Genomic DNA, 70,519 nt, shown 5'->3' with positions numbered 1-70,519 from the left:
ACGAGGAGATTTCGTCGTGGACTTAGGGAGAACCAACCCTAAGACAATATCAGCACTGATGGAGATAGCAAAAAAGTGGGCAGATGGAGAAGACGCGATATACAACAAGCGACATAGGTCACCAGAGGAAGATCGCGGTCGAAATTTTCAAAATAGAAGGCGATTTTCTCGCCGGTTTTACAATAATGATGCTCCTGGCCACATATCGGCTGGTTTCCGAGGAAATTCTGGAGGGAATAATCGAGATGATTACCAAAGGAGTAACGAGCAGCAAAGTGACTCGAGAGGTGATTTCCGTGGTAACAGGCAAAATAATGGACCAAGGTTCCAAAGACCTTATGTGTCTCCCGAAGAAATGATGAACGGGCCCTGTCAGATGCACTTCTATCTCGACAATAATAGAAAAAGACAGTCAGGTCATCTCCAGAAAGATTGTCGCAATTTCCAAGCAATGTTGCGAGCCACAGGGATCGCCAATGCCCAAGCAACGAATAGAAACCCCCAGGGGCCAAGGAGTGAGATTCACCTCCCACCTCCTCCCGCAATTACGGACGAAAATCGGCACCAGCTCAGAATAGCGGCAGCACCACATCCACCTCCATATGTTGACCCCAATTCCAATGGTGCGGTCTCGATGATTCAGAAAGCTAGGCCATCTAACAGGGCACAGAAGGTAATCTCGCGGCAAGTGTTCATGGCAGAGAAGATGCCTCCACCAACAGTTGAGTACCTAAATTGGTCGGGGAAAGACATTGGCTTCACAATTGCGGATCATCCGCAACAAGTTCCTCGACCAGGGCAATCTGCACTCATCTTACCCGCAGTAATCGCTGGTTTTGATGTGTTGAGAGTTTTTATAGATGGTGGCAGCAACTTAAACCTTATGTATGCAGATACATTGAGGAAGATGAACATATCCCTGGCAAATCTAAAACCAACTGACACACGTTTCCATGGGATTACGCCAGAGAAGCCAAGTTATCCGTTGGGCAAGATCAATCTCGACGTTCAGTTTGGGAACCGAGAGAACTACAGGATAGAGAATCTGGAGTTTGAAGTTGTGGATTTCCCGTCGCAATATCACGCCTTGTTGGGACGACCAGCATATGCTAGGTTTATGGCGGTACCTCATTACACGTACTTGTTATGGAGGTTGCCTGGACCTAAGGGACCAATCACAATTAAGGGAAGTTTCGCACTAGCTGATAAATGCGACAGAGATTTTCATCGACTATCAGAAACTTTCGGGATGCAAGCAGAATATATGGCGCCAAGGCTCACTGATTATGATGCGCTGCCAGATACAGGGAGACCACTCAGAGAACCAACCTTTAACACTACCAAGGATTCAAAAGAGGTGCAGATCCACCCGACAGACCCAAAGAAAACGACATCTATTGCAGCAAACATGGATCTCGCATAGGAAAGCGCGCTCGTCGAGTTCCTCCGTGAGCACTGGAAAATCTTTGCATGGTGTCCAGCTGCCATGCGAGGAGTACCCAGGGAACTTGCCGAGCACCACCTCAACTTGGATCCTCTCGCGAGACCAATCAAACAACCTTTGCGGCGTTTTTCGGAACCAAACCGCAAAGCTATGCTATCAGAAATAGATCAACTCAAAGATGCTGGTTTTATTAAAGAGATATCTACAGAAGCCACGTGGGTAGCTAACCCAGTGATGGTGCCGAAGAAAACCACGAAAGTCCTTCACATGTGTGTCGACTTTACGTGTCTCAATAAACACTGTCCTAAGGATCACTTTCGCCTCCCAAGGATCGATCAAATCATCGACTCCACGGCAGGATGTGAACGTCTTTCCTTCTTGGACGCATACTCTGGTTATAACCAGATCAGATTAAAAGAAGATGATGAAGCGAAAACAGCGTTCATAACACCTTATGACGTGTTCTGCTATAGAACAATGCCCTTTGGTTTGAAAAACGCGGGAGCAACATATCAGCGGATGATGCAGAAGTGCCTTGCGACACAGATTGGAAAAAATGTACAAGTCTATATTGACGATGTCGTGATAACATCAAAAAAGGGGACAACACTGATCGAAGATTTGAAAGAAACCTTCGACAACCTCGACAAGTTCTGCCTTAAGCTGAACCCGACAAAATGCTCTTTTGGTGTTCCTGCAGGAGAACTTCTCGGGTTCCTAGTATCAACAAGAGGGATTGAAGCCAATCCAGAGAAAATACAGGCCCTCGTAACTATGAGGAAGCCGACGAAATTGAAAGAAATACAACAGCTGACAGGGCGAGTCGCAGCTTTAAGCAGATTCGTCGCCAGGCTGGGAGAAAAAGCGCTGCCGTTCTATGCATTGATCGATCAAGCAAGGAGAGAAATTTCAATGGAATGAGGAAGCAGATAGGGCTTTCGAGAATCTCAAGCGCACAATTTCGACACCACCAATCTTGGTGGCGCCTAAAGAGAAGGAACCCCTCCTGCTATACATTGCAGACACGCCTCAAGTGGTCAGCACGGCCCTGGTAGTAGAGAGGGAGGAAGAAGGGAAGCTCCATGGAGTACAGCGGCCAGTTTATTTTATCAGTGAAGTACTGTCGCCCTCAAAACAGTGGTACCCCCAATACCAGAAGTTGGCGTATGGAGTATTTACGACAGCAAGAAAATTACGACACTATTTTTCGGCGCATCCGATAATAGTGGTCAATGAAGCTCCTCTGTCAAATATACTAAACAACCCAGAAGCTACGGGTCGTGTCTCCCTTTGGGGAATAGAGGTTTCCCCTCGGGACATCACATATGAAAAAAGAAAAGCAATAAAGTCACAAATCCTACCAGCATTTCATCGCGAGTGGATGGAGCTACAAAACACAGGGCCTCCAGATTTATCGAGAACTTGGACTATGAACTTTGATGGGTCCAAAAGGTTAGAAGGCGCTGGAGCAGGCGTAATACTAGTATCACCTGAAGGCGACAAATTGAAGTATCTCTTACGGATGACGTTCCCAAACGCGTCTAACAATGAAGCAGAATATGAGGCCCTCATACACGGGATGAAGATGGCGAAAGCCTGCGGCGCAACTCGACTGAAAATCTTTGGCGACTCACAGTTGGTAGCACAGCAGGTTATGAATCAATGTGATGCAGTCAACGAGAGTATGATAGCATACAAGGAGATGTACAATGAGCTAGAAAAGTTGTTTGATGGATGCAAGGTAAACCACATCAGCAGGTTGAGCAATGACGAAGCCGATGTTCTTGCAAACATCGGGTCTCAATGTCTCGCTATCCCTGCAGGCGTGTTTTGGGAAGAAATAAGCGAGAGATCAACGAAGCCAATGAAAACAAAGAAGAAGGAGAAGGAAGAAAAACCTCCGAGTGCCACCAAAGAATCATTGGAAGAAGAAGAAGAAGAGGAACAGGAGTTAGTCATGATGGTGCAAATTCCATGGATGCAGGCGTACATATCATACATCTTAAGGAAAACAATACCCGACGATCCAGTTGAGGCAAGGCGAGTAATCAGACGATCTAAAGCTTTTACTGTGATAAAAGGGGAGTTGTACAAGCGAAGTATTTCGGGCGTGCTACAGAGATGTGTCACACCCGAAGAAGGAAGGATCATCCTGAAAGACGTACACGAAGGAATATGTGGGCATCACGCAAGCAGCCGAGCTATCGCGGCTAAAGTCTTCGGAGCAGGATTTTATTGGTTAACAGCAATTGAGGACGCGAAGGAAATAGTGAGAACTTGCGATGCGTGCCAGAGATTCGCCGCTAAACCTCACTCTCCGGCAGCAGAACTGATGCCAATCCCACTATCTTGGCCCTTTGCTCAATGGGGTCTCGATATGGTGGGAAAACTACACAAAGCTTCGCCAGGAGGATATGAGTATATGCTCGTTGCTGTCGACAAATTTACCAAGTGGATAGAAGCAAAGCCGATAAATTCACTGGACGGCGCGTCGGCAATCAAGTTTGTGAAAAGCATTGTCTTTCGATTTGGAGTTTCCCATAGCATCGTCACAGACAATGGTAGTAATTTCACATCCAAGGAGTTCAAAGCGTATTGCGCAGAAGTGGGCATTAAATTGAGTTTTGCGTCTGTCGCACATCCACAGACCAACGGTCAAGTCGAGAAAGCCAATGGCATCATATGCAACGGTATCAAGAAGCGCCTGTTAGGACCATTGGAAAAAGCTCGGCATACTTGGCCAGAGGAGCTGCCAAGTGTGTTGTGGAGTATCCGAACAACACCAAACACGGCGACGCAGGAGACGCCGTTTTTCCTGGTCCATGGAGCTGAAGCAGTACTGCCGATAGAAATAGAGCATGATTCTCCAAGAGTTATAGAATATGATGAAGAAACCTCGAGAAGAGCTTTGGAGGATGATGTCGACGCACTTGATGAAGCTCGAGACGAAGTATTGTCACGAGTCGCCAATTACCAACAGGACCTGAAAAACTACCACAGCCGACGATTGCCACCAAGATCTTTTCAAGTTGGGGACTTGGTTTTACGACTCAATCAAAAAAGCCATGAAAAACTTGAGTCACCGTGGCTTGGACCCTACATCGTCACAGTAGTAATCGAAGGAGGAGCATATAGAATCAAGGACAAGAAGACGGGGATTGCTGAGCCAAACCCTTGGAACGTGGCGCAGCTCAGGCGTTTTTACGCTTAGATGCCGAAATATAGTCTCCTTTGTAAACATACAATGTACTGAAACGCCCGCGAGTTTTCAGACGCACTCTTTTCCTTTTTCGGGGCACCGAGTGGGGTCGGGAAAGGTTTTTAATGAGGCGGGCTCGCGGTGCTGCAATATAATAAAGATAGTGGAATTAAATATCTTTTCGACAAGCTCGGGGGCTCCTACCCAGAAGATACAACATATATATACACGACGCCGACAAATACAACCTGCAAAATATCTCGCCTTGGTATAAAGTACCTCTCCAAAATAAAAAAGGTGTCGCCAAAAAGCAGTCAACATAAAGCTCGAGGGCTTGCACCCGCAAAAAATAGTACACAAATATAATTTATCTTGCCTTGGGAAAACCTCGCATTATAAAAAGAAAACATCGCCATCAAAACGCCCGGGGGCTTGGCATTGAAAAACAAAAATATAGTGGCCTTACAACATAGATTATATTTACTACATACAAGACACAATCTTTGGAGAAACAAAACTTCAAGGGTTGCCAAGTATATTATCTATCGTCAACCGTTCATTATTTATAGCGCGAGTGCTATGTTCAGCATAGCTGCCCTTCACGAATAATTCGACGTCCATCCGAAGAAGTTCATCCATCATATCTTCGGCAACATGGGTCACAACATCTTCATATTTGCTGAAGTTCTTCCTCCTCTTCGCCATCTTGGCCAGACACTTTGGAACAACCTGACCTACGTCTAACTTCGGGTAGCAGATTTTTATCATGATCATAGCAAACCTTGCGCCAGCAGCTAATTGGGCATGCACAAAGCCGTGGATTCGAGGAGCATCCCGAAATTTGTCCATTAAAGCAGGAAGAGTCTCTGGCATCTTATTGCGAGGAAACATGGTGCCATAGACCAGAGACAAGGTCCTCGTACAAAAGTCGAGATAATCGCGAACCTGAAGCGCGCGATCCTGAAACCTGACGATCTGGCGAGTCCGTTCAGGCGTGCCCCAAAAATTTGAACCATGATCATGCGCAAGCCGAAGAAGTGCATTGGATCGAGCTTCGACACGCTCATCTTCGGTAGTAGCATCCAAGAAGGAACCTATTTTTGAAAGAATCAGCGGGCAACAAGGAGACAAGCAAAAAAGAAAAGTAAAGCATGACAAAATTAATGAAGCACACCTGCCATATCCAAGCTAGCATCCGTCAGCAGCTGAAGCATAAAATTCTCTCGAGACAAAGCCACAGCAGCTTCAGCAACCGCGGAATCCTTTTCAGCTATGGCATCTTGAGCCTGTTGGAGTGCAACCTTTTCCCTCTCGGAGGATTTTCGAGATTGTTCCATGAGTATAAGTGACTGCTTCTTCGTGGATTGGAGTTGCTGGCGAAGCTCTTCCAAATCTTGTGCTGAGTCTTTACTCGAAGAATCCTCAGTAAATTCAACAGCGACAGGCGTTTTCTTTGAATGAGACGAAGGAAAAACCTCGGAAGGACCAGGAGTTGCAGTATAGTTGTCAAAAATCAACTGAAAACAAAATTTTCGACATCAATCATTACGCAAAAGATAGATTTCCATTCATTCTGAGAGTATGTACATGTCTATTACAACAGAAGGACCTATAGACAACTACTAACGCAACCACCGCCAAGAACACTACGGCGACAGTGCCAAAAGAGAGAGAAAACTAAAAGAAAAAGCAAAGTGGTCTACTTGACCTCCGGCTTTGAAGAACTTGGAGCAAGAGCTGGCTTATATCCAAGGGTGGCAAGGATTTTCTTCGAACTGGGCTTCGCCGCTTTAATTAGCGACTGCCACTTCTTCGTCTCGATCTCCCCTGTGTTGCCAACCCTCGATCAGTCGACGTGTTGTTGACTCTCCGCAATCAAGGCAATCGTACCTTCGACACCAACTTGTAGTCCCTCTTGACGAAGTTGGAGTCCAAGGTCTTCTTGGGAAGTGAAGCACTTGGCGAGAGCAACAAAAGTTGCGGGTTCCTCCTTTTTCTTGAAGAAATATGGGAAAAGCTGCGACAAGCCAATCTTAGCTTCAGAAAGGCCGTCGCGGGCCTCATCGCCATGAATTTCAAGAAGAGAAAGAGCGTCGAGGAGTTGGTCACCTTCAGGGCTCTCCAGCTCATACTCTTGATTTGTTCTCCTTGAGTAAAATAAAAGAGAGTTGGTCAAGCAAAAAGAGGGAACAAAGACGACTCAAAGAAACAATGAAGGCTTGGATACTTACTAATAAAACGCCGACTCTGCGACTCTAGTCGACTAAGGATTTCCTCTTCGCGAGCAGAATGTTGAACTATATTTTCGCTTAGAGAATTTTTTGCATCGTCGAGTCTTTTCTGAAGATCTTCGACGGTCGCAGCATCTGCTTCAGCTTTCAAGCGAGCTGTTTCGCTTTGCTCCAATTCAGCAGCAAGAGCGTCAGCGCGTTTGTTAGCTTCGGCAAGTTTTTCTGCCGTCACAAGATAGACAAGTAAAGTAATGCAGCACAAAAAAAAGTGACAGAACATATTTGATAAAGAAAGACAGACAAGGAAAAAGAGGGTACCTTCAAGCTTGGCGGCATAATCGCGGTACCCGATAAATTGGGTACTGAAGCGGATGAGCTCTTTCATAAAAGGCTGAAGAAATCATCATGTCAAAAGATCAATATAGGAAGAAGAAAAACTTGACATCAAGAAGTAAAAAAGAGAGGGAAATTCAAAGCAGAAAAATCAATACAGAACAAAAGAAAACAACTTACCTCTTCCATCGAAGGAGTCGAGGAACAACCAGCTAGTGTGGTTGGTTCCTTGGTTGATTCCACCCTGGCTCTCTTCGGGGAAGAGGCCTGGGGGCTCACAGCTGGAGTTGGATGCTCCAGGTTTTGTTGAGGAGGCGAAGTTTCATCGCCATCAGGATGAGCTTCCGAAACAACCAAAGTACGGGACGTGCTCGTTCGAGCAGTCGCGTCAATGGGTGCATCTTCTTCTTCATTGCTAATATAACAAATTCAGCGACAAGATAAGAAAACAATTTGGAAAAGTATCGAGAAGGGACAAATGTAGTGCATTAAAAAACTTACGAGCTGATAAGAGCAGCATCGTAAAGATCCAAAGTTTTCTCCCCGGCATCGGGTGCAGTCTTTTCAGCACGGGATGTATCGGCTTTGGAGGCGCCAGAGTCAATAGTTTCATCCCTCTTCCTCTTGCCTTTTGGAGAAGCAGCGGGGAGAGACGAGCGTGTCGATGAAGTAACCTCTGTTTCATTCTCTTTTTCAAGAGAAGACACGGATTTTTGGAAACCTCCGACTCCACTTTCAGGGCGAGAAGTACCCTGGTTGTCGTCGGTGACAACAGCCCGTTCTTCGACTTCCCCACCCTCGGGAAGGGGAGGAAGAGAAGATAGAACAAGGTGACCCTGTGGAATATAAAGAATATCGACAAAGCAATTATATTTCGTTATCAATAAAGTGGTCGATAGAAATAATTCGGGAAGACAACATAACAGCCGCGAAGAACAATTACCTCGGGAAGAGGATTGGCGCTACAAAATGGCTTAACTTTGCAAGAAGATGGAACGGTGTCTTTCTTGTTAAGCTTGGAGATTCTTCGAATCAGCTTCTCCAAGTCCTTAGCAGGAAGATCTGTGGAGAGCCTCTCGACGTCTTCATCACCAGCATACATCCAAAGGGGATTTTTTCGAGCTTGCAGAGGCTGCACTCTAATCCTAAGGAAGTAGGCTGTGATTTGGATACCCGATAGCTCCTTGCCACGGGTACTCTGAAGCTCACGGATGCGAGTCACCAGCGCCTCTGTCGCCAATTTCTCTTCTTCGGTAGCTTCAACATCCCAGGAGCGGCGGCGAAGAATTTTGGTTTTTCCGTCGAAGGGGGCGATGTTGTACTCTACTGAATCAGAGCTTTCTTCGTGCATATACAGCCACTTCTTGCGCCACCCTTGGACGGAATCAGGGAATTTGACGTCGAAGTAATCGACGTCGGAACGAACACAGATAACGACGCCGCCAATATTATAGGCGACGCCGTGGGAGCCATTACGGCGGAGACAGAAGATGCGCTTCCACAAAGCCCAATTAGGTTGAACTCCGAGGAAGCATTCGCACAATGTGATAAAAATCGACACGTGCAAGATAGAATTGGGCGTCAGCTGATGAAGCTGAAGCCCATAAACAAAGAGAAGACCTCGAAGAAACTCATGAATAGGAGGGGAAAGACCGCGGATGAGATGATCAACAAAACTAACCCGGTACTCCATTGGAGGAGATGGGTAGCTCTCCTCGTGGGGGAAGCGCAGCGCGTCTTTCTTCTTGGCGAACCCCAGCTTCTTCAGCAGGTTCATGTCTTGGCTGGAGATCTTGGATCTCTCCCACTCCAAATCTTCGGTGGCCATTGGGGATTTTGTAGTGCTATGCTTAGTGTGTCGCGAGGGTGATGGCTTCCACTAGAATGGAGCAGAACAGCACGAGCTTGGAGGAGCGCACAAAGCGATGAGAGCAATGGAGGATTTTTTGCAGAGGAACAGAAGTGCGGCGCGAGTGGAAGTATTGATTGAGGAAGACGATGACCTTATATGCAGGTGCGGTGAAACGACGCACCGTTGGATGAAGAAATTGTGGACTAGATGCTGTACACGTAGTCAAGGGGTAAAAGGTAATTTCATTATGACGAGAAATTACAGAACCTGCAGTACATGTGCCAGTAAAAGCGGGAGACGTGTGTCCCCCACTTGCACGACGTGTCCATCGGAGAGGGAATCTGGACCCACGAGGCAGTGAGAGGAGCGATTTTCGCATGTTTCCAATACAGTAATCGTGGCTATCATCAGCAATGACATCACTGAGGTAAAAGAAAAACTCGACTAAGAAGCCTGGTGAAAATATCGACACCGCAAGATTATTTCGAGAGCCTTTGATCAAATACAAGTTTTTGCCCAAATGCTCGGGGGCTACTTTGGAAAAAGAGAAAACTTCGAGTATGACAAAATAGAAATGGCGAGAGCCTATGACCAACTGCAAGCATTTGTTCATAGCCTCGGGGGCTACTCCCATCGGGAGCGCTGGTCGCGCACCCGATATATATGAAAAAGTTCGGGAAGGATTACCAATATAGTGGCAGAAGGTATTAATCTGTGGAGCCTACAACCAAGCACAAGTCCTTGCCTGTAGCCTCGGGGGCTACTCCCATCGGGAACGTTGTTCGCGTGCCCGAAGAATTTAGGCCAAAAGAAAGAAAAAGAAGTGAGTATATTTCGAGTTATACAGATAACTCTACATATACTCCCATCGGGAAGACAAAATAAGTCATCAAATATGACTCAATAAAATGTGCTATTCCAACAGCTGAAAAGCACTCGACAATATATTCTCAGAGCGCTAGAAGTCGCGAATAAATCTCTGAATGCCGCAAAACTTTGCGAAGGTAAGACCCCAGATCCGTTCTGAGTGGCGTGGCACCGTCTCTGACAGCGGATTGCTACTTTTTCCGTATCAACAGATACGAAGAAAAATCCTAACGGACGCGTTAGGTACCCGATAAAATATGACTGGGACTCGACAGAATAGTAAGACCTTAAGCGGCACCTGTCGAAGTTTACACCAGTATCCCGAGATCATGTCCAGGGACGTGATCTTGAAGTAGGTTTTTGCGGATTGCCACTAGAGCAGTTAACAAGTACCCGATCCGTCGGATGAACTAGACCCAATTACCGTTATCCCTGTACAAAATAATATTTGCATATCGAAAGGTTATGCATTAAATTCGACAAGATTATTGAATGATTAAAGTTGGAGATTTTCCCTGATTCTTCGATTCAAGAAAAATCTCGGGGGCTACTGACATAGGCATCCCCAATGGGCCTGCCGAAGGTGGTACCCGGGGTTTATTGAAGGCCCAGGACTCGAAGAATAAGAAGATTCGGAAGCCCATTTAGTGTTAAGGAAAGATAGATTGTATTAGGAAATATAGAGACTTGTAATCTTACGGGATGGGTACGAAACCCTCCCGAACTTTGTAACTTGTGTATTACGGAAACCCTCAGCTCCACCTCCTATATAAGGGGAGCCGAGGGACAAAGAAAGGATCGAATCTATTGTCAACAGAACCCTATTTTTACAATCAGCGAGTACTTTTCGGCTGAAACCTTCGAGATCTACTTGCCCTCTACTTCTAGCAAAACCCTAGTCTACAATCTGTAGGCATTGACAAATTAATCCTTTGTCAATACGCATCACACCTTCCACTTGGGGTTCCCAACGGACGTGTGCTTCACGCGTTATCATGGCGCTGACCGTCTGAATTGTAGATACTTTTGTCCTTGTCTTCTTCGTGTGAGTACTTTATCACTTTGTCTCCACCACTGTTTATCAGGTTCAGAGAGATTGACAACTGCAAATGGTATCAGAGCCAAGCATCAACACTCTTGTGATCATGACTGAGACTCCACCACCTTCGTCGAAGTCACACTCGCTCTCGCAGATTCCGCAACACACATGTGACGAGAGTCGCGGATTCGTCGAAGATGGACAATCATCGTTCAACAAACACAAATCAGGCGCATCGCCACCCCTTTCTTCGAGGGTTTCTCCCGGGTAAGCACCATGCTGCCTAGATCGCATCTCGCGATCTAGGCAGTATACGTTTATTCGTCTACCTTGTACTCGCTCGTGCTGAAGCGTTGTTGATGGCGAGCAGTACTACTTATCTTTAGGTGTTTAGGGGCTTGCATTGATGCTTTCTCGTGCATATCTGCGTGGCAATGCCGTCCCTCGACACCTAGCTGCCCTTACACCTATCCAGGTGTAAGGGCAGCATCTTGCTTGTTCGTTACTTAGTAGATCCGATCCGTTATAGTTGCTCCTTGCCCCGCAAGGATTAGTTTAATATCTGCATAGTTAGGCCTTATGCGTCGGGGTCGGACGATCCGGTAGTGCGTTAGGTGTTGTTCACCGTCCCCGCAAGGGATGTTCCGGGAATCAACGTTATGTTGGTTTTTAGGCCTCTCGTAGGGGTAGTTTGCATCATCTTCCGTAGCTGCTAGGCCCGATCACACGTAGGACGTTCCGGTTATGCGGTGAAAACCCTAAACTGTCGTAGATCGGTTTAGCTTTGTTTTGATCAAGCAGGATCCCCATGTCATTGTAAATCCAACGTGAACCATGGGGCGATCGGCTCCTTGAGCCGATCCACAGGGAAACCTGAGAGCCGATAGGGCTCGTATTTAATGTTTACGTGTCTACCATGCAGGAACAATCGAAGCACTCTAACACCTTCTTGATCGGGTCTAGGTCAGGTGGCACGCCCTAGCAACCGCCAGGACGTGGCCGGAAGATTTGCGGGACGACGCGAGGTGCCGGGGTCCACTAAGCGGCCTTGGGAGCCTCCCGGCTCTTCGTGTTGCTTAGCCATTGCCCGTCGGTGGGTTTTGGAGGGTAACACATTCTGGCACGCCCGGTGGGACCTCTTCTGCAACATCCACGTCAACACCGACATCCGAGATGGCAGAGGAGCAGATCACGTACGAGGATCTCCCTCCTGATCATAAGAGGAAGTACGATGAGCTGAAGGCCATCGTTGAAGCTGAACTCATCGGCTCCTTTGAGAAGACCCGTTCGCACGGCATCAGGTTCAAAGGATTCACGCCACAAGGTATCCTCGATGGGTTGGATCTATCCCTCCCTTCAGATGAACATACCGCAGCCCCTGCGACAGAAATCAACTACGTGGTGGCTCATTCACTGCATCGGCATTCTGAGAGCCTGGTGAATTCTTTGGAGCGCGTTGCGCTCCGTGTGGTGCAAGAGATCATGGAGCGTCGGTACTCCCCCTCAGGACCTGTTCTAGGAACTCACTAGGGAGAGGTGCAACTCCACACCAGGCCACCATTGCCGTACGCGATGGCAGCTCCACAGCAACAAGGTTCACCGGCATACGTTGTCTACAAGGTTGGAGGTGATCCGGCGACTACCGGCTCTTATATGAGCCGCCCAAGGAGATCCCACACGGATACGTGTGCACGTTTGTGCCGGACTCGCAACAACCGGACGCGAGCGATCCAGGCTCCAACAGGAGGGATTGCCGGAGCAGGAGCCATTGTTCCGGCAGGAGGAACGACTCGCAGCAGCGGGGGGTTTGGGAGCGAAGCCGAGAAACAGGCATGGCTAGCCAAGTATGCCACCGCACCAGCCCGGAAAGCTCGAGCTGCCACTACCTCCACCGCAGATCGGATCAGCGCGATCCGAGAGATCGGCTCGGCATCTTGCCAAAGAAGAAGGTAATCGGCTATTCCAAGCCGTACCCCAATGAGTTTGACCTGATCCCACTACCACCTAAGTACCGGCTTCCGGACTTCAACAAATTCAGTGGGTCAGAAGGATCTAGCTCCATCGAGCACGTGAGCCGATACTTGGCCCAGCTGGGCATGGTTTCGGCATCGGATCAGCTACGGGTGAGGTTCTTTTCGCAATCCCTCACCGGTCCAGCTTTTGGATGGTACACCTCGTTGCAGCCAAATTCAGTGCGATCATGGAAGCAGCTGGAGGAACAGTTTCACACCCAATATGATTCGGAGCTACCGAAGCTGGTATTGCCGAACTAGCACAGGTTCGGCAGAGGCGAGGAGAGACGAGTGTCCGAGTACATTCAGCGTTTCAGAACTGTCAAGAACCGATGCTATTCGGTTCATTTAACTGAGAAAGAAGCAGTGGAGTTGGCCGTGGCAGGCCTTGCAGCGTCATTCAAAGATCTGACGTTCCAAGTGGAGTACAACTCGTTGACGCACCTGTTCAATAGACTGACCTTATATGAACAGCGCCATCCAGAACTGTACCAGGACAAGTTCAAGCGCGCGATAACCCTGGTCAATGCCGATGAGGATGAAGATTCTGCGGAAGATCGGGAAGTCGCAGTAGCCGAGTGGACTCGGACGCCGCATCTCGTGTCCCGCAAATGGGTGAACCCGCCGGGGCCTCCAAGAGGGTTGGACTTTGATGTGAGCAAAACCGAACGGATCTTCGATCCGCTACCGAAAGAGAAACAGCTTGAAGCTCCCCGAAGGCCACAAGATCCCTACGACACAAGAGATGAACAAAAGGCCATACCGCAAATGGCATCATACGTTCACGCACGCCACCAACGACCGCAAAGTATTACGCGCACAAATTCGGATGGCGATAGAATCGGGCCGATTAACTTTCGGACAGTTTGCCATGAAGGTAGACATGCGTCCGTTTCCGGACGTCAACATGGTGGACCTAAGCCACTCCATAAGGGAGCCTGGGTTCTCTTTTGATGTCAATATGGCAGGGTTTGTGATCCGCCATGGCAAAGATAAAGCAGAGAGCAGCCACTCTCGTGGCAAAGATAAAGAGGAGGCCGTTCCACGCGACCGGCCCCAAGATGATGATAGACGGTACCTAACCGAGGAGGAGGTGAGAAGCATACGGTATCAGCGCCCACTCTCCGTGCATCTCCTCAACAAATATGAGAAGCAGTACGACCGACGTCGGCGCTACGACAAAGACGATGAAAGATATCGTCGGTCTGATGCAGAAAACAGGAGGTATCGTCAGCACGACAGGAACAATGACGGGTACGAACGTCGCGCTAGAGGGAGGCCAAGGGAGCGAGACGACGTGGATAAGCATTGGGACTGTCCCTTCTTCAAACATTGCTGGGACTCAGGAATGAGCCGGTTGCCAACAATCGAGAATTGCCCAGAATGCAAACAGCAAAGGAGAAGGACAAACGAAGTTTCAGTGTTCGAGCGTCTAGGACCTCTCCCACCTCATAACAAACGAGCTGAGTCATCTCAAGAAGAAGACTTCGAGGAGTCAGATGGAGAAGAAGATAGGTATCACCGACCAAGGTGGTGCCCTGATGGACTCAGCCACTCTCAGAAGCGTAGAATGCAGCGGCTGCGAAACCTGGAAGAAGCCGAGGCACAGTACATGTACACGTTGAGAAGAGCACGGCCCGATCTGGCCGTGAAAATTCAGCAAACATTGGAGACGAAGGCGCGCCCGCCAAAGAAAGTATGGCGCCCAAAACAGGCGAAAGCCGATGCAGAGGCATCGGCTGATGCCGATGCAGAGGCATCGGCTAATACAAACATGGTATCCGTGACCCGGACGGAGTAGCAGGTCCAAGACATTGGACGTACGTGGCAAGGCCGATCCCTGAGATCGGCCCTCAAAAAATGAAAAGCAAAGGATCTTATCTCCAGCATGCCACATAGCTACAGTGGAAATCCGAGAAGTTGCAAACCATCGTCAAACATTGCAATGGAAAGGGAGGCCGATTCTGGCAATCGGCCGAAACTATCCTCAACATACCTTTGTCTGTGTTCAGCATTGATCCAACAGATGCCTGAAGAGCCGATACCATCAATTACTTGACAGAATCGGCTCGGGGGGCACATAGATGGATGAGACAAAGGATATGAAGAGGATACGAGGCTGAGAATGCATGTCGAATGCCTAGCAGAACAGCTCAAGTATGGGGGGCCGATGCAATCGGCCAATAAAAAAATGAAAATACAGAAATTTTTGGGCACAGCCGATGCGTAGACATCGACTTAAGAATTCAAAGCCGGTGCACAGCCATCGACTCAAGGGAGCAGAAGCCTAATGGAGCGGTCATCAAGTTACGTGGCGAGGCTTTACTGGAGGAACCCCTCATTGGGATTGCTTGGTGACTCAGGCCCTCTCTTCAAGGACTTCCAACTCCTTCTGCAAGACTTCAAGCTCGGCAGCACCAGCAGAAGCATCAGTTCGGGCGTCCAAGACGGCCCTTTTTCTCATTTAAGCTGTTGGTATTTGCCGGCAAGTTTGAGGATCGCAGCCCTGGCCAACAGCAAGAACAGTATGAACGTGCAGATCAGGCCAGGATCATGAGAACAACCGACGATCGTCCAGTTGGACTAAACTGCGTTCTCACCAGAGATTGCGTCATTGGACTGAAGCGGCTCGGGGGGCAGCTCACCTTGGAGGTTCTCTGCTTTTGAAAGCCGATTTGATTAGAATCGGCTGATGCTTCACTACAGTTGGGAAGCCGATAGTGGCCCAATGCGGCTGGTACACTTTCATTCTCGCCTTGACTGAGGCTCGGGGGGCAGCTAGCCCTGAAGATTCTTCGCTCTGAAAAGCCGATGGTGTTGAAATCGGCTGTCTCTGCATCATAACCATGTTGAAGGGTGGAGGGCTCTTGCAGAGGAAAATTACCAGGTTGACAGGAGGAGTTTGAAGAAGGAGCCATCATCGTTGATCAGGCTCTAGACCAGTTCGTTGCTGCAAGGAAACAGAGCATCACAAGGGAAGTTGTGAGCAAATGGTACCTGTTATACAGGTGTATCAGCTTTGACGTCAAGGTATTTCAGCCATGGTCTTAGAAGCTTTCCTGGAGGCGTTAATTCAGGAGTTTTGCTATCAGGACGAACATCACGATCGGATGATTTTAAAGTCTAAAGATCTAGGGGTCTCAAGGCTGCGCGTTGGACCCGTTCGATTGGAAGTTTGGGTCCGAATTTCATGGATTGCAAGTTAACATCTGAGAAGGCGATTGGATCGGTCTGTCTTGCAATTTGTTATAAAAGCTGATGCATTACCATCGGCTCATCGAGTGTCAACAAAGGGGAGAATCGGCTAGTCTAATATGGAAGAGATCGACAAAGTCAAATTGGAGAAATTTCTTCATTGATAACTAGATTTCTTACATAGAAGGAGCCGATTGCTCTCAAAAGGAAATTGCTAGGGGATACATTGCCCCGTCTACTACTCCTAGCTCTACCCTATCTAGGGGCCGCTGCTGCCCTCGTCATCATCGCCGCTGTCCGGCGCTACTCCCGGCCGGCTCGTCGTCGCCGCTCGTAGCGGCCGCCGGCGGGACCTTCGTCGTCCTCGTCTTCTTCGTCAGCGTCGTCGTCATCGCTGTCGAAGTCGCCGAGATTCCCGGGCCAGGGGCAGTGGCGCTTGGCCGGCGGCTCGTCGGAGGAGCTATCGTCCTCCTCCTCCTCCACCTCCTCGGAGGAGGTTACTCCCTCCCAGGGAAGGTCGTCGTCGTCGCTCTCCGCTGCCCCATTGACGAGGCTGCGGAGGACGCTCTCCCCATCGGTCAGGGATTGGTCGTCCTCTGACCAGATGGAGAAGTCGTGGCTCGGTTCGTCCCCGGCCTCGATGGCGCGGCGGATGTTGGCCGCATGGGCTTCTTCCGGGTTCCACTCCGGCGTCGGCTCGCGGAAGGGGGAGGACTGCGTGGAAAGACCCGATGAGGAGGAAGAAGAAGACATGTTGGCTGAGGAGGGCTTTTGGAAGTGCTAGTGAGCAGGGGGATGAAGAGGGGAACTACAGGAGGTGGCCAAATAAAAGGGGGGATATAGTGGTTTAATGCCTAAGCAGTTCCCAAGGACGTGGTGCCAGAACCGTCAAATCGTGCAGGGAAGTTGAGAAGGCAAGACGTCATCATGAAGAAAACTGCGACGGTTCTGCCACGACATGACCCTTCGAATGAGACGAGATGGTTTTGCAATTATCATTATCAAAACCAGGGGGCATGTGTTACCACCCGATTTTGGCCAAATCAGGAGATGGGCTGTAAGTGAAGATGGGCTTGAAGGACGTACACGTGGAGCATCTTCGAAGCGGCCTTGCGCTGAGAGTTTGGGCTAAGTTGCCCATGTATCTGTAATATAGTAGATCGTATCGTGTTTAGAATTAACAGATAGAGTCTGGCCCGTGCACGGTTAGGTGCACGCCTCAATTAGAAAGTCCCTTGGACTATAAATATGTATCTAGGGTTATCGGAAAAGAAGGACAATCATCGTTCAACAAACACAAATCAGGCGCATCGCCACCCCTTTCTTCGAGGGTTTCTCCCGGGTAAGCACCATGCTGCCTAGATCGCATCTCGCGATCTAGGCAGTATACGTTTATTCGTCTACCTTGTACTGCTCGTGCTGAAGCGTTGTTGATGGCGAGCAGTACTACTTATCTTTAGGTGTTTAGGGGCTTGCATTGATGCTTTCTCGTGCATATATGCGTGGCAATGCCGTCCCTCGACACCTAGCTGCCCTTACACCTATCCAGGTGTAAGGGCGACATCTTGCTTGTTCGTTACTTAGTAGATCCGATCCGTTATAGTTGCTCCTTGCCCCGCAAGGATTAGTTTAATATCCGCATAGTTAGGCCTTATGCTCGGGGTCGGACGATCCGGTAGTGCGTTAGGTGTTGTTCACCGTCCTCGCAAGGGATGTTCCGGGAATCAACGTTATGTTGGTTTTTAGGCCTCTCGTAGGGGTAGTTTGCATCATCTTCCGTAGCTGCTAGGCCCGATCACACGTAGGACGTTCCGGTTATGCGGTGAAAACCCTAAACTGTCGTAGATCGGTTTAGCTTTGTTTTGATCAAGCAGGATCCCCATGTCATTGTAAATCCAACGTGAACCATGGGGCGATCGGCTCCTTGAGCCGATCCACAGGGAAACCTGAGAGACGATAGGGCTCGTATTTAATGTTTACGTGTCTACCATGCAGGAACAATCGAAGCACTCTAACACCTTCCTGATCGGGTCTAGGTCAGGTGGCACGCCCTAGCAACCGCCAGGACGTGGCTGGAAGATTTGCGGGATGACGCGAGGTGCCAGGGTCCACTAAGCGGCCTTGGGAGCCTCCCGGCTCTTCGTGTTGCTTAGCCATTGCCCGTCGGTGGGTTTTGGAGGGTAACAATGTTGTAATCTTTTAGAAAACTCCTAGCTTAGCTTAGTTTTTCTTGTCCTTGTTCGTCCTTGTTAATCTAATCTCTGTTTGTTATGTTGTAACCTCGGTGTCTTGTTGGCTATGCAATGCATTTTCATTCCATTTGTAATTACGTCATGTGGACTAGTAACAACTCTTTGTAATATTCTTTTAAACTCTGTAGTAGTCTTTTGATTCAAAATTTATTTGAGATGTACATTTCAACTATGTATATGAATTCTTGTTTGAATCAATAATATTCCATGGGTTTCTTAAATGTTGAGTTAAAGTTGAAATTACAAATTGTAACATAGTTGGTCTTTTGTAAGTTGTGCTTGTGCATCTCAGTCCTTTTAATTATTAATTATTTACCAGGTGTTCCAAAGGTAGCAAAATAAGCAAAGATCATGCCCACTTCCATAACTCCTTGCTAGTTACTTTAATCATTTAAAGTTTTTGTTTTTCCTACTTACAGGTGCATGAGATGCATTGCACACATGTATATTCCTCGTTCTCGTCAACAAACCATGTCTTTTCAGGACGAGGTGTGTTTTCCATAATATAAATTGCATGTAAAATACGAAGTATACTCTTTGTTTTATTGTAGTAGAAAATTCTGATGTTGCTACTTTACATCACCCCTGTAACCACAAATTTCCCTGCAGACAAGACATTGGAGTATACATGTTTACATATGGCCGGTGAGGCGGTGATCATTCATAAAAGTAGCAAAAACGAGAATAAGATGCAGCAGAGTTCACCTAAGCAGTGTGCAAATTGTAGCATGGTGGAATAGTCCATTTGTGCGAGGATGACATCAGCTACAGATAAATGTTGTGGTCTACTTAGTCTAGTGCATGGTGGGAAACCTTTTTTGGGTAAAAATGTTGAGAAACGTTGACTCATCCTTATCCTACCAAGTGCATGAAAGGTAAGAAATACCTGGATGATATGTACTCTGAGCATATCTTGTCCTAAAAGAATTTTAGTTGATGGCGATAGCAAAGGAAAGAAATGCGACGGTAAAAAGAGAGAAAGGAAATGATGACCAACTATATGCTAAACATACCCATATACGATTACTAAGTTTTCGAAAGAACGTCGAAGATCAAGATTACATTTCCTACCTTTTCTGCATTTACACCAACAATTTCATTTATAACATTCTAATCTATAGAGAACTGGATAGATCAGGTTTTATCCACCAATTAATCATTACCTTTTCCTACACTCCTTAGTCTGAAACCAGTCACAAAACAGAATTGGTGCAGAAAATCTACAAGCATATATATGCCTCATATGCGATTATTTCATCACAGATTCATCCAGCCAACACCTAGAACCAAAATCCCCTTCTTGTTCTGAGTCTCCTAATCTACCACCGCACCCCAATTCCACAACTTCGCCAAATCTTGTCTTTGCGATGGAGAATGTTGCCGTGCTGATTGTTGGTGCCGGTCCAGCAGGCCTCGCGACGGCAGCATGCCTTACCCAATTCTCCATTCCCTATATCATTGTCGAGCGCGAGGACTGCAGCGCGTCACTTTGGCGCAACCGCGCATACGACCGCTTGAAGCTGCATCTTGCAAAGGAGTTCTGTGAGTTACCACACATGTCATACCCAGTAGATGCACCAACATACATACCAAAAGCATTGTTTGTCAAGTATTTGGATGACTATATTATGTGTTTCAATATTCAACCCAAGTATCTCACTAGCGTGGAGTCATCCACATATGACAATAACAATAAGTGTTGGTCCATCGTGGCCCGTGACATGGTGGAGAGCACAACAATGAATTTCAGTGCAAAGTTCCTTGTTGTGGCCAGTGGTGAGAATAGTGCCGAGAATATTCCGGTGATCCCTGGACTTGACAGTTTCCGGGTGAGGCCATCCATTCGTCAAGATACAAGTCGAGAACGAGCTTCTCCGGTAAGAGTGTGTTGGTCATTGGATCTGGCAACTCAGGGATGGAAATTGCTTATGACCTCGCGACCCATCGTGCCAATACTTCGATTGTTATACGAAGCCCGGTATGTGCACTTTTTAATTTATTTGGTAATAAGATACAATTTCTTAGTATTATTAGAACTAGAATGTTATTTTTTTTTGAGAAGAGAATGTTATTTTCTTGTATCATGCAAGTTGCAAAGATGTGTGACATTTTTTTGGGTGCAGATTCATGTAATGACGAAGGAACTCATCCGGTTGGGGATGACACTAGCCCACCATCTTCCACTGAATCTAGTGGATAACCTCCTTGTTATGGCCGCAAAATTCATATTTGGAGACCTATCAAGGAATGGCATCACAATGCCAAAAATGGGTCCAATGATGCTCAAGTCAAAAACCGGACGATCCTCTCGTGATTGATGTTGGCACTCGTTGGGTTAATAAAAAAGGAATCATCCAAGTAAGTATATCCTTGGACCTAATATAGAGCTTATATATACCATATATATTTACTATGCCAGTTTATTAACATTTTATTTACCTCTTATAGGTTGAAGGAAGCATTAGTAAAATCATGGGAAATATAGTTAAATTTCAAAGTGGTGATGAAATCTCATTTGACGCAATTGTGTTTGCAACTGGATACAAGAGCACAACAAACGTGTGGCTCAAGGTACAAACATTGATTTTTTTATGCCTAAGTCAAATTCGTTTTTAAGAAACAATTCTTAGAACTTCTAACCAAGTTATTTGACATTTATGTGTGTAGAATGGTGAGAGCATGTTAAATGACAATGGACTGCCTACCAAAGATTATCCGAATCATTGGAAAGGTGAAAATCAGCTTTACTGTGCTGGATTGGCGAGGAGAGGATTGGCCGGTATTGCTGCGGATGCCAATAATATCGCCAATGACATTAAATCTATGATATCATCTATGTCCGGCTAAATTGGCATTTGTATGTAATTTAATGTGTCAAGTATGTGATATCTTTGAGACATTTTCATGCCATGGCTCGTATGTACAAGGGAGTAAACTCTGCTCTTGTATATTAGCAACGAGGGCCATGTAGTTCTATTCTCGTTGTCTAAAAGGGGCTTTGTAATTTTTGCTGAACTTACGATTTTCTACCGTACTATGTTTACCTTGAATTCATATAAGCAAAATTCCTGGGATGATGAGCAGTGTATTTTCCATAGAAAAAACTCTTGTGGCATGGTTACCCCCAACAATGAACCACAGGGTAATCATCAACAATATTATTCGCTAGGATCCATTTGAGGTACTGTAATTCCATTCATCAGTCCTAGGATGACAGTATGAGATGATGATTATATACTATATGGATGCAGAACAGCCGTTGATTGTCAAAATTCCGGATTACTGAATTCAACGAAAGAAAGTAATATTATCCTAGAATAAATAAATGTTCTAAAAAAACAGTACTTGAAGATGAATACAACATGAGTCAATATGCCAATATGCCATGGTCGTCGGTGCAAATTCTAGGAGAAGTGAAGTTTGAGGTCACAAAAATTGCCATATGTGCCAGGTGTTGGAAGAAATTCAGTTTTGTCGGCAGTTAAGTTAGAAAACAGAAGCATGCTTCAGTGCACCTCCTCCGCTCAAACTCAAACACATCAAGAGCTGAGATCACTTCATACCCTTTCATAAGTTTCATTACGAAGGCAGGGGTACAGAGCGATCTCAGCCTTTGATGTGTTTGAGTTTGGGGGAGAGGGGGCACACTGAAGCAAAAGTATAGAAAATAAACCATGGCGATCTTCTTCTCGACCTGGTCGTTTTACCGTTTCCAACTAGATTAGATTGTCGCCATGAACTTGTCGTGAAATGGCAAGAGTCAACAACATTGTGGCGACATAGTAGGGTACCGAGTGAGGGCAATGGGATGGCGCTGACCGTCTGAATTGTAGGTAGTTTTGTCCTTGTCTTCTTCGTGTGAGTACTTTATCACTTTGTCTCCACCACTGTTTATAAGGTTCAGAGAGATTGACAACTAAAATGGTATCAGAGCCAAGCATCAACACTCTTGTGATCATGACTGAGACTCCACCACCTTCGTCGAAGTCACACTCGCTCTCGCAGATTCCGCAACACACATGTGACGAGAGTCGCGGGTGAAGCAGTGTTTGCGCCGTCCATCCATGTTTAATTGCCCCGTTGTTGTTGCCTCTAGTTGGCTAGTGTTGCCTTCGGTTTCCTATAAATTTGTTGCCTTCAGTTGGGTCACTAATAGCTGGTTTATAATTGTTGTTGCCAATTGTCATATTTTCTGATCAAACGCGTATCATTTAGATTAGTTTGGTCACACTAGTTCCTGTCCTCGCATGGGTTAAGCTCCTAAACAAAACAATGCATTTCCCCCAAGACACATACGTTAACCCATACTCTCATGTGCCTTGTCTTTGATGTTTTTTATTTCAGGTTTGAAGATGACTTTTTTGAACCACTTTACTGTATGGGGTGTAATTTCAAGAACAAGATTGGGAGAAGACCAAGATTAGTTTTAGGATTTTCTAGTATTTTTTTATATATTTGGTCACTTGTCATAGTAAAGCTTGGCTATAATCATGTACACTTGTAATTACATTATTTTTTGACTAATCTGATCTCAGTTTCCTATGTTGTAATCTTTTAGAAAACTCTTAGCTTAGCTTAGTTTTTCTTGTCCTTGTTCGTCCTTGTTAATCTAATATTTGTTTGTTATGTTATAACCTCGGTGTCTCGTTGGCTATGCAATGCCTTTTCATTCCATTTGTAATTACGTCATGTGGACTAGTAACAACTCTTTGTAATATTCTTTTAAACTCTGTAGTAGTCTTTTGATTCAAAATTTATTTGAGATGTACATTTCAACTATGTATATGAATTCTTGTTTGAATCAATAATATTCCATGGGTTTCTTAAATGTTGAGTTAAAGTTGAAATTACAAATTGTAACATAGTTGGTCTTTTGTAAGTTGTGCTTGTGCATCTCAGTCCTTTTAATTATTAATTATTTACCAGGTGTTCCAAAGGTAGCAAAATAAGCAAAGATCATGCCCACTTCCATAACTCCTTGCTAGTCACTTTAATCATTTAAAGACTTTGTTTTTCCTACTTACCGGTGCATGAGATGCATTGCACACATGTATATTCCTCGTTCTCGTCAACAAACCATGTCTTTTCAGGGCGAGGTGTGTTTTCCATAATATAAATTGCATGTAAAATACGAAGTATACTCTTTGTTTTATTGTAGTAGAAAATTCTGATGTTGCTACTTTACATCACCCCTGTAACCACAAATTTCCATGCGGATAAGACATTGGAGTATACATGTTTACATATGGCCGGTGAGGCGGTGATCATTCATAAAAGTAGCAAAAACGAGAATAAGATGTAGCAGAGTTCACCTAAGCAGTGTGCAAATTGTAGCATGGTGGAATAGTCCATTTGCGCGAGGATGACATCAGCTACAGATAAATGTTATGGTCTACTTAGTCTAGTGCATGGTGGGAAACCTTTTTGGGTAAAAATGTTGAGAAACGTTGACTCATCCTTATCCTACCAAGTGCATGAAAGGTAAGAAACACCTGGATGATATGTACTGTGAGCATATCTTGTCCTAAAAGAATTTTAATTGATGGCGATAGCAAAGGAAAGAAATGCGACGGTAAAAAGAGAGAAAGGAAACGATGACCAACTATATGCTAAACATATCCATATACGATTACTAAGTTTCCGAAAGAATGTCGAAGATCAAGATTACCTTTCCTACCTTTTCTGCATTTACACCAACAATTTCATTTATAACATTCTAATCTATAGAGAACTGGATAGATCAGGTTTTATCCACCAATTAATCATTACCTTTTCCTACAGTCCTTAGTCTAAAACCATTCACAAAACAGAATTGGTGCAGAAAATCTACAAGCATATATATGCCTCATATGCGATTATTTCATCACAGATTCATCCAGCCAACACCTAGAACCAAAATCCCCTTCTTGTTCTGAGTCTCCTAATCTACCACCGCACCCCAATTCCACAACTTCGCCAAATCTTGTCTTTGCGATGGAGAATGTTGCCGTGCTGATTGTTGGTGCCGGTCCAGCAGGCCTCGCGACGGCAGCATGCCTTACCCAATTCTCCATTCCCTATGTCATTGTCGAGCGCGAGGACTGCAGCGCGTCACTTTGGCGCAACCGCGCATACGACCGCTTGAAGCTGCATCTTGCAAAGGAGTTTTGTGAGTTACCACACATGTCATACCCAGTAGATGCACCAACATACATACCAAAAGCATTGTTTGTCAAGTATTTGGATGACTATATTATGCGTTTCAATATTCAACCCAAGTATCTCACTAGCGTGGAGTCATCCACATATGACAATGACAATAAGTGTTGGTCCATCGTGGCCCGTGACATGGTGGAGAGCACAACAATGAATTTCAGTGCAAAGTTCCTTGTTGTGGCCAGTGGTGAGAATAGTGCCGAGAATATTCCGGTGATCCCTGGACTTGACGGTTTTCCGGGTGAGGCCATCCATTCGTCAAGATACAAGTCAGGAAAGAGCTTCTCCGGTAAGAGTGTGTTGGTCATTGGATCTGGCAACTCAGGGATGGAAATTGCTTATGACCTCGCGACCCATCGTGCCAATACTTCGATTGTTATACGAAGCCCGGTATGTGCACTTTTTAATTTATTTGGTAATAAGATACAATTTCTTAGTATTATTAGAACTAGAATGTTATTTTCTTGTATCATGCAAGTTGCAAAGATGTGTGACGTTTTTTTGGGTGCGAGATTCATGTAATGACGAAGGAACTCATCCGGTTGGGGATGACACTAGCCCACCATCTTCCACTGAATCTAGTGGATAACCTCCTTGTTATGGCCGCAAAATTCATATTTGGAGACCTATCAAGGAATGGCATCACAATGCCAAAAATGGGTCCAATGATGCTCAAGTCAAAAACCGGCCGATCCTCTGTGATTGATGTTGGCACTTGTTGGGTTAATAAAAAAGGAATCATCCAAGTAAGTATATCCTTGGACCTAATATAGAGCTTATATATACCATATATATTTACTATGCCAGTTTATTAACATTTTATTTACCTCTTATAGGTTGAAGGAAGCATTAGTAAAATCATGGGAAATATAGTTAAATTTCAAAGTGGTGATGAAATCTCATTTGACGCAATTGTGTTTGCAACTGGATACAAGAGCACAACAAACGTGTGGCTCAAGGTACAAACATTGATTTTTTATGCCTAAGTCAAATTCATTTTTAAGAAAAATTCTTAGAACTTCTAACCAAGTTATTTGACATTTATGTGTGTAGAATGGTGAGAGCATGTTAAATGACAATGGACTGCCTACCAAAGATTATCCGAATCATTGGAAAGGTGAAAATCAGCTTTACTGTGCTGGATTGGCGAGGAGAGGATTGGCCGGTATTGCCGCGGATGCCAATAATATCGCCAATGACATTAAATCTGTGATATCATCTATGTCCGGCTAAATTGGCATTTATATGTAATTTAATGGGTCAAGTATGTGATATCTTTGAGACATTTTCATGCCATGGCTCGTATGTACAAGGGAGTAAACTCTGCTCTTGTATATTAGCAACGAGGGCCATGTAGTTCTATTCTCGTTGTCTAAAAGGGGCTTTGTAATTTTTTCTGAACTTATGGTTTTCTACCGTACTCTGTTTACCTTGAATTCATATAAGCAAAATTCCTGGGATGATGAGCAGTGTATTTTCTGTAGAAAAAACTCTTGTGGCATGTTTACCCCCAACAATGAACCACAGGGTAATCATCAACTACATTATTCGCTAGGATCCATTTGAGGTACTGTAATGCCATTCATCAGTCCTAGGATGACACTACGAGATGATGATTATATACTATATGAATGCAGAACAGCCGTTGATTGTCAAAATTCTGGATGACTGAATTCAATGTTAGAAGCTTCGAAAGAAAGTAATATTATCCTAGAATAAATAAATGTTCTAAAAAAGCAGTACTTGAAGATGAATACAACATGAGTCAATATGCCAATATGCCATGGTCACCGGTGCAAATTCTAGGAGAAGTGAAGTTTGAGGTCACAAAAATTGCCATATGTGCCAGGTGTTGGAAGAAATTCAGTTTTGTCGGCAGTTAAGTTAGAAAACAGAAGCATGCTTCAGTGCACCTCCTCCGCTCAAACTCAAACACATCAAGAGCTGAGATCACTTCATACCCTTTCATAAGTTTCATTACGAAGGCAGGGGTACAGAGCGATCTCAGCCTTTGATGTGTTTGAGTTTGGGGGAGAGGGGGCACACTGAAGCAAAAGTGTAGAAAATAAACCAGGGTGATCTTCTTCTCGACCTGGTCGTTTTACCGTTTCCAACTAGATTAGATTGTCGCCATGAACTTGTCGTAAAATGGCAAGAGTCAACAACATTGTGGCGACATAGTATGGTACCGAGTGAGGGCAATGGGATGGCGCTGACCGTCTGAATTGTAGGTAGTTTTGTCCTTGTCTTCTTCGTGTGAGTACTTTATCACTTTGTCTCCACCACTGTTTATCAGGTTCAGAGAGATTGACAACTGCAAATGGTATCAGAGCCAAGCATCAACACTCTTGTGATCATGACTTAGACTCCACCACCTTCGTCGAAGTCACACTCGCTCTCGCAGATTCCGCAACACACATGTGACGAGAGTCGCGGGTGAAGCAGTGTTTGCGCCGCCCATCCATGTTTAATTGTCCTGTTGTTGTTGCCTCTAGTTGGCTAGTGTTGCCTTCGGTTTCCTATAAATTTGTTGCCTTGAGTTGGGTCACTAATAGCTGGTTTATAATTGTTGTTGCCAATTTTCATATTTTCTGATCAAAAGCGTATCATTTAGATTAGTTTGGTCACACTAGTTCCTGTCCCCGCATGGGTTAAGCTCCTAAACAAAACAATGCATTTCCCCCAAGACACATACGTTAACCCATACTCTCCTCTGCCTTGTCTTTGATGTTTTTTATTTCAGGTTTGAAGATGACTATTTTGAACCACTTTACTGTATGGGGTGTAATTTGAAGAACAAGATTGGGAGAAGACCAAGATTAGTTTTAGGATTTTCTAGTATTTTTTTTGATATTTGGTCACTTGTCATAGTAAAGCTTGGCTATAATTATGTACACTTGTAATTACATCATTTTTTGACTAATCTGATCTTAGTTTCCTATGTTGTAATCTTTTAGAAAACTCTTAGCTTAGCTTAGTTTTTCTTGTCCTTGTTCGTCCTTGTTAATCTAATATTTGTTTGTTATGTTGTAACCTCGGTGTCTCGTTGGCTATGCAATGCCTTTTCATTCCATTTGTAATTACGTCATGTGGACTAGTAACAACTCTTTGTAATATTCTTTTAAACTCTGTAGTAGTCTTTTGATTCAAAATTTATTTGAGATGTACATTTCAACTATGTATATGAATTCTTGTTTGAATCAATAATATTCCATGGGTTTCTTAAATGTTGAGTTAAAGTTGAAATTACAAATTGTAACATATTTGGTCTTTTGTAAGTTGTGCTTATGCATCTCAGTACTTTTAATTATTAATTATTTACCATGTGTTCCAAAGGTAGCAAAATAAGAAAAGATCATGCCCACTTCCATAACTCCTTGCTAGTTACTTTAATCATTTAAAGACTTCGTTTTTCCTACTTACGGGTGCATGAGATGCATTGCACACATGTATATTCCTCGTTCTCGTCAACAAACCATGTCTTTTCAGGGCGAGGTGTGTTTTCCATAATATAAATTGCATGTAAAATACGAAGTATACTCTTTGTTTTATTGTAGTATAAAATTCTGATGTTGCTACTTTACATCACCCCTGTAACCACAAATTTCCATGCGGACAAGACATTGGAGTATACATGTTTACATATGGCCGGTGAGGCGGTGATCATTCATAAAAGTAGCAAAAACGAGAATAAGATGCAGCAGAGTTCACCTAAGCAGTGTGCAAATTGTAGCATGGTGGAATAGTCCATTTGCGCGAGGATGACATCAGCTACATATAAATGTTGTGGTCTACTTAGTCTAGTGCACGGTGGGAAACCTTTTTTGGGTAAAAATGTTGAGAAACGTTGACTCCTCCTTATCCTACCAAGTGCACGAAAGGTAAGAAACACCTGGATGATATGTACTATGAGCATATCTTGTCCTAAAAGAATTTTAATTGATGGCGATAGCAAAGGAAAGAAATGCGACGGTAAAAAGAGAGAAAGGAAACGATGACCAACTATATGCTAAACATATCCATATACGATTACTAAGTTTCCGAAAGAATGTCGAAGATCAAGATTACATTTCCTACCTTTTCTGCATTTACACCAACAATTTCATTTATAACATTCTAATCTATAGAGAACTGGATAGATCAGGTTTTATCCACCAATTAATCATTACCTTTTCCTACAGTCCTTAGTCTAAAACCAGTCACAAAACGAAATTGGTGCGGAAAATCTACAAGCATATATATGCCTCATATGCGATTATTTCATCACGGATTCATCCGAGCCAACACCTAGAACCAAAATCCCCTTCTTGTTCTGAGTCTCCTAATCTACCACCGCACCCCAATTCCACAACTTCGCCAAATCTTGTCTTTGCGATGGAGAATGTTGCCGTGCTGATTGTTGGTGCCGGTCCAGCAGGCCTCGCGACGGCAGCATGCCTTACCAAATTCTCCATTCCCTATGTCATTGTCGAGCGCGAGGACTGCAGCGTGTCACTTTGGCGCAACCGCGCATACGACCGCTTGAAGCTGCATCTTGCAAAGGAGTTTTGTGAGTTACCACACATGTCATACCCAGTAGATGCACCAACATACATACCAAAAGCATTGTTTGTCAAGTATTTGGATGACTATATTATGCGTTTCAATATTCAACCCAAGTATCTCACTAGCGTGGAGTCATCCACATATGACAATGACAATAAGTGTTGGTCCATCGTGGCCCGTGACATGGTGGAGAGCACAACAATGAATTTCAGTGCAAAGTTCCTTGTTGTGGCCGAGTGGTGAGAATAGTGCCGAGAATATTCCGGTGATCCCTGGACTTGACGGTTTTCCGGGTGAGGCCATCCATTCGTCAAGATACAAGTCGGGAAAGAGCTTCTCCGGTAAGAGTGTGTTGGTCATTGGATCTGGCAACTCAGGGATGGAAATTGCTTATGACCTCGCGACCCATCGTGCCAATACTTCGATTGTTATACGAAGCCCGGTATGTGCACTTTTTAATTTATTTGGTAATAAGATACAATTTCTTAGTATTATTAGAACTAGAATGTTATTTTCTTGTATCATGCAAGTTGCAAAGATGTGTGACGTTTTTTTGGGTGCAGATTCATGTAATGACGAAGGAACTCATCCGGTTGGGGATGACACTAGCCCACCATCTTCCACTGAATCTAGTGGATAACCTCCTTGTTATGGCCGCAAAATTCATATTTGGAGACCTATCAAGGAATGGCATCACAATGCCAAAAATGGGTCCCATGATGCTGAAGTCAAAAACCGGCCGATCCTCTGTGATTGATGTTGGCACTGTTGGGTTAATAAAAAAAGGAATCATCCAAGTAAGTATATCCTTGGACCTAATATAGAGCTTATATATACCATATATATACCATATATATTTACTATGCCAGTTTATTAACATTTTATTTACCTCTTATAGGTTGAAGGAAGCATTAGTAAAATCATGGGAAATATAGTTAAATTTCAAAGTGGTGATGAAATCTCCTTTGACGCAATTGTGTTTGCAACTGGATACAAGAGCACAACAAACGTGTGGCTCAAGGTACAAACATTGATTTTTTTATGCCTAAGTCAAATTCGTTTTTAAGAAAAAATCTTAGAACTTCTAACCAAGTTATTTGACATTTATGTGTGTAGAATGGTGAGAGCATGTTAAATGACAATGGACTGCCTACCAAAGATTATCCGAATCATTGGAAAGGTGAAAATCAGCTTTCTATGTCTTGGATTGGCGAGGAGAGGATTGGCCGGTATTGCCGCGGATGCCCATAATATCGCCAATGACATTAAATCTGTGATATCATCTATGTCCGGCTAAATTGGCATTTATATGTAATTTAATGGGTCAAGTCTGTGATATCTTTGAGACATTTTCATGCCATGGCTCGTATGTACAAGGGAGTAAACTCTGCTCTTGTATATTAGCAACGAGGGCCATGTAGTTCTATTCTCGTTGTCTAAAAGGGGCTTTGTAATTTTTGCTGAACTTATGGTTTTCTACCGTACTTTGTTTACCTTGAATTCATATAAGCAAAATTCCTGGGATGATGAGCAGTGTATTTTACGTCAGAAAAAACTCTTGTGGCATGTTTACCCCCAACAATGAACCACGGGGTAATCATCAACTACATTATTCGCTAGGATCCATTTGAGAGTACTTGTAATGCCATTCATCGAGTCCTAGGATGACACTACGAGATGATGATTATATACTATATGAATGCAGAACAGCCGTTGATTGTCAAAATTATGGATGACTGAATTCAATGTTAGAAGCTTCGAAAGAAAGTAATATTATCCTAGAATAAATAAATGTTCTAAAAAACAGTACTTGAAGATGAATACAACACGAGTCAATATGCCAATATGCCATGGTCACCGGTGCAAATTCTAGGAGAAGTGAAGTTTGAGGTCACAAAAATTGCCATATGTGCCAGGTGTTGGAAGAAATTCAGTTTTGTCGGCGAGTTAAGTTAGAAAACGAAGCATGCTTCGGTGCACCTCCTCGCTCAAACTCAAACACATCAAGAGCTGAGATCACTTCATACCCTTTCATAAGTTTCATTACGAAGCGGGGTACGGAGCGATCTCAGCCTTTGATGTGTTTGAGTTTGGGGAGAGAGGCACAACGAAGCAAAAGTGTAGAAAATAAACCATGGTGATCTTCTTCTCGACCTGGTCGTTTTACCGTTTCCAGCTAGATTAGATTGTCGACATGAACTTGTCGTGAAATGGCAAGAGTCAACAACATTGTGGCGACATAGTACGGTACCGAGTGAGGGCAATGGGATGGCGTGCGACCGTCATCGAATTGTAGGTAGTTTTGTCCTTGTCTTCTTCGTGTGAGTACTTTATCACTTTGTCTCCACCACTGTTTATCAGGTTCAGAGAGATTGACAACTGCAAATGGTATCAGAGCCAAGCATCAACACTCTTGTGATCATGACTTAGACTCCACCACCTTCGTCGAAGTCACACTCGCTCTCGCAGATTCCGCAACACACATGTGACGAGAGTCGCGGGTGAAGCAGTGTTTGCGCCGCCCATCCATGTTTAATTGCCCCGTTGTTGTTGCCTCTAGTTGGCTAGTGTTGCCTTCGGTTTCCTATAAATTTGTTGCCTTGAGTTGGGTAACTAATAGCTTGTTTATAATTGTTGTTGCCAATTTTCATATTTTCTGATCAAACGCGTATCATTTAGATTAGTTTGGTCACACTAGTTCCTGTCCCCGCATGGGTTAAGCTCCTAAACAAAACAATGCATTTCCCCCAAGACACATACGTTAACCCATACTCTCCTCTGCCTTGTCTTTGATGTTTTTTATTTTAGGTTTGAAGATGACATTTTGAACCTGTATGGGGTGTAATTTGAAGAACAAGATTGGGAGAAGACCAAGATTAGTTTTAGGATTTTCTAGTATTTTTTTTTTTGATATTTGGTCACTTGTCATAGTAAAGCTTGGCTATAATCATGTACACTTGTAATTACATCATTTTTTGACTAATCTGATCTCACTTTCCTATGTTGTAATCTTTTAGAAAACTCCTAGCTTAGCTTAGTTTTTCTTGTCCTTGTTCGTCCTTGTTAATCTAATCTTTGTTTGTTATGTTGTAACCTCGGTGTCTCGTTGGCTATGCAATGCCTTTTCATTCCATTTGTAATTACGTCATGTGGACTAGTAACAACTCTTTGTAATATTCTTTTAAACTCTGTAGTAGTCTTTTGATTCAAAATTTATTTGAGATGTACATTTCAACTATGTATATGAATTCTTGTTTGAATCAATAATATTCCATGGGTTTCTTAAATGTTGAGTTAAAGTTGAAATTACAAATTGTAACATAGTTGGTCTTTTGTAAGTTGTGCTTATGCATCTCAGTACTTTTAATTATTAATTATTTACCATGTGTTGCAAAGGTAGCAAAATAAGCAAAGATCATGCCCACTTCCATAACTCCGTGCTAGTTACTTTAATCATTTAAAGACTTTGTTTTTCCTACTTACGGGTGCATGAGATGCATTGCACACATGTATATTCCTCGTTCTCGTCAACAAACCATGTCTTTTCAGGGCGAGGTGTGTTTTCCATAATATAAATTGCATGTAAAATACGAAGTATACTCTTTGTTTTATTGTAGTAGAAAATTCTGATGTTGCTACTTTACATCACCCCTGTAACCACAAATTTCCATGCGGACAAGACATTGGAGTATACATGTTTACATATGGCCGGTGAGGCGGTGATCATTCATAAAAGTAGCAAAACGAGAATAAGATGCAACAGAGTTCACCTAAGCAGTGTGCAAATTGTAGCATGGTGGAATAGTCCATTTGCGCGAGGATGACATCAGCTACATATAAATGTTGTGGTCTACTTAGTCTAGTGCATGGTGGGAAACCTTTTTTGGGTAAAAATGTTGAGAAACGTTGACTCATCCTTATCCTACCAAGTGCATGAAAGGTAAGAAACACCTGGATGATATGTACTGTGAGCATATCTTGTCCTAAAAGAATTTTAATTGATGGCGATAGCAAAGGAAAGAAATGCGACGGTAAAAGAGAGAAAGGAAACGATGACCAACTATATGCTAAACATATCCATATACGATTACTAAGTTTCCGAAAGAATGTCGAAGATCAAGATTACATTTCCTACCTTTTCTGCATTTACACCAACAATTTCATTTATAACATTCTAATCTATAGAGAACTGGATAGATCAGGTTTTATCCACCAATTAATCATTACCTTTTCCTACACTCCTTAGTCTGAAACCAGTCACAAAACAGAATTGGTGCAGAAAATCTACAAGCATATATATGCCTCATATGCAATTATTTCATCACAGATTCATCCAGCCAACACCTAGAACCAAAATCCCCTTCTTGTTCTGAGTCTCCTAATCTACCACCGCACCCCAATTCCACAACTTCGCCAAATCTTGTCTTTGCGATGGAGAATGTTGCCGTGCTTGATTGTTGGTGCCGGTCCGGCGAGCCTCGCGATGGCAGCATGCCTTACCCAATTCTCCATTCCCTATGTCATTGTCGAGCGCGAGGACTGCAGCGCGTCACTTTGGCGCAACCGCGCATACGACCGCTTGAAGCTGCATCTTGCAAAGGAGTTCTGTGAGTTACCACACATGTCATACCTAGTTGATGCACCAACATACATACCAAAAGCATTGTTTGTCAAGTATTTGGATGACTATATTATGCGTTTCAATATTCAACCCAAGTATCTCACTAGCGTGGAGTCATCCACATATGACAATGACAATAAGTGTTGGTCCATCGTGGCCCGTGACATGGTGGAGAGCACAACAATGAATTTCAGTGCAAAGTTCCTTGTTGTGGCCAGTGGTGAGAATAGTGCCGAGAATATTCCGGTGATCCCTGGACTTGACGGTTTTCCGGGTGAGGCCATCCATTCGTCAAGATACAAGTCAGGAAAGAGCTTCTCCGGTAAGAGTGTGTTGGTCATTGGATCTGGCAACTCAGGGATGGAAATTGCTTATGACCTCGCGACCCGTCGTGCCAATACTTCGATTGTTATACGAAGCCCGGTATGTGCACTTTTTAATTTATTTGGTAATAAGATACAATTTCTTAGTATTATTAGAACTAGAATGTTATTTTCTTGTATCATGCAAGTTGCAAAGATGTGTGACATTTTTTTGGGTGCGGATTCATGTAATGACGAAGGAACTCATCCGGTTGGGGATGACACTAGCCCACCATCTTCCACTGAATCTAGTGGATAACCTCCTTGTTATGGCCGCAAAATTCATATTTGGAGACCTATCAAGGAATGGCATCACAATGCCAAAAATGGGTCCAATGATGCTCAAGTCAAAAACCGGCCGATCCTCTGTGATTGATGTTGGCCTTGTTGGGTTAATAAAAAAAGGAATCATCCAAGTAAGTATATCCTTGGACCTAATATAGACCTTATATATACCATATATATTTACTATGCCAGTTTATTAACATTTTATTTACCTCTTATAGGTTGAAGGAAGCATTAGTAAAATCATGGGAAATATAGTTAAATTTCAAAGTGGTGATGAAATCTTATTTGACGCAATTGTGTTTGCAACTGGATACAAGAGCACAACAAACATGTGGCTCAAGGTACAAACATTGATTTTTTTATGCCTAAGTCAAATTCGTTTTTAAGAAACAATTCTTAGAACTTCTAACCAAGTTATTTGACATTTATGTGTGTAGAATGGTGAGAGCATGTTAAATGACAATGGACTGCCTACCAAAGATTATCCGAATCATTGGAAAGGTGAAAATCAGCTTTACTGTGCTGGATTGGCGAGGAGAGGATTGGCCGGTATTGCCGCGGATGCCAATAATATCGCCAATGACATTAAATCTGTGATATCATCTATGTCCGGCTAAATTGGCATTTATATGTAATTTAACGGGTCAAGTCTGTGATATCTTCGAGACATTTTCATGCCATGGCTCGTATGTACAAGGGAGTAAACTCTGCTCTTGTATATTAGCAACGAGGGCCATGTAGTTCTATTCTCGTTGTCTAAAAGGGGCTTTGTAATTTTTTATGAACTTATGGTTTTCTACCGTACTCTGTTTACCTTGAATTCATATAAGCAAAATTCCTGGGATGATGAGCAGTGTATTTTCTGTAGAAAAAACTCAAGTGGCATGTTTACCCCCAACAATGAACCACAGGGTAATCATCAACTACATTATTCGCTAGGATCCATTTGAGGTACTGTAATGCCATTCATCAGTCCTAGGATGACACTACGAGATGATGATTATATACTATATGAATGCAGAATAGCCGTTGATTGTCAAAATTCTGGATGACTGAATTCAATGTTAGAAGCTTCGAAAGAAAGTAATATTATCCTAGAATAAATAAATGTTCTAAAAAAACAGTACTTGAAGATGAATACAACATGAGTCAATATGCCAATATGCCATGGTCACCGGTGCAAATTCTAGGAGAAGTGAAGTTTGAGGTCACAAAAATTGCCATATGTGCCAGGTGTTGGAAGAAATTCAGTTTTGTCGGCAGTTAAGTTAGAAAACGAAGCATGCTTCAGTGCACCTCCTCCGCTCAAACTCAAACACATCAAGAGCTGAGATCACTTCATACCCTTTCATAAGTTTCATTACAAAGGCGGGGGTACGGAGCGATCTCGGCCTTTGATGTGTTTGAGTTTGAGGAGATGGGGCTACTTGAAGCAAAAGTGTAGAAAATAAACCAGGGTGATCTTCTTCTCGACCTGGTCGTTTTACCGTTTCCAACTAGATTAGATTGTCGCCATGAACTTGTCGTAAAATGGCAAGAGTCAACAACATTGTGGCGACATAGTATGGTACCGAGTGAGGGCAATGGGATGGCGCTGACCGTCTGAATTGTAGGTAGTTTTGTCCTTGTCTTCTTCGTGTGAGTACTTTATCACTTTGTCTCCACCACTGTTTATCAGGTTCAGAGAGATTGACAACTGCAAATGGTATCAGAGCCAAGCATCAACACTCTTGTGATCATGACTTAGACTCCACCACCTTCGTCGAAGTCACACTCGCTCTCACAGATTCCGCAACACACATGTGACGAGAGTCGCGGGTGAAGCAGTGTTTGCGCCGCCCATCCATGTTTAATTGCCCCGTTGTTGTTGCCTCTAGTTGGCTAGTGTTGCCTTCGGTTTCCTATAAATTTGTTGCCTTGAGTTGGGTCACTAATAGCTGGTTTATAATTGTTGTTGCCAATTTTCATATTTTCTGATCAAACGCGTATCATTTAGATTAGTTTGGTCACACTAGTTCCTGTCCCCGCATGGGTTAAGCTCCTAAACAAAACAATGCATTTCCCCCAAGACACATACGTTAACCCATACTCTCCTCTGCCTTGTCTTTGATGTTTTTTATTTCAGGTTTGAAGATGACTTTTTTGAACCTGTATGGGGTGTAATTTGAAGAACAAGATTGGGAGAAGACCAATATTAGTTTTAGGATTTTCTAGTATTTTTTTTGATATTTGGTCACTTGTCATAGTAAAGCTTGGCTATAATCATGTACACTTGTAATTACATCATTTTTTGACTAATCTGATCTCAGTTTCCTATGTTGTAATCTTTTAGAAAACTCTTAGCTTAGCTTAGTTTTTCTTGTCCTTGTTCGTCCTTGTTAATCTAATCTTTGTTTGTTATGTTGTAACCTCGGTGTCTCGTTGGCTATGCAATGCCTTTTCATTCCATTTGTAATTACGTCATGTGGACTAGTAACAACTCTTTGTAATATTCTTTTAAACTCCGTAGTAGTCTTTTGATTCAAAATTTATTTGAGATGTACATTTCAACTATGTATATGAATTCTTGTTTGAATCAATAATATTCCATGGGTTTCTTAAATGTTGAGTTAAAGTTGAAATTACAAATTGTAACATAGTTGGTCTTTTGTAAGTTGTGCTTATGCATCTCAGTACTTTTAATTATTAATTATTTACTAGGTGTTCCAAAGGTAGCAAAATAAGCAAAGATCATGCCCACTTCCATAACTCCTTGCTAGTTACTTTAATCATTTAAAGACTTTGTTTTTCCTACTTACGGGTGCATGAGATGCATTGCACACATGTATATTCCTCGTTCTCGTCAACAAACCATGTCTTTTCAGGGCGAGGTGTGTTTTCCATAATATAAATTGCATGTAAAATACGAAGTATACTCTTTGTTTTATTATAGTAGAAAATTCTGATGTTGCTACTTTACATCACCCATTGTAACCACAAATTTCCATGCGGACAAGACATTGGAGTATACATGTTTACATATGGCCGGTGAGGCGGTGATCATTCATAAAAGTAGCAAAAACGAGAATAAGATGCAACAGAGTTCACCTAAGCAGTGTGCGAATTGTAGCATGGTGGAATAGTCCATTTGCACGAGGATGACATCAGCTACATATAAATGTTGTAGTCTACTTAGTCTAGTGCATGGTGGGAAACCTTTTTTGGGTAAAAATGTTGAGAAACGTTGACTCATCCTTATCCTACCAAGTGCATGAAAGGTAAGAAACACCTAGATGATATGTACTGTGAGCATATCTTGTCCTAAAAGAATTTTAATTGATGGCGATAGCGAAGGAAAGAAATGTGACAGTAAAAAGAGAGAAAGGAAACGATGACCAACTATATGCTAAACATACCCATATACGATTACTAAGTTTTCGAAAGAATGTCGAAGATCAAGATTACATTTCCTACCTTTTCTGCATTTACACCAACAATTTCATTTATAACATTCTAATCTATAGAGAACTGGATAGATTAGGTTTTATCCACCAATTAATCATTACCTTTTCCTACACTCCTTAGTACTGAAACCGGTCACAAAACGAAGTGGTGCGGAAAATCTACAAGCATATATATGCCTCATATGCGATTATTTCATCACGGATTCATCCGACCAACACCTAGAACCAAAATCCCCTTCTTGTTCCGAGTCTCCTAATCTACCACCGCACCCCAATTCCACAACTTCGCCAAATCTTGTCTTTGCGATGGAGAATGTTGCCGTGCTGATTGTTGGTGCCGGTCCGAGCAGAGCCTCGCGACGGCGGCATGCCTTACCCAATTCTCCATTCCCTATGTCATTGTCGAGCGCGAGGACTGCAGGTGCGTCACTTTGGCGCAACCGCGCATACGACCGCTTGAAGCTGCATCTTGCAAAGGAGTTCCGTGAGTTACCACACATGTCATACCCGGTAGATGCACCAACATACATACCAAAAGCATTGTTTGTCAAGTATTTGGATGACTATATTATGCGTTTCAATATTCAACCCAAGTATCTCACTAGCGTGGAGTCATCCACATATGACAATGACAATAAGTGTTGGTCCATCGTGGCCCGTGACATGGTGGAGAGCACAACAATGTATTTCGAGTGCAAAGTTCCTTGTTGTGGCCGGTGGTGAGAATAGTGCCGAGAATATTCCGGTGATCCCTGGACTTGACGAGTTTTCCGGGTGAGGCCATCCATTCGTCAAGATACAAGTCGGGAAAGAGCTTCTCCGGTAAGAGTGTGTTGGTCATTGGATGCGGCAACTCAGGGATGGAAATTGCTTATGACCTCGCGACCCATCGTGCCAATACTTCGATTGTTATACGAAGCCCGGTATGTGCACTTTTTAATTTATTTGGTAATAAGATACAATTTCTTAGTATTATTAGAACTAGAATGTTATTTTCTTGTATCATGCAAGTTGCAAAGATGTGTGACATTTTTTTGGGTGCAGATTCATGTAATGACGAAGGAACTCATCCGGTTGGGGATGACACTAGCCCACCATCTTCCACTGAATCTAGTGGATAACCTCCTTGTTATGGCCGCAAAATTCATATTTGGAGACCTATCAAGGAATGGCATCACAATGCCAAAAATGGGTCCAATGATGCTCAAGTCAAAAACCGGCCGATCCTCTGTGATTGATGTTGGCACTGTTGGGTTAATAAAAAAAGGAATCATCCAAGTAAGTATATCCTTGGACCTAATATAGACCTTATATATACCATATATATTTACTATGCCAGTTTATTAACATTTTATTTACCTCTTATAGGTTGAAGGAAGCATTAGTAAACTCATGGGAAATATAGTTAAATTTCAAAGTGGTGATGAAATCTCATTTGACGCAATTGTGTTTGCAACTGGATACAAGAGCACAGCAAACGTGTGGCTCAAGGTACAAACAATGATTTTTTTATGCCTAAGTCAAATTCGTTTTTAAGAAACAATTCTTAGAACTTCTAACCAAGTTATTTGACATTTATGTGTGTAGAATGGTGAGAGCATGTTAAATGACAATGGACTGCCTACCAAAGATTATCCGAATCATTGGAAAGGTGAAAATCAGCTTTACTGTGCTGGATTGGCGAGGAGAGGATTGGCCGGTATTGCCGTGGATGCCAATAATATCGCCAATGACATTAAATCTGTGATATCATCTATGTCCGGCTAAATTGGCATTTATATGTAATTTAATGGGTCAAGTCTGTGATATCTTTGAGACATTTTCATGCCATGGCTCGTATGTACAAGGGAGTAAACTCTGCTCTTGTATATTAGCAACGAGGGCCATGTAATTCTATTCTCGTTGTCTAAAAGGGGCTTTGTAATTTTTGCTGAACTTACGGTTTTCTACCGTACTATGTTTACCTTGAATTCATATAAACAAAATTCCTGGGATGATGAGCAGTGTATTTTCTGTAGAAAAAACTCTTGTGGCATGTTTACCCCCAACAATGAACCACAGGGTAATCATCAACTACATTATTCGCTAGGATCCATTTGAGGTACTGTAATGCCATTCATCAGTCCTAGGATGACACTACGAGATGATGATTATATACTATATGAATGCAGAACAACCATTGATTGTCAAAATTGTGGATGACTGAATTCAATGTTAGAAGCTTCGAAAGAAAGTAATATTATCCTAGAATAAATAAATGTTCTAAAAAAACAGTACTTGGAGATGAATACAACATGAGTCAATATGGCAATATGCCATGGTCGCCGGTGCAAATTCTAGGAGGAGTGAAGTTTGAGGTCACAAAAATTGCCATATGTGCCAGGTGTTGGAAGAAATTCAGTTTTGTCGGCAGTTAAGTTAGAAAACAGAAGCATGCTTCAGTGCACCTCCTCCGCTCAAACTCAAACACATCAAGAGCTGAGATCACTTCATACCCTTTCATAAGTTTCATTACGAAGGCAGGGGTACAGAGCGATCTTAGCCTTTGATGTGTTTGAGTTTGGGGGAGAGAGGGCACACTGAAGCAAAAGTGTAGAAAATAAACCATGGTGATCTTGTTCTCGACCTGGTCGTTTTACCGTTTCCAACTAGATTAGATTGTCGCCATGAACTTGTCGTGAAATGGCAAGAGTCAACAACATTGTGGCGACATAGTAGGGTACCGAGTGAGGGCAATGGGATGGCGCTAACCGTCTGAATTGTAGATAGTTTTGTCCTTGTCTTCTTCGTGTGAGTACTTTATCACTTTGTCTCCACCACTGTTTATCAGGTTCAGAGAGATTGACAACTGCAAATGGTATGAGAGCCAAGCATCAACACTCTAGTGATCATGACTGAGACTCCACCACCTTCGTCGAAGTCACACTCGCTCTCGCAGATGCCGCAACACACATGTGAGCAGAGTCGCGGGTGAATCAGTGTTTGGGTTGGAGGCAAGGTCGTGTGAGAGGGAGGCGGTGGTGGTAGGGCCGTCATGTACCCAACCAGTATAAGCTACCAGTAGCGTGGTAGACGACACGTCTCCGATAACGTACACCAATGGTGATATATCATCGACGTGCCGGGTACACACCACATAGGGCTTTTTTGGCACGCCGCAAATAGACTATTTCCTACTAGTGCCTCCATCCCCTGTCCCCTTGAGAGTTGACTGTGCCCATCCAGCGTCCATTCCCTACTCATCCGCGTGATCGTGCCACTTGGCGCAAGGATGGGAGAGGTTGTTGGGATGCTTTTGTAGATACCAGGGTTAGGATTAGATTTAGGGTTATGTTTTTCGTTGTGGCACTTAGCCTTGTTTCGTAACGAGGCATTGATCTGGGTCGGCGAGCGACACTGGACATCGGCAACATGCTTCTCTGATCCGCATCAATGGAGGTCAGCGGTTATGCATGGATTTGGCGTAAGCTTCTTCAATAAGCTCGTTGTACCTCTCCCTTGTCAACTTTCTTCTCGCCTCCATGGAGGAGGAGGGGTTGAGGTGGAACGGGAGAGACTAGAGGTTCGGCTTCGCCTACTCTTTTCTTGTTGATGCTGTCATGGTGATATGAGTGAAGGTGAAGAGGGAGGAAGCTCTCAATCTTCTTAATTGGTCCCATGCTCATCATTAACGACAGTCATCTGGAAGTACGACGTGTTTTGTCACTTGCCGGTTTCCATGCCGTTGAATCCTCTGACCAAAAGGTGTCAGTTTCAAGAATTCCTCCCATACCAAGGTTGGCAAGACCGCAAGAAGGGATGCAATCCATCTTCCTCCCAGCGTTCGAGCCATCTACACCCTCAAGGTGCTGGAGTTAGCGGCGTGGCAAAATCATGGCACCTATTGGTTTCGTCCCTGGCTACGATGGCGCTGGCTTAGTGAAGAAAATGAAGTTTGGACCCAATCACGTTTTCACTTTTCCCCTTAGGGTCCTCCTTGCAAAGTTCAGGGACTGGGCTGTAATTTATTTTTTATTTCAGTCCCTTGTTGGGCTGTCTTGTAATTGTTGACCTTATCTAATAGAGCAGCTTGGGTCCTTTGTTTAAAAAAAAAACCTGTCACGGGCGGAAAATAAAGCGAATTTCCCAAGCGGGGCCTCAGGGTGTATAGTTTTACGTGGGTTAACAATAGCATCACCAATTTGACCCGGCCCAACAAGCAGTCGAATGTATGCAGTCGTCCATTGCGGGATGGCCTCACAAGTTCTATCTCTTCTCGCCTAGAGCACAAAATGCTGTGAGTGAGCAGGGGAGAAGAAGATGGCTGCCACCAGCCTCAGTTCCCCTCCCTCCAAGGTTGCCACTGCCAAAGTAAGCTTCCGGTCCATCCTCTTTCCCCCCCCCCCCCCCTTCTTTTTTTTCTCCAATCTCTTGGAATCGTGTTGTTTGAATTAGAGCTGATATTATGCCGGTCAGGCCTTGTAACGAGTTTAGCGCACGACGAGATTGAAATTCTGCTTCTCAATTTAGTTCGCACTTTGAAATACTAGCACCAATTTGAGTATAGGTTCATCTGACAATTTGAGTATAGTTGTTGGACTACTCTGTAGTATCATGCTGAAGTTACGTGAATTGCTTGCTGAATCTTTGGTTCTTGTATGCACGCAGCGAGGAGGCATCTCCAAACCTTCCTCGTCCTACACCCAGCTCGCCTTCTGCTCCAGACATGCCTTCCATAAGATAGGAACCGCCACAGCTCTGCAAAGGCCTCAGAATGAGCTCAAGCACGGAAGGCCCTGCGCCACCACGGACAACGACCGGGCGGCACCGGCAGAGGCAGTACAGGAAACAACCATCAGCGCCGGCCAGCAGCCGCAGCCGATCGAGCCGCCGAAGCGGGTGCCGCTGACGGCGCGGGAGCGGCTGCGCGCGGCGCGCGTGCTGGGCAAGTACGCGGCGGAGCCGGCGGACAAGAAGAAGGGGCCGTCGGAGTTCAAGAGCGGGCTGCTGGACGCGCTGCGCGAGACGGAAGGCGGCGGCGGCAAGAAGGGCGGGAGGAAGCGGTCGGGGCTCCCCGAGGCGCCGAGCAACCTGCTGGACGACAAGAAGCGGGGCATGCCCAAGCCCGGGTGGACGTTCGACTGGATGGCGGCGCTGCCGGTGGGCACGGACGTGCTCATCGTCGCGGCGTCCTTCAGCATCATCACCACCGTCATGTTCGGCACCACCTACCTCGTGTGGAAGCTCGGCGCCATACACTTCAACGAGTACTAGCACGTCTTCGTCTTCGGCTCGCTGTTGCTCTAAGCAAGTCTTTAATTAGCTCACTAGATTGGGTGGTAGGAACAATCTATCTGGATTCTGGAGTGCTTGACCTGATGATGCTGGGTTCGAAAGTTTCGTGGTTTTATGTACAATAATGCCGTTTACTGTTTCAGGCAGATTTTGAGTACAGAAATACACCATGTTTGTATGAATTACGAATACTGAATTTGATACTATAGAAGTTACAAAACAGTCTTGTACAATCTTTGGTGTTTAATGAACACAAATGTGGCTGTAGTTTAGTGGTGAGAATTCCACGTTGTGGCCGTGGAGACCTGGGCTCGAATCCCAGCAGCCACACATTTCTTTTTTGCCGTATTTTACTAACGGTTAGATCGTGCTGGATGATTAACGGCCTTGATTACACTATATTGATGCACTGACAACCAGGACCCACAGTTTGCCCTCCCCCTCCCCCTCCCATCCCCTTCGTCTCCGCCGCTCGCCCAGCGCCATAGCCGATTTCCTCCCATCTCGAGTTTCTCCGCGCGATGGACCCCGACGGAGGCGCCACCACCGCCTCTCCATCTGCTTCCGCGGCAGCCCCAGGTGATTTTTCCCCATTTCCCCCTGTACTCGGTCGGACCAGTGCCACCGTCAGACGCTAAAACCCTAGCGCGCGCTTTGTCGAACCATTCCTTGCAGGCGCGGGCGCGGAGATGAAGGAGGGCGTCGGCAAGCAGGTGATGGTGATCCTCGTCGGTCCCCCGGGGAGCGGCAAGTCCACGTTCGCCGAGGCCGTCCTAAACGCCGCCAGCGGCCGCCCGTGGACCCGCGTCTGTCAGGTGAGCTCCACGCGCTCCCTTCGTGCTAATTTGCTGCTTTCTTCTGAATTTGATGTTTGAAGGAAAGAATTCGCTGATGTCGAATGGGGGTTCATCTGATGCAAGGTCTGAAAATGCTTGCATTTTAGGAGTAATTAATATATTATGTTACTGGATTATTAAGTTTGAAAGATCAATTCGATCTAATGGGAGTAATACTGAACTTACAGAAATGGCACCACATGTGGATTTAGAAAACATCTCAAACTTAAAAACACTTAAATCCTATTTCCTGAGTTTGTAGGAGCAATTCGAGTTGCACACTTGGCCTGCCATGAAACGAAGGAAGTCCTGCGCGATTTTACTTGTCTTACTACATGTTAAGAATCATATTCTTCAGCCGAAAATCCAGTTGATGTAACAATATTCTATTTGGGTGCTTATTATTGTCTAGGACACAATTGGAAAGGGCAAAACTGGGACCAAAATACAGTGCTTGAAGGCCGCAGCAGACGCTCTGAAGGAGGGAAGGAGTGTTTTCATTGACCGGTGCAACTTGGAACGTGAGCAGCGCGCTGATTTCGTGAAGCTTGGTTGTACCGTACAAGCGGATGTGCACGCTGTTTTCTTGGATCTCCCTGCCAAGGTTTGCATCTCGCGCTCAGTTAGCCGAACGAACCATGAAGGGAATGTGCAGGGCGGGATGGCTGCCATGGTTGTGAACCGCATGCTGAAGAAGAAGGAGACGCCCTCGCTCACTGAAGGTTTCAGTCGGATCATGGTCTGTCAGGATGACGATGACATTAAGAAGGCAGTTGACACATATAGTGCTTTAGGGCCTTCAGATAGTCTTTCTTCAGGACTATTTGGCCAGAAGAGCAAAGTGCCTGTACAAGCTGGTATAATGAGATTTCTAAAGAAGGTAGATACTTCTAGTGCTGAAAAATCCAGTGGAGCTATGCTTTCATCAAGTGGTAGAAAGCCAGGGCAGCAAGATACATCACCAAAACAGGTCAACCCTGAAGCTGTTGGCACCTCTTCAATGGAAGTAGAAAACAAGTCGAATAACATGAAGGGAAATGAAGAAAAAAGTAAAGAAAGTGCTTCTTCTGACATCAGTTCGCTGACTTTAGCATTTCCATCAATTTCTACTGCTGACTTCCAGTTCGATCTTGAGAGAGCGTCTGAGATTATAGTGGATACAGCTTCTGAATTTGTGCAGAAGCATGATAATGGAAGACTAGTTCTTGTGGACTTGAGTCAGAAATCAAGAATATTGTCGTTGGTCAAGGACAGGGCTGCTAAGAAGAACATTGACTCCAGAAGATTTTCCACATTTGTAGGGGACATCACCCAATTGAAGTCAAAAGGAGGTCTTCACTGCAATGTGATTGCTAATGCCGCCAACTGGTAATTTCTCACTTTAAAGATGCAAATGTTCTATTAAATACATATTTACGTCCAGATTATGTTATATCATTGATTCATTGAGTACTTGAATACTGCTTTATTCCTGCTCGGATTCAAACTGGACATTTGTTTTTTATCTTCTGCAAGCAAAAATGTTTAGTACCCTCCCTCATCTATCATGGACCTGAAGATGATACCTGTAACTTTCATGCAGGAGGTTAAAAGCTGGAGGTGGAGGGGTGAATGCAGCAATATTTAATGCTGCTGGAGAAGATTTACAGCGTGCAACCAAGGAATGTGCTGACACATTGAGACCTGGTAGCTCTGTTGCCGTTGCACTTCCATCTACTTCCCATCTGCATCAACAGGAAGGGGTGACCCATGTCATACATGTTCTCGGACCAAATATGAACCCAATGCGGCCAGATTGTCTGAAGAATGACTATACCAAAGGGTGTAAGATTCTTCACGATGCATATACTTCACTTTTTGAGAACTTCGCATCCATTGTCCAGAGCCACACGGTGAAGCAGAATGATGAAACTTCATCAAAGAAGTCAGCGTCCGGAGTGATATCACCTAATGATTCAAAAATGAAACGACAGGACAGCCATGATTCTGAAAGGGCCAAGAAATATAAGTTGCTTCCACCTATTTTGACTTCAAGGCAAAACCATGAGCACAAAGGGACTAACACTGGAAATTATCATGATAAGTCCATGGGGTCGTCTGATGCTCCGAATCAAGCTAGAGAGGAAGACAGCAAGAAGAATGGTGCGGTCAGCAATAAGACTTGGGGAAACTGGGCACAGGCTCTTCACGAGGTTGCCATGCACCCAGAAAAATACAAGAACTCAGATTCTATCCTGGAGACGTCTGATGAAGTTGTTGTTCTAAAGGACCTCTATCCAAAGGTATTGTGAAATTAAAGATCCTTTCGCCTTTATCTCTATGCTATCGATTACTGTGGTTGACATGTCAAGAATGCTCTTCATATATGCAGGCCAAGAAGCATGTGCTGGTGATATCTAGGAGAGATGGTCTTGATTCTCTAGCAGATGTCAAGAAAGAGCACTTGTCTTTGCTGAGGAGTATGCATTCAGTTGGGGTTAAGTGGGCACAGAAGTTCCTAGAGGAAGATGCATCTCTGATATTCAGACTTGGATATCATTCGGTACTGTCTTAACTCAGTGTTGAACTGTTTATTTCCCAAAGTTTATGATGGCATGAGCAAGATCAAAACTTATGTCTTTGGTTTCTGCAGGTCCCATCCATGCGGCAGTTGCACCTTCATGTTATAAGTCAGGATTTCAACTCACCCAGCTTGAAGAACAAGAAGCACTGGAATTCCTTCACCAGCGCGTTCTTCCTTGACTCTGTCGATGTCATGGAGGAGATCGACCAGCAAGGATCCGCAACCATCAGCCCTGACGAGAAACTTCTTGCAATGGAGCTGAGGTGCCACAGATGCAGAAGTGCCCACCCGAACATCCCCAAGCTCAAATCCCACATCGCAGCCTGTAAGTCCTCATTCCCCTCCCATCTTCTGAAGAAAGACAAGCTGTTGTCGTCAGATTCAACACTGGGTATGGACTGCGCCTAAAAGAGTGAACTCAACAGAACAGAATGATCCTTGTAAGCACATTTTGCATTTCGTGCTGTTAGAAAGGATGGACCACTTATGGGTTTCTCTGCCAATGTTGCACAAACAACTTCCTCTGACGTTTGCTGAGCTTTTGTAAATGCTCATGTCCTATTCTGCATTCCATATGGTTTCTTGCATGTCTTCACATCTTTGTGTTAACCTAATCACTACTATACGTGCATAGGTATCGATACAATGTTCTTGAATAGAAATATGGAGTGAGATATTAGTGCATTGGATCCAGTTACAAAATATTCCAACACAAAGTACTTGTGCAGTTGTGCTCCATTAAAAGTACAAAGTAGTGCTCGTCCGGCTTGACATTGACATGTGAGCTGAGTACTTTTGTTCCACCAAACCTACAAAGTAGTGCTAATTATGCCAAAATGATTTTAGTTTTTTGTTTGTTTGCTTTTAGACACACAAACTTCCTGTATTTGTGAGTGAATCAACCGCGCTTGGAATCATCGTCGTTCAGGATCTCGTAGAAGATTACTTGATCAATGGACAATGTTTCCTGGACGTGCTGTTCTTTGAACCTGGAAGTAAGGAAGAACGCCATGACAGGTGAGAAGCGCATGCCTTGCAAATCATGTTCAAGCTAATGATCCTTAAACGTAACTGGTCTATGTAGCTAGTGGCAAAATAACACAAAATAGCTTGACAATTTAGAGAGTAGAGGACGCGTAAGGGAGATGGTTAGCTAGTTTCAAGAAAGAACTCTGAACCATCATGATGACTTGTCTTCATGACCTGACCCCAAGATTCAAATGTTGAATCGTCGCTTCCCTCTGTCAAAACGAAATGCCGTTTCCCTTGCCAGGAAAACAACAGCAGATGAACCACACCGCCGAGCGGCAGATAACTCCGTCCCATGTCCCCCTCACATGCGGAAACTTCAAAGGTTGTATCTATCTCCTTTTCTGTAGTGCACAAAGCAGCCTTTGATATTTGCGGTGCCCACGTAAACGCAAAGCATTGCTTCTGCTTTGGTTAATTAATAATGGCCGATTGACCATTCCTGTGCACAGGGACCCGCCTTAGTCGGCTAAACAACAGAAGGTGGCACTTTTAAAAACCACAAACAAACATATGGCTCCATTAGAGGCAACGAGTGCTTCATCAGTTCTGTGCAGGTGCACGCACGCTGGGCTTTGCTGAGAGGAAGGTGCCAAGTAGCGGCTAGTGCCAAGCCTACTTGCTCCACTTTTTAGAAGAAAAACAAACAATCTGCTCCAATAGTTGAAAAGGAGCATCAGATGTGCCCTTGCTTTCATATTTGCTAGTTTCAGTGTTCATGCACGTTGTATCATGGATCTAGCGCTCCCAGATTCCTCAAGCAGCCACTCAGAGTAGCTCATGGTTTTCAGTTATTCTCCTGCGACCATTTTCGTAGTAAATAAGTGTCGTCGAGTGTTCTCGATGTGGAATTGTGGATCTAGTGCTCCCAGATTCCTTTCAGAGCCGGAGTGGCTCATGATTTTCAGTTTTACTCGGCCGCAACATTTTCCTAGCAGATACTAGTACACAAATAGCCAAGAAAAAATGTCTCATAATCTTCGTAGCATTCGCACCAACAGGGGAATATCTCAACTAGGCACAGGACTACAGAACAGAGGAACATAACAGAAGGGCAAAGGCAAATTGTTCACGTTATTTGATGGCGCCCAACAGCCAACGTGTTGCTACTACTGCTACAATTGAGGCACGCATGCTTGGTCTACTGAGGGTTTGGTGGCCTAGAGTTGGCAGCAGATACCCTGGAGCCCCATTCCAGAAGCTCTTTGCTGGTATCGTCCTTGTGCGCGATCACCTCGATGAAGCAGAAGGAGTCCTTTTTCTCCCCTAGCGCAGTCTCTATCGCCGCCGTCAGCTCCTCCTCGGACTTCACCTGGAAAACACAACATTATCACAGCATCCATCAGCAGCAATTCCAAAAGCTTGCATTGGTCTTTGCAAATTGCAATGTACAACTGCTTACCTTGGCAGTCCAGCATTTGCCCTCCCCGTTGTGGATTGCGTCCACAAAGCCGGTGTAGTTCCAGTTCTTGATGACATTATAAGGTCCGTCGTGGATCTCCACCTCGATGGTGTATCCACCATTGTTGATCAGGAAGATTATGCTGTTCTGCTCGCACCGCAGCATAGTCGACACATCCTGTGCTGTCACCTGTAGAAAATGGTATTTCCCACATTAGAAACAGTCTAGTGCGCCAAATTGCAGCACATAGCAGCAGATCAGACCAAGAGATATTTCACCTGGAAGCTCCCATCACCAATGCAGGCAATTACACGCTTATCGTTTGCCCCTTGTGCGTACCCAAGCAATGCACCCACTGACCATCCAATCGAACCGTACTGCATTTGGAATTCATACCTGCAGATGTGCAAACAACTCTGCTTAGCACACGGCAAAGAAGAAGGAAGCATGCACTAATACGACATTATAGGATCAGAATGCTCACCCACAGCCCTCGGGCAGCTTCAGCTTCTGGCAATTGAACCACGAGTCACCGGTCTCGGCAAGAACTGCATTGTCACTCGTAAGCATATTCTGGATGTGCTTGAAGAGCACATTGACACGCAGCGCCTCGTTCGCCTCGCCCTTCAGTGGATGACCCTCAGGCACAAATATCCTCTTGTAGTTCTCGTAGGCAGTGGTGTTCTTCTGAACCCGCTTAGCCAATTCAGACAAGTACTCCTTCATCATAATGCAGCCGAATGCCGGGCCGTTTCCAACGGTTACACGATCAGGCTGCACGATGATAGCCTTGTCCTTCTTGAGCAGGAAGGAGTAGCCAACAGAGCTGTAGTCGTTGAAGATAGGGCCTGCGAAGAGGTACGCGTCGGCCGACTCAACGATCTCGGCGCAGAAGGCGGTGCTGACGGCGCCCCAGTAGGTGCCAATGAAGTGCGGGTGCGTCTCGGGCACAAGGCCCTTGGCCGATGGCATTATCGCATAGGCATAGCCACTGGAATCGACGAGGTCCCCGAAGGCCTTTGCTGCCTTCGCCACGCGCAATTTGGGGCCGGCAACTAGGACTGGCTTCACCGCCTTGTTCAGGAAGTGGACAGTTGCCTCCACTGCAGCCTCGAGCCCCATCTTGTTGCTCATCCTGAAAGTTCACAGCACTCATCAGAAGGCTTGCAATAACCATATGAAAGGACAAAGTGCAATTTCACAACAGTTCAATTAAGCTCATCAGGCCACTCTAAATAGAATTTACCATCTTAAGTTCTCAATACTAGCTAGGCATAATTTCTGGGTGACAAAATTTGAAACTCCCAGCAGTTAAGTAGTACATGCTAATCAAGAGTTGAGGCATAGCGTGGTGTGCACGAGTGGATGATTTGGGGGAAGTGTTCCATGATCCAATATATAATATAACACTAAAAAAGAATACAGAAAAAACAAAAGGCTGATGAGAAATATTACTTGGGGGCGAGGTACAGGGGGACTGGATCAGGGGTAAAGGTGGGGTGAAGTAGCCCGGGGAGGTTGCAACTGATGCTGATATACACGGGTTTGCTCTCCCTGAGCGCCGTGGCAATCGCGGTGTCGATCTGCTCGTGCGCGTCGTCCAAATTGGTGACCACTGCCTGAATGAATTTAGGAACCAACGAGATTTAGAGCTGCTCCTGAAGCTGAACTAATTATTACAGCAATCAGGGACGACGCAAATGGTTGAAGAAGAAAGAATACCTGGTGGCAGGTGACGGTCTGGAAGCAGCGGAGCTCCTGGGAGAAGTCCGGGACGCCGATGGTGTGGTGGAGGATGCGGTTGGTGCCGTAGTCGTTGGAGTTGGGCCCGCCGGCGATGCAGATGACGGGGAGGTTCTCGCTGTAGGCCCCCGCGATGGCGTTGAGCACGCTGAGCCCGCCGACGGTGAAGGTGACGGCGCAGGCCCCCACGCCGCGGGCGCGCGCGTACCCGTCGGCCGCGTACCCCGCGTTGAGCTCGTTGCAGCAGCCGACGAGGCGCAGGCCGGGCTCGGCGATGAGGTGGTCGAGCAGCGTGAGGTTGAAGTCCCCGGGCACGGCGAAGACGTCGCCGACGCCCACCTGCACGAGCCGCCGCGCCAGGTGCCGCCCCAGCGACGCCTCGCCGGCGGCCGGCGACGCGGACATGATCGGCGCCCCGTGCGCCGACGCCGGGCAGCCCACCGCGCCGTTCGCCGCCGTCGGCGCCGGCCCCACGGTGGTGTCCATCACGATCTCAGGGCGGGGAATTCGCTGGTGGAGTGGGGGGATGACACCGGAGCAGAGTGGCCGAGTGGTGGTTTCGGGGAAACCTTGGTTGGTTTTGTTGCTTTGACGTGTGTCGGGTCTGGGTGTGTTTGGTGTGTTTGACGATGTGAGCTTTGGTGTCCTCGTTTTATACCTGGGTGGCACGCGGACAGCGAAATGTGATTTACTCAGATGATAGGGGTGTTCCTGCAAAATGTGCCCGCCTTTTTTCTTTCCTTCGGGAAAGGGAAAACCACGGGCCGAGCTGCGCCGCGGTAGGAGCTGCCCCGGTGAGGCTTACCAGGCCATGCCTGCCGTATCCTGGTCCACATGTCAGCTGCACATATTGGTATCAGCTCAGAACCTTGATTAGATTCGCCGTGCGAGCCAGGGGGACTTGGGACTGGGGCGTGCCTGGCGGACGGCGGTATTTGGTTTCGTGCATGAAGTCGCGGTTTTGGATCTTGTTTGCTGCGCAGCCAAGCTTGATCGCTCGATTTTTTACTTGAGCTAATTACACGTTCGTTCCAAAAGTTGTTCTCTAGATGCATTTTGATCCCACTACTTGTAAATTGGGATGAAGTAGTCTCAATAGTTGTTTCACCCTTTTAACTCTAATTGCTGTTTTGGCTCTCTGTTGGCCGCCACGTGGTAGTTTTGATCAGATTTGGTGATTTTGCTGATAACCCTCTCTCCTTCGCGACTTGGCGCAACAAAGCCCTCCCGTAGCCAGGAGATCCTCGCTTTATTGCGTATCTCTAGTTTCGTTGGGCTAGAAGGAAGGCACGCCGCGAATGATTTTTTTCAAATATGTGCTGTGAACATGCATGATTTTTTTCAAATTTTTTCGCAATGTTTAAATTTGGATTTAGGCTGCATGTCACACGGTGACATGCAAAAGGTGCATGTCACCTGATCTCTGTCCGGTACGTAGTTAGTCTCCTTGATTTCGCTCTGAATTTCCGTGTTGGTGTTGTAACCACGGGGTTAAGGATTCGTCGCTGATGATAATCATGAATGATTAGTTGGTTGTTGTGGATGAAACATATATGATTTAGGTAGTCTTTAGTAGTATGAAGAGCATAGTGTAGTGAATTTTTTTTGGAGCAGTTGATTTGGTCCAAGGAAATGTCGGGTGTGTTGGTTCTTGACGGCACAAATTTGATGAAATTGTCGAAGAAGGTAAACTTGATGTTGTTCAATGACAATAGTGATGATATATGTACTACATGTAGTGGTTCTATGTGCTTTGTACTGCTTTACCATCATGCCATGTTCCTTGCTCCGAATTTGTAGTGTACGTTTCATATTTAGTCAACAATAGTGAGTGACATTAAATAATGTGCATTATCATTGACTACTTATTGCTTATAGTTTTGTTCAGGAAACGATCCTCACGTGTTTACCGTTGAGATTGAGCATTATGTGCTTTTTTGTGGTTTGAGGGGCAATCTCACGTACACAAGTGGAACTCTCGATTACTTTGACTACTGTCACTCTGATACATTTTCAATGTTGTGGCTTGAAGAATTTCTACATCACCTAGATCACCTATTTGATGGTAGGGTGTACTTGTACTGATTGAAGCCAGGGCAGGATATAATGGATGGAGTTCAGTGCTTGAAGGATGAGAAGGATGTTCTTGATATGATGAGTGTTGTTAGCATATCTGATATTAAAATGGAAGAAGGACAAAGGAGTGGAAGAGAAGAGGGTTGGACTTTTCTATAGCTGCAGATCCAGGACAAGGGCAAGGTAATACTGTAGTTGCAGGTGATGGAAAAGGGCAGGAATAGTTCTGGGGATGATTTATTGCTAACTAAAGTAGTGCAAGATGATGACAATGATAGTGATTCATATTTCGTTGACAATGACAATGAGATCGAAGATGGTGATGATGATTTATTTCTTGACAATGTGGACGTAGATGTAGAGGATGCCAATGATCAAGACAATGTTGAAATAGAAAATGAACAAGCTTTAGATGACAAAGACCTAAATTTGAGAGAAGAAGATGAGAAGCAGTTGCAGTCCACATTCAAGTCTTCAATCCAGTTGTTGATATGGATAATCCAGTATTCAAAGCAGGTACGGTTTTTGGTAGTGTGGAAATATTGAGGGAGGCACTAACGACTTATAGTGTGAGGAACAGAGTTAAGGTGATCAAGGTGAAGATTGCTGCACTTTGCAAGCCTATGGGCCCTTGGTTTCTAAAAGCTACTAAATACTGTAGGAAAGAAGGTGCTTTTACAATGAGAAAATATTTTGGCAAGCACACATGCAAGGGGCAATATGGGAAATCTGGGCATTGCTCCTTTTCTTGCCAAGAAATTTATTCCTAAAGGCAGAGACAACCAGAAAATTGACTTAGCTACATTTGCAGGAAAAGTTCAGAGGGAATATAACTTGTGCCCAAATAGATGGAAACTATGCATGGAGGGAGCTAGCCTTGAATATCATCCATGGAGATGAGGATGGTCACTTCGCTCAATTATGGGCGGATTATGGTTAAGAACTTAGAACAAACAATCCCGGGTCTACATTTTTCTTGTCAACCAATAGAGCGCCAAACATTGGAACAAAGCTAGCACATGAACACACTTGTCTACTCTATATTGGTCATATGGTCCTATTAAAATGGGCTTCCTCAGAAGTTTTAGGCCATTCATTTGTATGGATGGTTGCCACATCAGGAAAAAGTAAAAAAGGGATTTTGCTCACAACATTAGGGATTGATCCTAATAATTGCATTTACCCAATAGCAATGGGATTAGTCGAAGTTGAGTGCACTAGCTCTTGGGAGTGGTTTCTTACCACTCTAAAAGAGGATCTTAACATCACAAAAACCTTCCCTTCACAATAATGAGTGATAAACAAAAGATATTGATCAAGGTTGTTCAATTTTTTTGGCCAGATGCAGAGCATAGATTTTGTGTGAGGCATTTATATCAAAATTCCAGAAAGGTGGCATGGAGGGGAGGTGTTAAAGAATCATGCATCTCTAGACAATTGCAAGGTCAACAAATGTTGCTAGGTGGCAGAAAAACCTTCATAAAATTCAAGTGGATAGTAACCTTGCATATGTGATGAGGACATCCCTACCGAACCACTACCTCCGTCATTACAAGATGAAGACGATGCTGCTGTAAAGCTCAAGTCCAATGAAATTAGGATTGGACCCATTACAAGGGCTCGTGTGAAGGTACTCAAACAATAGGTGAACTTGTTCCTAAATGATACTTTGATCGATGAGAACTTTATACTTGCTTAAGTCATTTTACCTATGTATGATCGAGTACGAAGAGGGAGCAAACATCGAACGAGGAGAAGCTGGACGTGAAGCTCGGACGTGAAGGCTGGACATGAAGTCGGACATGAAGACATCCCATGTACGCGCGAGGGAGGAGAGGGAGGCATGCGCGAGGGAGGAAGACATCATCCGGGTCGACGCCACGCCCGGTCCGACCGGCGGCCACGCCGGACGGCCGGTCCCACGTCCGGTCCAACCGGATCCCACACCGAGACGGCCGGCGCTCGCCGGATCTAGCGCCGGTGCCAACCCGGCGGGTGAACTAAGCCACGCGTCCCCGGCTCGGTTTCCACCCGGTCCCCGGCCCGGTCCAAACCGGACCGGCCCCGGTTCTCGGCTCGGTTGACCGGCCCCCACGCCGGCCGTGTCCGAGTCAGTCTCGACCAGATCCTGATCTGGGTCAGTTTTTAATGTATTTTCTCGACTCCTGGTCGTCCTGAATCCCTATATAACTGCCCAGGACGCTCCCAAATTAGGTTTAGACCATGTTTAAGATAAACCCTAGTTCATAGTTGATTGATTTGCAACTCTATTGAATCTATACACCAATTTGCATCGATTTGGTGTTTTGCTACTGAATGTTCTGTGTGATCTGTTGTTCCATTGGGAATTAGAAGGTTGCAATCTACCGCTTTGTGGTCGGCGGCTACCTGCGCAAGTGTGTGGAGTTGCGAATATCTTGCAGGGTTGAGAGCTTTTGCATTAGCGACAGGGATTGATCGAGAGACTTCGTCGGCGTCATACAAGTTATCTCCACCTCCTCATCGTGTTATCTCCGCTGTGTTCATCGTGTGTTCATCACCCCCACCGTGCTTACTGAGAAGATCGGGCAACCCCTTATCATCTTAGTATCATATTTCAGTGTTTCCTCGGTAAGCCATCCATAATCCACCCTATAATTGAGTTGTGAGTGTTTCCTATCCAGAAAAAGCCAAAAAAAGTTAGGGTTAGGGTTTGCCATAGCCTTAGATTGCACTAATTTCGAGTTTTAGTTTCCTAATTATTTTTGCATATCTTTTTCTTCCATCTAGTAGATTGTTAGGGTTTGTGTTTCCGCTATCATCTAGTGTCAGTTTTTGTTACTCTGAGTCCACATAGCGTACAATTTGCTTATTCCCAACCATAGACACAACCTTTCGATATACGTGACTAGGAACTTTCCCAAAAGAGACTAGTTTTACTGCTCGACAGGCTGCTCGTTAGGGTTTTGGTGCTTTGCGATTTCTGTTGGCCGTGTTACAAAGAGTTGAGTCATAAAAATAAAAATAAAAAAGAAGCAAAAAGAGATACAAGAGCTGCGTGCGATAAAAGAAAATCAAACAAAAAAATGAAGTGCTAGTAAGATCAAGTGAAGGCCTAGTTTAGTTTCCTGCACCTCTGGTTGATTAATATTATTCATGTTCGTTGAGCTTTGCTAGTGTCTCTCGAGTGCATTGCAACCTTTTCATCCATATAGTTGCATTGCCACATTTATCGCCTTGTGTGAATATCATTGATTGTTCTACGGTCATCGCTAGAACTTGTTATTGGTGCAAATACGTAGCCTACCTACAACCCCACATATATTATGCTTTCTCGTGTGATTGTTCTTATACCCTTGGTATTCGCTTCACTACATCCGTGCACTAGTTGTCACTAGAAGTGGTAAGCAATACTAATTCACTTTGGAGCGGTAAGATTTACCTTTTCTTATCAGTTTTGAGTGAGTTGTGAGAGTACCACCACATATATTTATTTTAGTGCACTAATCTACTAATCATGTCTTCTAGTGATGCTAAAATTGTTAATCAGAAACAGAAGGATGCAGCTGATGTTATGACTTGGAGGGAGTATGAAGCCCATCGTAATGAGATGCGTCGAGATTTGGCGAACAAGGCCAAAAACTTAATCAAGGCATTGAGAAAGTCACCAAGACGCTTGACACTACTAATGAAACCATCAATAAAATCCAAGTGACAAGGGATTAACTTGTCAATGCCTACAAGTTGTAGACTAGGGTTTCGCGGAAAGTAGAGGGCAAGTAGATCTCGAAGGTTTCAGCCGAAAAGGTGCTCGACTGCTAAAAATGAAGGTTGCGCTGACAATGAATCGATCCTTTCTTCGTCCCTCGACTCCCCCATATATAGGAGGCGGAGCCTAGGGTTTCATTCCGTACAAGTTACAAATATCGGGAGACTCTTTTGAGTTCGTTCAGTATAGTTAAAATCTCTTTATTCCTAAACTATGTCTACTTTCCATATCGATTCTTCAATGGGCTTCCGGGCTTCATAATCTTCGGGTCATGGGCCTTCAGTAAACCCCAGGTACCTTCTTCGGCAGGCCCATTTGGGATGCCTATGTCGATAGCCCCCGAAATTTTGCTTGAGTCAGAGTCGAGTAAAATCTCCATCGTACAATTAATCCATAAATTCTTCGAATCATCGCAACATTTTATTCGAGACATACATATTTTTTACAGGGATAATAGTAAACTTGAGATCATCGATCAGGGATGATCCTTGCTTTGTTGTTATAACGACTTCATCAATGTACACTTGAACGTTTTTGCCAATGCGCATGGCGAGACACTTACGCATCATCCGCTGATAAGTGGCTCCCGCGTTTTTCAACCGAAGGGCATTGTTCTGTAGCAAAACACGCCATAAGGGGTTATGAAATCTGTTTTGACTTCATCTTCTTCTTTTAAGCGGATCTGGTTGTAACCAGAATACGCATCCAGGAAGAAAAGACGTTCGCAACCCGCTGTGGAGTCAATAATTTAATCGATCCTCGGGAGGGGAAAGTGATCCTTTGGATAATGTTTACTAAGACACGTGAAGTCGACGCACATGCGAAGGACATCAGTGTTTTTCTTCGGGACCGATCATCGGGTTGACGACCCATGTGCCCTCGGTGTGCAGCTCCTTGATGAAGTTTGCCTCTCCGAGTCGATTAATCTCGGATAGCATGGCTTTGCGGTTTGGCTCGGAGAAACGCCGCAAAGGTTGTCGAATCGGTCCGGCTCGTGGATCCAGATTAAGGGGGTGCTCGGCAAGTTCCTTAGGTACTACCGGCATGTCGGCTAGACACCATGCGAAGATTTCCCGGCGCTCACGGAGGAACTCGACGAGCGCACTTTCCTATGCGCTATCCATGTTTGTTGCGATAGTCGTCGTCTTCTTGGGATCCGTCGGGTGAATGCGTACTTCCTTAGAGTTCTTGGAGGTGTCCAAAGTTTTCTCCTTAAGTGGCCTTCCTCCGTCAGGTAACACATCATAATCAGTTAGTAGCCTTGATGCGTTGTACTCCGCTTGCATCCCGGAGGTTTCCGATAATTTGTGAAAGTCCTTGTCGCACTTATCTGCCAAGGCGAAGCTCCCCTTCACTGTGATTGGACCATTGGGACCAGGGATTCTCAATAACAAGTATGTGTAGTGCGGCACCGCCATGAACCTAGCATACGCGGGTCGTCCCAGTATAGCGTGATATTGTGATGTGAAGTCTATAACTTCAAACTCCAGCTTCTCTCTTCTATAATTCTCTCGAGTTCCGAACTGAACGTCGAGTGAGATCTTCCCTAGTGGATAGTTCGGCTTCTCAGGTGTAATGCCATGGAAGCACGTGTCTGTTGGTGCCAAGTTTGCCAGGGATATATTCATCTTCCTCAGTGTGTCTGCGTACATGAGGTTCAAGCTTCTCCCTCTATCTATGAATACACGCGAAACTTCGAATCCCGCGATAACATTTGGTAAGATCATGGCTGATTGTCCTGGACATGGAACTTGAGGTGGATGGTCCACTTGAGTGAACCCGATGTCCCGTGCCGACCAATTTAGATACTCGATCGTTGGTGGAGGCATCTTCTCTGCCATATATACCTATCGCGAATTCACCTTTTGCGCCCTATTCGAGGGTCGTCCCTTCTGAATCATCTACACCGCTCCCGTTTATGTCAATGTAAGGGCCATTGTTAGTTGGAGGTGCCGCCAATTGCAACTGATGTTGGTTTTCGCTAGTTATTGCGGGTGAAGGTGGCAAGTGTACTTCTCTCCTTGGCCCCTGTGCGTGCCCCCTGTTTGCTGCTTGTGCATTCGCGTGCCCTGCATATCTATGCAAGGCTTGGAAAGTTCGTCAGTCTTTCTGAAGATGGCCTGACTATCTTTTTCCGTTGTTGTCGAGATAAAATTGCATCTGGCACGGTCCATTCAGAAGATCTTCGGGTGATATATTGTATGGCCTCTGGAACCTTGGTCGGTTATTTTGCCTGCTGGAACTTGGCGCATCTCTATGATCACCGCGCTGTTTGTTGCTTCTGTGATAATCATCCCGATTATTTCCTCCACTATTTCCTCGGAAGCCAGCCGCCACTTGGCTGGGACCGTCATAATCTGAATATGGACGAGAATATCGTCTGCTATTTTGATTGCAGCTTCTATTGCGATCTTCTTCGGGTGACCTATGCCATTTATTTTGCACGACGTCTTCTCCATCTGCCCATCGGTTTGCTATGTCCATAAGCTCTGCTATTGTTCTCGGGTTGGATCGACCCAAATCCTCGATTAGGTCTTTCGTTTTGATCCCCGCAACAAATGCGTCGATTGCTCTTTCGTCAGATACGTTTTCCGCCGAATTTATTATGATGTTCCAATGCTGGATGTATGTCCTCATTGGTTCACCATACTTTTGCTTGCAAGCCCTTAGCTGCTCTATGGATGCAGGCTTCTTGCACGTGGAACGGAAGTTCTTCACGAACAAGTCTTCAAAGGTTTCCCGACTCGTAGATTGATCCCATCGGCAACTTCTTTATCCAGGATCTTGCGGCTCCACTAAGATGGACTTGGACGCTCTGCATAGCTGTTGCTCTGGTTCCGCCCAAAAGTTTTACTGTTTCCAGGTAGTCGATTAACCAATCTTCGGGGTCTTGCAAACCATCGAACTTTTTGTAACATCTGGCAGCTTGAAGCCGGAAGGTACCCGTGTTCTGCGAACTCGTCAAGTAAAGCAGGGGAGCCCACACATGTCCTCTTCATCGACTTCTGGCGAGTGTCACCTGGATCTATTTTCACGTGCTCTGTCCACTCGATCTTGTGCCTCTATATTTCTCGCATCGTCTGCTCGCGGAGGATCTCGCGCCACCGTGGTGGGTCGAGGACTATTTTGCCTCGGAGCACTTTCGGGTTGTGGTGTGCTTGAGCTTGCGAACGCTGTTCCCATGACTCCAACTCCCGCCATGGTCATCTGATACAGTGCTTCTCTCGGGTCCCCTGCCGGTGGCCTTGATGCTAGTATATAGGCTTGAGTCACCATGTACCTAGCTTCCGGTGTTTTCGGGATGATATTCCCTCTTGTATCTATCGATATAAAGTACATGTCGAGGTTCTGGATCAGGTGCTCCCGCTCATGCTCACGTATATGCGCCAGGCGAGATCTGCCCCTTGCGCGTGATGCTCTATGGTTGTCTCCCGAAGTTCCTGATTGTCGACTTAGCTCCGCTCTTCGCGCACTTGACGCAGAGGCTGCTGCTTTTCTTTGTTCGAGTTCAATTCTCTGTTTATCAAGTTCCCGTCCAGCACGGGAGAGTTTATATTAATATGCTTGCAGCTCTTCTGTCGTGGCTGTGGTAGTCATCGGCTCTGTGCCATTCATGGCTCTTGATGCTCTGTCCCAAGATGCTTGTGGAAGTTGCAACTTCTGGCGAGTTGTGGTCCCGACGTATTTGTTTCCCAATCCTCGTGTGAGATCAGCGAGATCGATGTATGGATTTCCCAAATCATCGAAAGCCTCTGATGCTTCATCCTCTTGGCGACTTGAATCTCCAATTGCACAAACTTGATGATATATTGTAGCTTTGTCTTCCTCTTCAAGGTCGGTGACACCATCGTATAGATCGGCGAAGACCTCCCGAATAGAAGTAGATCTGTCGATGAAGTCAAAGCTGTCGACGCTCTCCGAGTCGCTCCTTAGATCTGAGTTTGCATACAACCCGAAGGACATGCTGCCGAAGATATCGGCGATTTTTCCGCTTGAAGCGGGCTTGGTGAATCTTGACGGTGAGATCTCTTCGTCGCCTGACTCGGACGATGATGACGATCCCGAAAAGTCGGAATCGACCGCTGACGGACCCGAAGAACTCGGTACCGCGAGACGATGCGATCCTTCTTTCCCGACGCGGAAGTGGAAGCTCCCGAATGTCATCTCCATTGGCTCCTCCAGATACGCATATGCATCCACACGGGGGGAGGGTGAGGAACAAAATAAACGAGACCAATTTTGATCTGTTTACCTACGTCCATCGCGCTGCTTGCTACCGATGATGTTGACGATGTTGTCGAAGATGTTGACGATGCCATCGAGATTAGCTCCTTGTCGCCTCCAATTCCCACAGACGGCGCCAGTTGACAAGGGATTAACTTGTGAATTCCTACAAGTTGTAGACTAGGATTTCGCGGAAAGTAGAGCGCAAGTAGATCTCGAAGGTTTCAGCCGAAAAGGTGCTCGACTGCTAAAAATTAAGGTTATGTTGACAATGAATCGATCCTTTCTTCGTCCCTCGACTCCCCCTTATATAGGAGGTGGAGCCGAGGGTTTCATGCCTTACAAGTTACAAATATCGGGAGACTCTTTTGAGTTCATCCCGTATAGTTACAAATCTCTTTATTCCTAAACTATCTCTATTTTCCATATCGATGCCTCAATGGGCTCCCGGGCTTCATAATCTTCGGGTCATGGGCCTTCAGTAAACCCCGAGTACCTTCTTCGGCAGGCCCATTCGGGATGCCTACAACAACAACAACAACAACAACAACAACAACAACAACAACAACAACAACAACAACAACAACAACAACAACAACAACAACAACAACAACAACAACAACAACAACAACAACAACAACAATGCCTCAATGGGCTCCCGGGCTTCATAATCTTCGGGTCATGGGCCTTCAGTAAACCCCGAGTACCTTCTTCGGCAGGCCCAACAACAACAACAACAACAACAACAACAACAACAACAACAACGCTGCTGGAGCTAATGCGGCTGGTCGTGGCGTTGGACGTGGTAACCGTGGTCGTGGCTTTGCCGAACTCGGAGCTCGCCGTGTTCAGCCACAACCGCAAGACGATGGTTTGGGTAAGCCAAAATTCTCAATACCCAAATTTGAAGGAGGTCCTGATGTTGAAGAATACCTCACTTGGGAGCTGAAAATTGAGAAGTTGTGGCGCCTACATGACTATACTGAAGATAGGAAGATCAATCTTGCTTCCTTAGAATTCGATGGCTATGCATTGCGTTGGTGGGATGGAGTTACACATGCTCGTCAGGAAGATGGAGAAGTGCATGTTCTTACATGGCGTGAGATTAAGGCAATTATGCAAGAGCGCTTTGTTCCCACTAATTATTTTCGATCAATATTTGATAAGTTGACCCTATTAAGACAAGGTGTTATGACGGTTGATGCTTATTACATGGAGATGGAGATGCTTATGCAGCGTGGCCATGTCCGTAAGTCACTTCAGATGACAATGCGGCGTTTCCTACATGGTTTGAAGTATAATATCAAGGGCATTGTTCGTCATCACAGTTACAATAATATGAATCAATGCTACATCATGCAAGAGAAGCTGAAGCGCAGTTAGCTAAAGAAGCGCAAATCAAAGGTTGTGCTACAGGAGCTGGGCGATTCACGTCTAGGGCGCCCCAATCTACGGCGCCATCCTCGCGTCGCACACCTTTTTCTACTTCGTCTAGCAAGCCGGTCTCCAATGTGTCCAACACAAAGAAGTCTGAACCTACTGCAAGTGGAAGTGGTTCTAGCATGTCTACGGCGCGTAATCGCGATATGAACTGTCATACATGTGGTGGCAAGGGTCACTTCAAGAGAGATTGACCGAATCGCAAAGTGATGTTCATTAATGACAATGATGAGTATGAGACTGGAGATGATGTTGATCCGAATGCTCCATAAGATGATGATTATGACAGTGATGGTGTAGATGCTTTTCCGTCTGAAGCTCAGACTATTGTTGTGTCACAGCGTGCTCTTAATGTGTAGCCAAGTGCATCTACTCAGCACTGCAATTTGTTCCAAACAAAGGCACTAGTTGGTCCTGATAAAGCTTGCAAGGTCATTATTGATGGCGGGAGTTGTCGCAATTTAGCAAACAAAGAGTTGTGTGCCAAGCTGAAAGCTGAAGTATCTACCGCACCCGCATCCATACTATATTCAGTGGTTAAGTGACAATGGTGAGATGAAGGTCAACCACATGGTGCGTGTTGATTTTGAGATTGGACCGTATAAGGATTCCATTGATTTTGATGTGTTTCCTATGACGGTGTGCCACCTACTATTGGGTCGGCCATGGCTTTATGACCGTTCGTGCAACACAATGGCCGCGCCAATACATATCACTTGGAGTTCAAGGGCAAGAAAATTAACTTGCAGCCTATGTCACCACAACAAATTGTCAATGAATCTCGTCAGAAAGTTTAAGTGAACTTGGAGGATGCATCCATAGATAGGTGAGAGAATTGTAATGTCGTGAGTATAACAAAAAGTGAGAGAGTGAATTCCTTAGTTCTATTAGCCACCAAAGAGGATATGAGAGAATTTAGTGAGGATCCTACAGCTAGGCCTCTTGTGCTCATGTACAAGGGTGAGGTTTTGGTTTCTAACGATATGACCCCTATTTTTCTTGTTTCTCATGTTTTACAGGAATTCAGCGACATGTTTTCGGAGGAAGTGCCCGCAGGATTTCCACCATTGCCTGGTATTGAGCATCAAATTGACTTGATCCCCGACGCCTCGCTGCCCAACAGGGCGCCATATAGGACGAACCCCGAAGAGACAAAGGAGATACAAAAGCAAGTACAAGCGCTACTCGACAAAGGTTATATCCGCATAAGCCTTAGTCCTTGTGCTATTCCTGTTATTCTAGTTCCTAAGAAAGATGGTACATGGCGTATGTGTGTTGATTGTAGAGCGATAAACAACATTACTATTCGATATCGTCATCCTATTCCCTGTTTAGAGGATATGCTAGATGAATTGAGTGGTTCTACTGTTTTCTCTAAAATTGATTTGCATAGTGGTTATCATCAAATTAGGATGAAAGAGGGGGATGAATGGAAAACAACCTTTAAAACAAAATTTGGTTTATATGAGTGGTTAGTAATGCCTTTTGATTTAACTAATGCACCTAGCACTTTCATGAGACTGATGAACCATGTTTTGCGTGATTTTATTGACAAGTTCGTGGTTGTGTACTTTGATGACAAATTAATCTACAACCGCAATGAATCTGATCATACTATGCATATTCGACATGTTTTGCAAGTGTTGCGTGATAATAAACTCTATGATAATCTTGAGAAGTGCACATTTTGCAAAGATAAGGTTATATTTCTGGGTTATGTTGTCTCTCAACATGGAGTAGAAGTAGATGTGTCTAAAATTGAAGCAATTCAAAATTGGCCTACTCCCATGAATGTGAGTCAAGTTAGAAGTTTTCATGGTCTTGCTGGGTTTTATCGACGTTTTGTGCCCAATTTTAGTACTATTGCTGCACCTTTGAATGAATTGACTAAAAAGGGTGTTACATTTGAGTGGGGCGTCGTCCAAGATCATGCTTTTGATGAACTGAAAAGATTGTTAACTTCTGCACCGTTGCTTGCACTTCCTAATTTCAATAAGCAATTTGAGATTGAATGTGATGCTAGTGGTATTGGAATTGGTGGTGTGTTGATGCAAGAGGGTCACCCAATTGCATATTTTTCTGAGAAACTTTCTGGTGCTAAGTTGAACTATCCTATATATGATAAAGAATTGTATGCTTTAATTAGAGTTCTTGAGGTTTGGCAACATTATTTGTGGCCAAAAGAATTTATCATACATTCTGATCATGATGCTTTGAAATATCTAAAAGCTCAATCTAACTTGCATAGGCGTCTTGCTAAGTGTGTTGAGTTCATTGAGTCTTTTCCATACATTATTAAGCATAAGAAGGGAAAACATAATGTTGTTGCTGATGCTCTATCTAGGAAAAATATGCTATTAACTCAATTTGATGTTAAAATTCCTGGATTAGAAGTACTATGTGATTTGTATGCCACTGATCACGATTTTGCTGAACCATATCGCTTGTGTGCTATTGGTAAAGCATGGGAAAAATATCACATACATGATGGGTTCTTGTTTAGAGCTAACAAATTATATGTTCCAGAATCGTCTGTGCGTTCGCTCTTATTGCAGGAATCACATGCTGGAGGTTTGATGGGTCACTTTGGGCGTGAGGAGACGCTACTCATGCTCGCTGATCACTTTTATTGGCCAAAGATGAGGCGGGATGTGGACAGGTATGTGAAGAGATGCATTACTTGCAACAAGTCCAAGTTCAAGCTGAAGCCTCATGGTTTGTATACTCCTCTACCGGGACCTACGACACCATGGGAAGATATTAGTATGGATTTTGTGTTGGGTTTGCCGCGTACTAAAAGAGGCCATGATTCTATATTTGTGGTAGTGGATAGATTTTCTAAGGTGTCACACTTTATTGCCTACCACAAGAGCGACGATGCGTCTAATATTGCTAACCTGTTTTTCGGGGAGATTATACATCTACATGGAATCCCGAAGACTATTGTTTCTGATCGTGACGTGAAGTTTATGAGCTACTTATGGAAGACACTTTTGGGGAAAGATGGGGACAAAGCTACTTTTCAGAACTACTTGTCATCCCCAAACTGATGGTCAAACTGGGGTGGTGAACAGAACATTGTCACAACTGTTTAGATCCATGATCAAGAAGAACTTGAAGGAGTGAGAAGATTGTTTGATGCATGTGAAGTTTGCTTACAATAGGGCGGTACATTCTACCACAGAGTTGTGTCCCTTTGAGGTGGTGTATGGTTTCAAACCCATTACTTCACTTGATTTGTTGCCTCTACCCATGCATGAGAGAGTCAATATGCATGGAGGCATCAAAGAGGGCAGATTTTGTACGAAAGATACATGTGAAGACTAAAGAGTTGATTGAGAAGAAAGGCAAGAGCAATGCTGCAAGAGTGAACAAGAAGCGCAAAGAGATGTTGTTCAAGCCCGGTGATATGGTTTGGGTACATTTTCGTAAGGATAGGTTCCCGAAGCTATGGAAGTCCAAGTTGCTTCCTCGTGGTGCTGGTCCTTACAAAGTGATTGCTGATACATCTCCAACGTATCTATAATTTCTTATGTTCCATGCTAGTTTTATGACAATACCTACATGTTTTGTTCACACTTTATATCATTTTTATGCATTTTCCGGGACTAACCTATTAACAAGATGCCGAAGTGCCAGTTCCTGTTTTCTGCTGTTTTTGGTTCCAGAAACTTGCTGTTGTGCTCATCATACCTTCCTCTTGGGGTTCCCAACGGACGTGTGCTTTACCGTCACAAGGAAGTTGTCGACTACACACCAGCAGTATACTTAAGATTTTAACAAGAATCACAAATACCTGACACAACTCTTTGGAGAATGCAAAATGCCGTTTCAATTTTTGTTTCCAAAAAAAAGAAAATAAAAGGAAAGTAAAAAAGAGCTAATTATATTGTTGGTCCCCAAAAGTTGTCCTCTAGGTGCACTTTGGTCCCACTACTTGCAAATTGGAGTGGAGTAGTCCCAATAGTTGCAACTAGGTGCAAAAGTAGTCCCTTTCAATCCTTATTGATGTTTTGGCTCTCTATTGGTAGCCACGTGTCAGTTTTGATCCGGTTCGGTGATTTTGTTGATAACCCCCTCTCCTTTTTATAATATCTCCATTCATCCTTTCCTTTCCCTTCTAGATTTTGGCACTTTCCCATTTTTTTGTTGTCTCCAATCCTTAAATATGGCAGGACGAGCGAGAGCGGTGGCGTGGCAGTTGGAGAGAGCGACGACGCGATAGGACAAGAGAGAGGCCGCACGGAGGATCGAGGTCAGAGGCAAGGTGGTGCAGGAAGCGGAGCGGGGCTGATGGGGTCGTAGGTTGAGCTCCCCTTCCGCTGAGCGAGGAGAGCTACCACTATCGCCGGCGGCGGTGACGAAGAGTGTTGGGCGATCACCGGTGAGGTGGTTTAGATGGATTGTCTGTGTGCTGGTGATGCCACTATAGTTGGCGATGCCTTGAGGGAGGAATCAAGCACTCGAAGTTGCAAAGAAGAAACTACTTGCAGATAAGGTGTTGCAGACAAATTCTAGAGGAGATGCAACAAATCCTAGAGATGAATTTCTTGAGAGGAGAGTGGCAGAATTGGAGTTGTAGGTCAAATAGATGAACACGGAGAACAAAAGGATTGAAAAGCTTCACATAATTGAGATGATGATAAGAAGGAATTAGGCATCATCATAGTTGTAGTTGTAAGTGCAATTATCTATGGTGTAGTTACTTTGATTACTACAGGATTTGTCTGATGTAGTGTCAGTGACAATGTGTGTAGCAGATTCTGCAATGTGCAATGCAATTCTTCTCTCTGTCAATGACAATGTGTTGGAATATGATGAACAAAATTCCCCTCTCTATCGTATGTATCAACGTGCAACTGCAAGAATCATTCATGTGATGGAATAAAATGAAATCATTGCCTTATGCGCATACAGTATTGGCTTGTGATGGAATAAAATATAGACTGATCGTGAAATGAGGTTAAAGTGATAGTGATTTGAATTTTCGCTACACATATTATTCATATATTGTTGGTTTGTGTGCCTTTTTGCGCCTTTTCCTCAACCTCTCTCATCCATCTTAAATATGGTGTGTGCATATGCCCGTACCCACAATCTTTGCCATTTCTACACACTTCACTTCTTGCAGGAGAAACCCATGTTCCTAGAGATGGATGGCATTGAGTGGAGTGGAAAGAAAAGGAGAAGCACTAATTCGAGGAGAATATCTATTTTCAGTGTTGAGGGTTCGAGGAGATCTATAGACAAAGTGGTCCTAGTGTACCATAGGAGAAGTGTGCAGGAGAGAGAAGAAGCTACCGAGAGGAGAAGGGATACGAGAGGATTTGCATGGCTTGGGGCAACTAAGTAAAGAACCTGTGTACACACAAATAATTGCACTACCAACACCAAACCTTTAACTAGAGCCACTAGGTTTGTGAGGCACCACTCAAGGGAGGGAGGACCCATTGAGTTGATGCCCTATGGTGTGCCTCCAAATCCTGAGGAAAAGGTGATAGCTGGAGTGCTCTTGTGTAGGATCAAGAAGGGTTCGTATGTCTTTAAGAAGAAGGTCAAGGAGGCAACCAATGGTAATCCATACAAAGGTTGATGCTCTTCCCCTTCCAGATGAAGCTTTTGTTTGTGTTTTTGTGTTTTTGTTTGTACGAGTTAGTTTTATAGCAGTGTTGTACCTATAAATGAGCCCTTTGAATGTATATGTTATTTGTCAATGCATGAATGTATCAAATCTAGTTGGAATGTATTAATATATGTATCACATAGACTGACATAAACCAAAATATAGGATCAAAATATGTTAGAGTTGTACCGACATAGACCTAAATATTTTTCATAACTCACTAACAGTTGGAAAATTGTATACATCATGACTAATAGCGAACAAACAAGTATCCAAACCCAAGTATAGTTGCACAACATGGCTGACAGAGAACAAACTACAAGGAAAACATGCATTTCTTTGAGTAACTTGTGCACTCAAAGTCACAACATGGCATGTAACTTGAACTGTTTGTTCCATTTCGATGAACCAGTGCATTTTGTGTTATTTAGATTTACTCTTGTGCAACAGTAGTATTTAGATCAGGGAGTGTCAATTGTAGGTCCACTGTTATAGCTTCTTTTTATTGATTTTCCTTTGTTATTTGCACCTCCATTGCTTGATCCTATGCATCTCCCTTGCCATGTAGTAGATGTTCTTCCTCTTCCTTCTCATGTCCCTTGCTTCTCCCTTGCCATGTACTAGATGTTCTTCCTCTTCCTTCTCATGTCCCTGCAGTAGACTTTTTTCCTACAGTATGTGTTCTACCTCTTCCTATAGCAAATAATGTTCTGCCTCTTCCCCTAGTAGTAGCGAGTTGTAGCTCTAACTCTACATGCCTGGAATTAAAGCTCTAGCTGTAGAAACAAATGAACTTTACTCTGGAATAGGACCATGTGATTTGTGTGTAGGAATATGAGCTCTCTCATGTGCGATGTGAATAGTTTAGTGTTAAATGAAGAAATTAATTTAGTAGACAACAAATACAAAGCAATACATCGAAAATTATTTGACCTCTTGTCCCATTCTATAGACCATGGTTTGTGTCAACTCTCTAGATTGTCTTGTAGAAAATTGTATCTAGCATTAAAAGAACTAGCATCTCCCTTGCCTCCAAGATGTATCTATTGTACATTTCATAGTTATCGTTTAGCAGACGAGATCACATTTAGGGAATTCATTGAAAAAAGGCTTTATCCAGGTTTTGGGTACAAGACTATGAACCCACTCATATTCATAAGGGGTTGCCCGATATTCTCAGTAAGCACGGTGGGGATGATGAACACACGATGAACACAACGGATATAACATGATGAGGAGGTGGAGATAACTTGTATGACGCCGACGAAGTCTCTCGATCAATCCCTGTCGCTGATACGTCTCCAACGTATCTATAATTTCTGATGTTCCATGCTAGTTTTATTACAATACCTACATGTTTTGCTCATACTTTATATCATTTTAATGCATTTTCCGGAACTAACCTATTAACAAGATGCCGAAGCGCCAGTTCCTGTTTTCTGCTGTTTTTGGTTTCAGAAATTCTACACAGGAAATATTCTCGCAATTGGACGAAACAAAAGCCCACGGCCCTATTTTCCACGGAGTCTTCCAGAACACCGAAGAGGAGTCCAGGAAGGGCAGCAGGGGGCCCACACCATATGGCGGCGCGGTGGGGCCCCTGGCCGCGCCGACCTATGGGGTGGGAGCCCCCTGGCCCCTCCGAGGCCGCCCTTCCGCCTATATATTCTCCCAGATGCGAAAACCCTAAGGGAATCGGTCTTCCTCCACGAAAAGTTACGTAGCCACCGCCATCGCGAAGCCAAGTTCGGGGGACAGAAGTCTCTGTTCCGGCACGCCGCCGGGACGGGGAAGTGCCCCCGGAATCCATCTCCATCGACACCACCGCCATCTTCATCGCCGTTGCTGTCTCCCATGATGAGGAGGGAGTAGTTCTCTCCCGAGGGCGAGGGCTCTACCGGTAGCTATGTGGTTCATCTCTCTCTCCCATGGTGTGATCTTTATGTGATCATGAGCTTTGTAATCTAGTTGAATATGTAGATGTTACTCTTGTCTATTATGCACTCTAGAGGTTACTTTAATATGAACTCCGGATTCACTATCCACGGTGTGATGGTGATAGTGTACGCATCGTGTGTGATTCCTTTATGACGTTGTGGAGCTTGTTTACTCCGGCTTGAGGGTACTTTTGTAGCCCTACACAATGAATGGTGTTTGTTATCCAACAAGAGAGTGTTTGAGAGTAGCATTTATTTATTCAATTATGTGATCATTGTTGAGAGTGTCCACTAGTGAAAGTATGATCCCTAGGCCTTGTTTCTAAGCATTGAAACACCGTTTCCAACAAGTTCTGTTGCATGTTCGCTTGCTGCCATTTTTATTTCAGATTGCAATTGCTACTTATAATCATCCATATTACTTGTATTTCACTATCTCTTCGCCGAACTAGTGCACCTATACATCTGACAAGTGTATTGGGTGTGTTGGGGACACAAGAGACTTCTTGTATCTTAATTGCAGGGTTGCTTGAGAGGGATATCTTTGACCTCTACCTCCCTGAGTTCGATAAACCTTGGGTGATTCACTTAAGGGAAACTTGCTTGTTGTTGTACAAACCTCTGCTCTTGGAGGCCCAACACTGTCTACAGGAATAGAAGCATGCATATGAGATGAATGAAGTGATTCGAAGCAATAGATTGCTAACAAAAAGATAATGACTAAACAACTGAATCATATAGCAAAA

General features: G+C 44.5%; 5 protein-coding genes, 1 non-coding gene and 3 pseudogenes across 6 annotated transcripts; 8 read left to right on the top strand and 1 right to left on the bottom strand.

Moving 5' to 3' along the window:
- The first annotated feature begins 19,791 nt into the window (after positions 1 to 19,791).
- LOC124698158 lies at positions 19,792 to 21,271 on the top strand (annotated as a pseudogene).
- A 3,085-nt stretch (positions 21,272 to 24,356) lies between these two features.
- Positions 24,357 to 25,852, top strand: LOC124698156 (probable indole-3-pyruvate monooxygenase YUCCA10). Its single transcript, XM_047230672.1, has 4 exons — positions 24,357 to 25,009; positions 25,132 to 25,365; positions 25,456 to 25,578; positions 25,673 to 25,852. Exons 1-4 carry the CDS (start codon positions 24,398 to 24,400, stop codon positions 25,850 to 25,852), a joined length of 1,149 nt encoding a protein of 382 aa, XP_047086628.1. The 5' UTR covers positions 24,357 to 24,397.
- A 3,141-nt stretch (positions 25,853 to 28,993) lies between these two features.
- LOC124698155 lies at positions 28,994 to 30,461 on the top strand (annotated as a pseudogene).
- Positions 30,462 to 33,611: 3,150 nt separating this feature from the next.
- LOC124698154 (probable indole-3-pyruvate monooxygenase YUCCA10) lies at positions 33,612 to 35,052 on the top strand. The gene is made up of 4 exons (XM_047230671.1): positions 33,612 to 34,207; positions 34,329 to 34,563; positions 34,654 to 34,776; positions 34,873 to 35,052. Exons 1-4 carry the CDS (start codon positions 33,648 to 33,650, stop codon positions 35,050 to 35,052), a joined length of 1,098 nt encoding a protein of 365 aa, XP_047086627.1. The 5' UTR covers positions 33,612 to 33,647.
- A 3,132-nt stretch (positions 35,053 to 38,184) lies between these two features.
- LOC124695467 lies at positions 38,185 to 39,645 on the top strand (annotated as a pseudogene).
- Positions 39,646 to 42,071: 2,426 nt separating this feature from the next.
- On the top strand, positions 42,072 to 43,330 carry LOC124698153. Its single transcript, XM_047230670.1, has 2 exons — positions 42,072 to 42,228; positions 42,526 to 43,330. Exons 1-2 carry the CDS (start codon positions 42,178 to 42,180, stop codon positions 43,129 to 43,131), a joined length of 657 nt encoding a protein of 218 aa, XP_047086626.1. The 5' UTR covers positions 42,072 to 42,177; the 3' UTR covers positions 43,132 to 43,330.
- Positions 43,331 to 43,410: 80 nt separating this feature from the next.
- Positions 43,411 to 43,482, top strand: TRNAH-GUG. The gene has a single exon. It is a non-coding gene; the product is annotated as a tRNA-His (tRNA).
- A 191-nt stretch (positions 43,483 to 43,673) lies between these two features.
- Positions 43,674 to 47,084, top strand: LOC124695466 (transcription factor bHLH140-like). The gene is made up of 6 exons (XM_047228308.1): positions 43,674 to 43,731; positions 43,828 to 43,967; positions 44,401 to 45,356; positions 45,571 to 46,270; positions 46,360 to 46,530; positions 46,621 to 47,084. Exons 1-6 carry the CDS (start codon positions 43,674 to 43,676, stop codon positions 46,957 to 46,959), a joined length of 2,364 nt encoding a protein of 787 aa, XP_047084264.1. The 3' UTR covers positions 46,960 to 47,084.
- Positions 47,085 to 48,598: 1,514 nt separating this feature from the next.
- On the bottom strand, positions 48,599 to 51,211 carry LOC124695465 (pyruvate decarboxylase 2-like). The gene is made up of 6 exons (XM_047228306.1): positions 50,705 to 51,211; positions 50,438 to 50,601; positions 49,467 to 50,117; positions 49,261 to 49,378; positions 48,983 to 49,171; positions 48,599 to 48,892 (listed from the first exon to the last, which is right to left on the bottom strand). The coding sequence occupies exons 1-6, from the start codon at positions 51,209 to 51,211 to the stop codon at positions 48,722 to 48,724; spliced, it is 1,800 nt and encodes a 599-aa protein (XP_047084262.1). The 3' UTR covers positions 48,599 to 48,721.
- Positions 51,212 to 70,519: the final 19,308 nt, after the last annotated feature.

Source organism: Lolium rigidum, chromosome 3 (assembly GCF_022539505.1).
Source record: "Lolium rigidum isolate FL_2022 chromosome 3, APGP_CSIRO_Lrig_0.1, whole genome shotgun sequence".
Classification (NCBI taxonomy): domain Eukaryota; kingdom Viridiplantae; phylum Streptophyta; class Magnoliopsida; order Poales; family Poaceae; genus Lolium; species Lolium rigidum.
Note: the sequence above shows the minus strand (reverse complement) of the source record. Positions and strands in the feature narration are given on the sequence as shown.

Coding starts and splice junctions, on each gene's coding strand:
- LOC124698156 (XM_047230672.1), top strand. CDS start 24,398: ATGGAGAATGTTGCCGTGCTGATTGTTGGTGCCGGTCCAGCAGGCCTC. Junction 25,010..25,131: donor CGATTGTTATACGAAGCCCG/GTATGTGCACTT, acceptor TTTGGGTGCGAG/ATTCATGTAATGACGAAGGA. Junction 25,579..25,672: donor CAACAAACGTGTGGCTCAAG/GTACAAACATTG, acceptor TTATGTGTGTAG/AATGGTGAGAGCATGTTAAA.
- LOC124695466 (XM_047228308.1), top strand. CDS start 43,674: ATGGACCCCGACGGAGGCGCCACCACCGCCTCTCCATCTGCTTCCGCG. Junction 43,968..44,400: donor CGTGGACCCGCGTCTGTCAG/GTGAGCTCCACG, acceptor ATTATTGTCTAG/GACACAATTGGAAAGGGCAA. Junction 46,271..46,359: donor TAAAGGACCTCTATCCAAAG/GTATTGTGAAAT, acceptor TCATATATGCAG/GCCAAGAAGCATGTGCTGGT.
- LOC124698153 (XM_047230670.1), top strand. CDS start 42,178: ATGGCTGCCACCAGCCTCAGTTCCCCTCCCTCCAAGGTTGCCACTGCC. Junction 42,229..42,525: donor CCAAGGTTGCCACTGCCAAA/GTAAGCTTCCGG, acceptor GTATGCACGCAG/CGAGGAGGCATCTCCAAACC.
- LOC124695465 (XM_047228306.1), bottom strand. CDS start 51,211: ATGGACACCACCGTGGGGCCGGCGCCGACGGCGGCGAACGGCGCGGTG. Junction 49,172..49,260: donor TTGGTGATGGGAGCTTCCAG/GTGAAATATCTC, acceptor CATTTTCTACAG/GTGACAGCACAGGATGTGTC. Junction 48,893..48,982: donor GCAAATGCTGGACTGCCAAG/GTAAGCAGTTGT, acceptor TGTGTTTTCCAG/GTGAAGTCCGAGGAGGAGCT.
- LOC124698154 (XM_047230671.1), top strand. CDS start 33,648: ATGGCAGCATGCCTTACCCAATTCTCCATTCCCTATGTCATTGTCGAG. Junction 34,208..34,328: donor TCGATTGTTATACGAAGCCC/GGTATGTGCACT, acceptor TTTTTGGGTGCG/GATTCATGTAATGACGAAGG. Junction 34,777..34,872: donor CAACAAACATGTGGCTCAAG/GTACAAACATTG, acceptor TTATGTGTGTAG/AATGGTGAGAGCATGTTAAA.